The sequence below is a fragment of the Tenrec ecaudatus genome, chromosome 7 (assembly GCF_050624435.1).
Source record: "Tenrec ecaudatus isolate mTenEca1 chromosome 7, mTenEca1.hap1, whole genome shotgun sequence".
Taxonomy (NCBI): domain Eukaryota; kingdom Metazoa; phylum Chordata; class Mammalia; order Afrosoricida; family Tenrecidae; genus Tenrec; species Tenrec ecaudatus.
The window spans coordinates 18,338,241-18,406,556 of record NC_134536.1 but is presented as its reverse complement, the minus strand read 5'-3'; the positions used below and the strand labels follow the sequence as shown (position 1 = coordinate 18,406,556).

Genomic DNA, 68,316 nt, shown 5'->3' with positions numbered 1-68,316 from the left:
CGATCATAAAAGGCCCCTAGAACCAAGGTGAAGAAGGAAGGAGCTGGTCTGTGCCCCTCATGACTCCCAGGCCTCCAGACAGCGCCTGGTTCCCACCTCCCGCCCCTGCACTGCATTCCCACAGAAAGAAGAGCAAGGCAACAGTTCCCATCACGGCGCCTGCCGGCTCCAAGACACTCCTACCTTCCCGTTAAGTGTAGAGGAAATGTCACGTCTTCAACAAGACAATCAGGACCCTTCACGAGTAGACCCTGGGCTACCCTCTGTCTCATGAGGCACACATCTTGAACCTCGTTTCACCTCTACTCGTTAACTAGTGACTGACTAGTTGTTCTCTCTCAGAATGGCTGCATCCTCCGGATGGGGATCCAACTGGGGTTCAGTTTCTAGGGAGGAAAAGGATGCTCACCGCCTAGCACAGCCATGCTCATGGCCAGCTTCACACCACTGCCCGATGCCCCTGATCCCTCAAGAGCCAGGGACTCGCATGCCTTTGGTTGGTTCTGCCCTCTGCCCCCTGCTCCAGCAGACCTACCGTGCAGCCACGTTCTCCCAAAGGCTGCCTTCTCCCTCCCTCCCTGTACCACGTATTGGCATTTGGAGGGGAGGGGAGGGAAGGAGGGATAAGAAAGGGGGTGAGAGATGGCATGAACCTATCTGTGGGGTTCCACATATTTTCACATTGCCAAAGCCCACCCACACGGATACCATCGAACCTCGGCACTACAGGACAGATTGAGAGGCTGTAAATACGGGAACAGGCAGCAGACAGACAACCTTCATGTAAGGAGTCTTTTTTTTTTTTCATGTAAGGACCCTTATTTTAACTGCCATTGATCACTCGTGGATAGACAGGGTAGGTCAACGTAGCCCCTTTTCACAGGTGGGGAAACTGAGGCTCAGAGAGGCACAGAAGATGGGACACATAAATGGCAGAGACTGATAGGCAGCCGAGGCTGGATATAATTTGTTGGTTGGAGGGTGTTGTTTTGTTTTGTTTCACGCAGTCAGGAAAGAAAGAGCATCTGGTTATTGAAGACAAAAACAAAGTCGGACTGGGTCAGGGGCTTCTCTGGTCACGGGCTCTCCTGCAGCAGCTCCAAGGAGAGGCGCGCTCATTCTGCACCACCACCAGCTGATGTGGCGCACACACACCCTCTCGGCACTCCTGGGGCCGCCCTAGCAGCCATCAAGCTGTAAACTTGCAGCTCTTTCCTTGTGTGAGCAGCCTCTGTAAAGGCTGGCGTGAGCTAAAGAGAGTGATAACACAAGCTTGACTGGGGAGGAGGGGATCAAATCGCCTACCTCGGAGACCTTTTCCCCTCCAGACTTTAAAACCAACTTCATTTCCCTGCAGATCAAGGAGCAAGGGGGGTGTGGGGGGAGGTTCCTCCAGACCTTGCCACAATCCTCCTCCCCCACCCCCCCACAACGGGACAGTTGCAGTCACTTCTTCCTTTCTATAGTTAAGACCTAAAAGTCTGAGCCATTTCATTTCCATTTTCATCTGCGCTCTTGCCTGGAAGTCACAAACTGCAGAGATCATTCGAAACGCTCTGGAAACTCTTTAAACTCTGCAGGAGACTCTGCAACGGCCACCCCACCATGGCAGACGCTGTCTGGGCCTGGTGTCCACGCAGCGGGAGAGGGGTGCTCGGTTGAACCCTGCACCTTTGGTTCAGGGGGCTTCACAAGACAGAGGGAAGAAGGCAGCGAGAAAGAGAGAAGACATTTCCCACAGGTGTGTTCTAGAATCATTCAACCCGGGTTAAGGACCCCAAAGCCCAAACGCTGTCACCTCTGACTGGAAGGGCCTCTGCGTAAAAGAATAAAAGAGAAACTGAGAGGGGAGTGAAGGAGGAGACAGTGGGGGGCGGGGTGGAGCTCTGGGGAGAATGCGTATCTCAGATCCCTATACACGCTGTCCTTAGACAGTGCCTCCTGAGGTTGTCTTTGGAAACCCGACTGCCTCTAGGGGGGTCACCCACGTGACAAGTGTTTGAAACGAGGAAGGGAGAGATTGGGGTGATTTTCCCAGGCTGCATAGCTCAGGGGCTGCTCAGGGCACGGTCACAGAGCAGAGGGCAGCCAGGTGCCAGGCCCCCAAACAAACACTTTAAGCACCTCCCTGCTCACCCCCCCCCCCCCCCGCACCAGTTCCAGGGGAATCCAGGATCTCCCAGCCACGGGAAGTCACTTGCACAGTGACAGAGTGACTGAGGAGCAGCAAGCAGCCCTGCCCCCACCTTCTACACGGAGTCCAAACAAAAACTCGGAGTCGCTCTGAGCTAGGCTCAAGGCTCTTGGAGTTGTCAGGCAGATTTTGAGGAAGTCGCAGCGAGGCAAAGACTCCCCCTCACCAGACTAGCGTTTGTGGTTTCAACGTGACCCCCTGCTAAGTTATTCTGTTCTCCAAAACCAAACCTAACTGGCTGCCATGGAATCGATTCCCACTCATCACGACCCTTGAGGTCTGGGTAGACCTGCCCCTGTGGGTTTCCGGGACTGTTGACTCTTTAAGGGAGAAGAACATCTTGTCTTGCTCCCAGAGTTGCCGCTGGTTTTGAATTGCTGGCCTCGCTGTTAGCAGCCCGCTGCCTAACCAAATCAGAGATGCGCCTGTGAGTGTTGACACCGGTGTGTTTGTTTGCTTACCCCTGGAAGCCTGTCCTGAGCAATAAAACAGTCCTCCTACACCATTACACACCACAACCTCTTCTTGGACCAGAAGTTAGCACCTCAAATGGCTACGGGGGATCGGGCCAAAATGGTCTTCACTACATCTCAATTTCCTCACAGACCAGGGTCTGTGAGCCCGCAGGGAAGAGATTGTGCTTGGGGCTACCACTTGCCATTCCTGATTCGTGCTCATTCAGAAAACTAAACCCACTGCCCTAGAGTCAGTTCAGACTCATTGTCGCCCCGGAGCAGAACTCCCCCACAAGATCTTGAAGACAGCTTCAGCCTATTCCCTAGGAGAAGCTCGCTCACTGCCATCAAGTCAATTCCAACTGATAACAACCCTATAGGACAAAACAGAACTTCCCTGTGAGTTCCAAGTCTGCAAATGTTTACAAGAGCAGGCAGCCTTCTCTTGCTGCCAAGAAGAGACTGTGGGGTTAGAACTACTGACCTTGCGGTTAGCAGTCCAATGGGTAAACTCTTACACCACGAGGGCTCCTGTCAGAGGCTCAACACCTGCGAATCAAAATCCAAGCCGGAGGATGCTTTCGTGAGCATGTGAATAACTTTAAAACATGCTTCAGAGTCCTGTTCCTGAGTTCATAAAATAGACACCTCTAAAAATCCACCGTCAGAACCTTTCCTTAAACTGAACGCAAGCTCTCTGTGATTCATGTTTCCCCATAAAAACCACATGGAGATCCAGTAAGATTTTGCCGCATATTTCATCTAAAGAAAATTAGAAATGCTTACTTCATCTTCCTTATTTGAGCACTTACTGGAATAATGGAAGAAATGAGAAAGCAAGTGACTCGAGATGATCCTGTTCTCTCGCCTCCCCCTCCCCCTGTCCCAGAGTGTCTAGACCCTCTCCTCCCACGCAGAATGGAGTCTGCACAGTGGTGGCCATACGCCTGGTCTCCAGGAAACACCAGCACTCACCAGCAGGGCCCAGTCTCTTACTGGGTGTGTGGCTCTGACTGGCACAAGGGGCACTGCCTGCAGCCTTCAGGTGGACGCCGTCCTCCCAGGAAGAGACTCAGCCAACAAGAGGGTGCTCGCTGGGGCCAGGCAGCCGTTACCAGCCACTTCATGCCCACAATTCACTTCCTGGATGCCAGAGTCACGTTGGGCAGCCAAGGTAGTTTTGCTTTGGGTTTAAAAAAAAAAAGAGGAAAGGAAGAAATCAAATAAGGGAGGAGCTTGACGTTTGCACCACAGGAAGTACCATCGAATCAAAGTTTGACAGCCGTATGCAAAGCATGTTCTGTGGGAGGGCCATGCAGCCAGGCAACGTGGGTGCTGTAGGGGAACGTCGGCCCCAGAGGAGCGGCTCCCAGAGAATGATGGGCAATGCAGGTGGGGAGCCCTCCCCGCCCCAGGATTTTCTCATTTCTTTTTCTTTTTTTCAGTTTTAGAATGTTTTCTTCATTCTTGTACCCATTATTATGAGCTCCCCGCTCCTCCCCAACTTCCGCTGTCACATCCCTAAGGAGCTGTTCATCTAGTGACTGTCTCTACATCCCTATCCAGGATTTCATGTCAAGAAAATCATACCAAAAAATCGCTTCTCGGCCTTTTGGCTAAGATCAAGTGTGAAAATCATACAAAAATCGACAACATCAAAATAAAAGACAGAGGAACCGCAATCCAAAAGAAAGCAGAAGATAACAGAAATCAAGACAAATTAAAAATAGATCAAAATGGAAAAGAAATGATGATATGTTCACTTTTACCTAACTCTATCTGCAGTAATGCCCTTTGCAATGCAGTCTGTCTGAGGGCAAGACTAATTCTATCCCTAATGGATGGTCTGAGAGAGTTCAATGAAGGCTTACTCTGAATGGGGATGCTGCAAGTGGATTGGCGCTTTCATTAACATCCATAGTCTTCCTCAATCTGGAATTTTCAAGATCAGAAATTAAGCTCCCTTAATATAATTCCCTCCTCTGATCTTGTATTTTTTTTCCTCCTGGAGAAAATGTGGACCAAATCTCAAAACCTAAAAAAAAAAAAGAGGGGGGGCAGGCTTAATGATAAGAGAGAGACATAGAGGGAGGGAGAGACTGGTGGGTTCCCAAGACGATGGTTTCCATTCCTGCCTCCAGCTCAGAAGAACACCTCTTCCCAGGTGCACATCCAGAAAGCTACATCTTCAACTCAACCAAAAATTGAACAGAGAAGGGGAAACTTTGGGGCAAGGGATAGGAGTGAGATGATACGTATCATGGATGATATGTATTATGGATGAAATTATATCCCCCACATGCATATTGGAAGCCTAACTCCTAAACCTGTGGATAGGGAGCCCTGGTGGCATAATGGTTACACATTAGACTGCTAACCACAAGGCCAGCAGTTCAAATCCAGCAGCTGATCCTCAGGAAAAAGAGGAGTCTTTCTACTCCTATAAAGAATTACAGTCTAGGAAACCCACAGGGGGTTCATCTAGGGTCACAACGAGTTAGAATCAACAGGGTGGCAGTGAGTTTACCTGTGGGTGGAATCCCATCTGGAATCAGGTGTTCTTTGTTAGTGCTAATGAGGCCTGATGGGTGTGGGATGTATTCTACACCTAATCAACTTTGGAGATATAAAAAAAAGAGTAGGTTAGGCACAGAGCAATGGGCAAAAGACACATCACTAAACCATGGAACAGAAGGGCTACAGAAATGGCAACAAGGGATCCGCTTTGAGAACCAACAGAGAGAACCTTCCCCTGGAGCCAGTGCCCTGAATTCCAATTTCGAACCTCCCAAATTGTGAGGGAAAGGAAAGTCTGTCTGCTGCAGCCGTGCATGTGTGGTGTTTGGTGACAGCGGCACTAAGGAAACAAGACACTGTGGATAAGGACACATGCCCAGAGGACCTGCATTCCTTCCTTCTCCAAGAAGGGGACTTGCAAGCAAGTCACAAAGTTCTCAGAGTAAGGTTTGGAGCAATCATTTCTGCCAGAATAAGTCTCTCCTCCTTTCTCCCCTCCATACCAAGGAGTGGCTACTTCTCTCTCACTGTGGCAAGGGGAGCCTGACCCCAGACCCATTTGACCACCAAGTTCTCCAGTCCATGTTGCCACAGTCTCACCAGGTACTAGCATCAGACCTGGGGCTCTGTGTGTATTCCATGGACAGGGGAAATGGCCACTGGAGGTCGGCAGACTAAGAGGAAGACACAGTGAAACCACACGGCGGCCTGCCTCCCAAGAAGCAACCAAGGCTACAGCAATGACTTGCCCAAGCACATAGCAACAACCACTTGGTCAAGCTGGAGTTGGGATCTGATAAGGAAATTAGAATGGTATGGGATGATTAGGATTTAGTGTTCAGCTTTATTTCTTCTCCACACATCGCACCAAAGAAGATCTGAGGCAATCTAGAGTATTAAGATAAACAGATAGGACAATTAAAATAAAGATGAAAGCAGAGTCAGAAATCTTTCCAAAATAAAGAACATTGAGCTAGTAACCATGAAAAAAAGGGGGAGGAGACACTGCATTTGGACACTTATTCTAACTGAACATTTGGACACATGGATTTTTGACAGTTTCATTGTTTTATAATTCACACATCATAGAACTCATTAGTTCAATCATATTAGGAAGAGTTGTACAACCATCACCATAATTGTAGCACATTTTCTTCTTTCTTATACTCGTTGTTATAAACTCCCCAGTTCCTCCCTGGGCACAATGGATTTTGTAATAACAACCCACATGTGTTTAGAACCTACAGTAAACTAGGTACTTTACATCCAAGTATTCCCACTCACACCACTATGACAGGAATGAGGAAATGAGATGAGGAATTCGGGATTCAGAACAATGACGCAAATGGCGGAGGATCACTCAGTAAGAGGCTGAGTCAGGCTGGGAACCAAGACCAGCATGCTCCAAAACAGGCTCTTGTCACCATCACCTGTGGCCTCTCAGCTCCAATTATGAAGGTCTGATACGGCATGCAGAGCTTTCGAGAGAAAATCATATTTTTCTGGTACTAAATTTTAGGCCGGTATGATAGTTACATAATCTGGTGTCAATTTGGGACTTGACAGGATTAAGAGTGAAGGGGTGGAGTCTAGTCTGTCAGTTGGATCATAGCCAGTGAGGCTTCTGTGTGGGCATGGCCTTTTCCTGAGAATTCTGGAAACTCCTGTATTTTCCTCCTTGGAGACGGGAGACACCTCTCTCACTGCTCACTCCCTGGGAGACATCCTATGGATAACACACATGGAGAGAGGCTGATGGAGCCAGACTTCAGGCGCTGAAGAAGCCACATGGACACCTTGCCAGTGCTGAGATGCTTACAACGCCACTGGGCCCACAAGACTTCCCATCCAGTGGCTGGTGATCTTCTTGCATTCAGCACCATTGCCTGTGTTTCGTGAGTCAGAAGAAGACTTTCTAGATTGATATCGGACATCTGGGCTAATATCGGACTTATGGACTGGATCTGGACTGAGCTGGGAAATTTTCTCAATGTTCAATTGCTCTTGTATAAAAACCTCTTTTTTATTACATGTGAGTAGGTGTCTATGAATTTGTTTCTCTAGTCTACCCAGATTAACACAACTGGTGAAGAATATTGAAAGTGCAATGGACTGCCAGAAGAATGAAGAGATCTGTGTTTGGAAAAACATACAGCCAGAATGCTCCTTAGAAGCAAGGATGGTGAGATGTCTGTCTCACGTATATTGGGCATGCTTCCAGGAGAGACATGCTGGGAAAGGACACCGCTTGGTAACGTAGAGGGACAGTGAAAAGAGAAAGCCCCTCAATGAGATGGATTGGCATCCAGGTTGCAGCAATGGGCTCTGACATAACAATTTCGAGGACGATGCAGGACTCTGGGTGTTTCCCTGTACTGTACATCGGCCGCCACAAGTCAGAGCAATTCAACAGCAGCCAACACCAAAAAGTTTGAGAAATAAATGAAATTTTTTGGCTGAGTAATTTATTGGGCATAAGTTCAATGAGCTGATTCTAGGAACCCAAGTGGAAGGCGAATTTTGAGAATGATGAAGGCAATGAATGTATAAGGGTGCTTTACTCAATTGATGTATGTACGGATTGTGATAAGAGTTGTATGAGCCCCAATAAAATGATTTATTAAGAGAAAAAGATACAGAGATTATCTTCAAATGCCTATTCCTCACAAAAACCTCAGTAAAGCTGAGGCTATAGCATGGCCCCTCCGCTCAGAGAAGTTTCCATAGGGACATGAGCTAGCACCATCCAAAAGCCTTGTCTTCTGATTATCTAACCAAGAAGCCATGGAACCTGAATATATGTATTCCCAACAGGTTCCTTGGTTGATCTCTTTCAAATATTAGATGAGTGAAGGCATTCTTTTTTCTTTTTTGTGGTATCAGAGAGAAGTCCATCACAAAAGGGATTCTGTGAGGAGACTGCTAAGCGCATGCTAAATATAAGAAGAGCCCAGATAATGTCTTGATTTGTCTTTAATCCCAGTGAACAGTGAACTACCTCTGCACAGGACAGGGACCACAAAGGGCAACCCCAAATCATGACTCAAAAAGCAACAACAAAACAGTTGAATCTGTTCAACTATCAAGCAAGTAGGAGTGATTGATGAAGTCATCTGCATTCTGGATCTTTTGTCCTGGAAGACGTTTTTAAACTTAAAAGATGTTACTAAGTTTTCTCCTTCTGGGAGAATTAGCCACTTTGAGGGAATGAACTGTCCACTTTGGTGGAAGTACCTGCTGAAAACCTTATGCACAGCATCAAAACATTGACAGACACTAAAGGCCTAATGAATGGAACATTGTCAGAACTACTGCCGGAAGATGAGGTCCTCAGGCTGGAGGGCACTCAAAATAGGACTGAGGAAGTGCTGCCTTCTCAAAGTAGAGTTGACAGTAATGATTGGATGGAGTAAAGTCTTCAGGCCTGCATTTGCTGACGGAGCACCACCCAAATGACAAGAAACATCCGCAAAAATCTACTAATGGTGGGAACTTGGGATGTGTGCAGCATGAATCTAGGGAAATTGGAAGTCCTCAAAAGTGAGATGTCGCCTTTCTGATCCGTCATCTGTGGTGGGGCCGCTGCCAGGATGCAGATCTTCGTGAAGACCCTTAACGGGAAGACCATCCCTCTCGAGGTTGAACCCTCGGATGCGATAGAGAACGTGAAGGCCAAGGTCCAGGACAAGGAGGGAATTCCTCCCGATCAGCAGCGGCTGATCTTTGCTAGCAAGCAGCTGCAAGATGGACGCACCTTGTCTGACGACATCATTCAGAAGGAGTCCACTCTTCATCTTGTGCTGAGACGTCGTGGTGGTGCTAAGAAAAGGAAGAAGTCTTACACCACTCCCAAGAAGAACAAGCATATGAGAAAGAAGGTTAAGCTGGCCGTCTTAAAATACTCAGGCCAAATCAGCCGCCTTTGGCGCGAGTCCCCTTCGGACCAAATGTGGTGCGAAGGTTTTCATGGTCAGCCACAACTGCGGCCAGTGCTGTCTGACCCACTGCTTCCACGAACCAGAATACAAGTAACTGTACTGGTTAATAAAGGTCAGGAACATTAAAAAAAAAGTGAGATGTCACATATAAAGACCTATGTCCTAGGTGTTCGTGAGCTAAAATGGATTGGCCTTACTGTTCTTGTTAGGTGCCATAGCATCAGTTCCAACCCACAGCAAATGGAAGGAACAATGGAGTCAAAGAACTGCACTGAAGATTTCAAAGGGCAGCTTGAGAAGATAAATTAATATATTATCACGAACTATGCAAAGACCTATGGTTAGAAAACCATAAAAGAAAACACATTCAATATATCTTAAATGGAAAGGACTCAAGAAGAAGTTCAAGCTTTGAATTACAATATTGAAAAACTCTATGGGCAAAATATTGGATGATGCAGAAACCATCGGAAGAAGATGGAAACAATAGAGTCACGATAGCAAAAAGAACTAATCATGATAAATGGAAAAAAGATTGAAGTTGTCAAGGATTTTGTCTTGCTTGGATCCATGATCAATACTCGTGGAAGCAGCAGTCAAGAGATCAGATGACACATTACATTGGGTAAATCTTCTGCACATGAATTTTAAAGTGTTAAAAAGCAAAGATGTCACTTTGAGGACTAAGGTGCACCTGACCCAAGCCATGGCATTTTCTATTGCCTCATATGCATGTGAAAATTGGACATTGGAATAAGGAAGACCAAGAAGAATCAATGCATTTGAATTATGGTGTTTGCAATAATTATTGAAGGTACCACAATCCGACAAAACAACAAACAGATCTGTCCTGAGAGGCAAGAGTAGTGAGACTTCATCTCAAGTACTTTGGACATGTTATCGAGACACCAGTCCCTGGAGAAGGACGTCATGCTTGGTAAAGTAGAGGGGCAGGGAAAAAGAGGAAGACCTTTGACAAGATGGATGGACACTGACTGCAACAATGGGCTCAGACGTAGGAACAATTGTGAGGATAGTGCAGGACCAGGCAGTGTTTCATTCTGTGGTGCACAAAGTTGGTATGAATCAAAACCAACTCACTGGCACTTAACAACAACAACAATTGACTCCATTAGAAAAAGCTAATGTATACAAACATACCTGGGGTGAGGTCCAGGTAGTATGGCAGGGGTCAGCCCGAATCCAGGGATACATATGGTAGCCAACTAAAAAGGGGGGGGTAGGTATTGGGGGAAGAGGGCACTAACCCACCGAAGGGGAGGGTGTTGTTTATATCTCCACAGGGAAAGAGAGATCAAACTTCAACCCGGTGCTCTAAGATGCGAATGCAACATATCAGCATGAAGCAGGGAACCAGTAGAGAGGTCTGAGGGTGCTGCTCCAATCCCAACTACGTGGACACCTACCACTCCCACCAGAATAATTTACTTCAGAGGACAGCACTGAAGCTGCAGTTCAGGGAGAGGAACATGTCTGATCAGAACACACAGGAGCAAATGAAGGGGGAGGAAGAGAGAGTGGAGCACAACCTGGCCCATTAAGCCTTGACAACAATATTCCTGCTCAGAGCAGCCAATCCACAGAGAAGACCATATGCCTGGCCCCACTATGAGATACAACATCCCTCACTGACCTATAGCCCTACAGGGGACAACACTGGAGACACAGTGTGGGAACGGAACCTGTTCTGACCCCACCACACCGAGGCAAAACACTAAGGCCAACAGAACTGCAAGAGGAACAGAGCAACGAACTCTCCAGGGAATAACAAAAACAGATTTGGGGGCCAGGGCATGGCACCCCATCATACTCAACTGGAAAACAATCCTAAAGGTCAACAAACAGACCTTGAACCATTTACAAGCTTTTCTTCTTTTTGTCATTGGTTTGTTGTTGTTGTTGTTTCATTTTGTTTCATTTTGTTTTGCTGCTTTCTTTGCTCTGCCTTGTTTTTGTGCATATTATTATCTCTACAGGTCTATCTAGATAAGATAGGCAGGATAAACAATCTGGAGGATAAAACAACGGGACTGATGGTTCCGGGGGGAAGTGGGAGATGGGGAGGCGAGAGGGAAAGAAAGTGGGTGTTAACAACTCAGGATCAAGGGAACAACAAGTGATCCAAAATTGGTGGTGGAGAGGGTGTAGGAGGCCTGGTATGGCTTGATTAAGGGCAATGTAACTGAGAGGAATTACTGAAACCCAAATGAAGGTTGAGCATGATAGTAGGGCAAGAGGAAAGTAAAAAGAAATAGAGGAAAGAACTGGGAGGCAAAGGGTATTTATAGAGGTGTAAATACAGGCATGTACATATGTAAATATGTTTATATATGATGGTGGGGAAATAGATCTATGTGTATATATTTATAGGTTTATTATTAGGGTAACAGATGGACATTGGGCCTCCAGTCAAATACTTCCTCAACACAAGAACACTTTGTTCTATTAAACTGGCATTCCATGATGTTCACCATCCTGACATGATCACTGAAGACAAATGTGTGCATAAGCAAATGTGGTGAAGAAAGCTGACGGTGCCCGGCTATCAAAAGATATAGCATCTGGGGTCTTAAAGGCTTGAAGATAAACAAGCAGCCATCTAGCTCGGAAGAAACAAAGCCCACATGGAAGAAGCATATCACCCTCTGTGATCATGAGGTGTTGATGGGATCAGGTATCAGGCATCAAACAACCAGAACAAAAAATCATATCAATGTGAATGAGGGGGAGTGCAGAGTGGGGACCCAAAACCCATCCATAAGAAACTGGACATCCCCTTACAGAAGAGTCGAGGGGAGGAGACAAGCCAGTCAGGGTGCGGTATAGCAACGATGAAACATACAACTTTCCTCTAGTTCCTAAATGCTTCCTCCCGCTCTCCCCCAACTATTATGATCCCAACTGTACCTTACAAATCTGGCTATACCAGAGGATGTACACTGGTACAGATAGACACTGGAAACACAGGGAATCCAGGACAGATGATCCCTTCTGGACCAGTGCTGAGAGTGGAGATACCGGGAGGATGGAAGGAAGGTGGGATAGAAAGGGGGAACCAATTACAAGGATCTACACATAACTCCCTCCCTGGAGGATGAACAACAGAAAAGTGGGTGAAGGGAGACATTGGACAGTGTTAAGATACAACAAAATAATAATTTATAAATTATCAAGGGTTCAGGAGGGAGGGGCTAGGGAGGGAGGGAAAAATGAGGAGCTCATACTAAGGACTCAAGTAGAAAGAAAATGTTTTGAGAATGATGATGGCAACAAATGTACTTGACACATGGATGTATATATGGATTGTGATAAGAGTTGTATGAGCCCCCAATAAAAATGATTTTTAAAAACCCATCATATGACAGGCAGTTTGGTGTCTGTCACGAAGCCAGGTTACACTGCCATTAATCTGTAGCCTTGAGCGCATTATCTGAGCTCTTCGTGCCTCCGTGTCCACATATATACCATGGGGATTGTCATCTTATCTGGCTCACAGAGGCCTTTTGGAAATTATATAAATTGCTGTAAGTACACCTCCTAGCACAGTGCCTGAACGTAAGAAGCACCCAGGAGTTGGTTGTTGTTATTTTGAGCACAAAGAGGTGACTAGAACCTGTCAGGGAAGCGTCTCGCATTGAGAAACCACCAAGACGTAAACAGAAGGGTATGGAGACAAGTCAAATAGCCCTCCAAGTTCATGCCCAGGAATACGTGCATCCTATGGGCACCCCCAGTTGACACAGAGAAGCCACTCGTCATGAACCTGGTGATCTGAGGCCTTCCCTTAGGCCAGAGTTCCACTTGATACAACCGTGGGTTAAACCCCTGTGAGGTTATTCAGTACCATCTGAGTCACTGCCTCTGAGTTCCACCAAACGTGCTGTCTTTTCTCACCAGTTGGGTCCTTCTGCTTGGCAGCCTCTAGCAGAAGAGAGTGCCGTCCTCATCAATGCTATCGGCATGGGGAACTGGAGCCTGAATGTCTGTTAACTGAAGCCATGACAGGTTGAACACGCGTCAAGTAGGTGTGGTTCCTGGAAGTGGCATGAGAATCTAACAGGCCTATTGATCAAAGGTTGTTCAGAAGGCTGTAACGTACAGAAACCTTGTGGTGATTCCTTTCGTAAACGACAGGCTCATGGCTCTTGTGACGCACCGGGCTTGTGACCATGAGGGCAGCAGGTGTGTTGTAGTTTTGGGTTTTTATTTTATTTCTGCGGGGTAGAGTGAGAGGTGTGGTTAGTTGCAATGTTGCCGTACCGGGGCACTGGCTGATGTCATAGCCACATGCAGCAGCTCTGGGAAAAGTTAGCTTGTTCTCAGAGGAGATCAACCCGGTGCCAAGGGCTGCGAAATCCTCCATCAGCTTCCTCCCGCGGGGACTGCAGAAGGTGGAGCATGGGTCATGTGGGGAATAAGAAGGTCAAAGACAGGCTCAAGAGAACCACAAAAGATGCTCCAAATATCCCGTAGGAAAGAGACAAAATGGCTTACCAAAGATCTCATGGTGTCTGTTATGCCATCTCTCTGCATGGACGAATGTCATGGCCATTTTACTACTCAGCTCTGGGGAGGAGGGATGGGGGGGCTCGTGACAGGATTTTGGGGGCAACTCACAGAACTCAAAACAGGCCCTTCAGCTACTTCACAGAAGCTTCAGTTACAAGCGTTTTAGGACTTTACTGGTTAAACTGAGTTTTTTAATGTCAGTGTGAAGCAGTATGGCCGGACGACTCCTTGGAGGCCAGGATGGTGAGACTTTGTCTGACATGCGTTGGCCATGAGGTCAGGAGAGACCAGTCACTGAAGAAGGACATCGTGTTTGGTAAAGTGGAGGGGCAGCAAAAAGGGAAAGGCCCTCCAGGAGATGCACTGACACGTGGCTGCAACAAGGGGTGCAAGCACGGGAACTCATGTGAGGATGACTCAGGACCGGGCAGTGTTTCTTCTGTCGTGCATAAGGCTGCTATGGATGGGAACCAACCCTATGGCCCCTTAACAACAACAAGAGAACTTCCAGGTTTGAAGGATGTCTAAGGGCAAGAGTCTGTATCAGAACAGTGAGTCTGGTCTCTTGCATTTTGTTTTACCTTTATTTCACATTCTAACCAGGACCTTCTGTGGTCTTGATCAGAGCAGTCTGTACTGATTAGCTGGGCACCATCTAGTTCTGCTGGTCTCGGGGTAGTAGAAGCATGGCCTTCAAGGTCCAATGATCCTTTAAACTAATTGTTTCCTTGAGTCTTTGAGTTTCTTCACACTTCTTTCCTCCAAATGCAAGACCAATATGTGTCCCTTAGATGGACATTTGTTGAGATCCCAGTTGCTACCACAATGGAGTGTACATACTTGTCTTTGTAGACTATGTTATGGAATTGACCGAGCTGTCTCCGGAGACTGTGGTCCCAAGACTCCAAGCCCAGTGACTCATTCCCACAAGTGTTGCTGTTTTTAGGTGCCATTGAGTCAGTTCTGACCCATAACAACACTGTGGACAACAAAACAAAACACTTCCCAGTCCTGCGCCATCCTCACAACTGTTCCTAGGCTGGAACCCATTGTTGCAGCCACGATGTCCATCCACCTCCTTGTGGGCCTTCTTCTTTTTAGATGCCGCTCTGCTTTACCAAGCATGATGTCCTTCTCCAGGGCCTGGTCTCTCCTGACAACATGGCCAAAGCATGTAAGAAGTCGCCTTGCTATCCTAGCCTCTAAAGAACATGCCGGCCATGCTTCTTCCAAGATCGGTGTGTCGGTCTTTTTGGCAGTCCAGGGTACTTTCAACAGTCTTCGCCAGCATCACAATTCAAAGGCATCTATTATTCTAAAATAAAACTAAACAGAATTTAAGAAAAAACATCTATTGCCTAAAATACCACATACTTGAATAGAAGATTTAGACCCGTTTCCAATCCTCCTCCAAAGTCACACGTAATGGCCTTTAAGACCAGGCTGCAGGCGATCAAACCTCGTGGAACGCATATTGAGCCTCAAGGGTTTGATCTCCCGCCACGGAGCAGGCAGAGAATGTAAGCACCAGCTGAATACCATCCCAGTCCTGATGAGTGTGAATATGAGCTACAAACCAGGGGATAACTGTTAGACAAAAGCAGGATTTCTCAACTTTGGCATTATGGACGTGTTGGGCAGAAATTGGCTTTTATTGTGGGCCTATCAATGCTCACAGAAGCAGCGATCAAGAGATCAAAAGAACCGTTGCCTGGGGTAAATCTGCTCTTTCGAGTCTTGGAAGAAGTATGGCTAGAGTGCTCCTTAGATGCAAGAAGGGGACCAGACCCCAGAGACGGGCACCATGCTTTTAAAGTAGAGGGGCGGCGAAAGAAAGGCCCTAAATCATATTAATTGACACAGTGGCTGCAACATTGGGCTCAAGCATAGGATCAATTGTGAGGATGGTGCAGCACCAGGCAGTGTTTTGTTCAGTTGTACCAACTCAATGACTTGCATAGGGTCACTGTGGGTTGGAACTGACTCAATGGTACCTAACACCAAACAACAACGACAACATCCTATTTGCCTAATGTTCCTGAAAAGTGCAAGTGGTTTGTACTCGATTCAAACCTATAGGGTCTGTGTTAATCTAGGTAGACTAGAGAAACAAATCTAGAGAGACTCGTATGTATACGAAAGAGCTTTATATGCAAGAGCAATTGAATATTGAGAAAACATCCAGCATAGTCCAGATCAAGTCCATAAGTCTGATATTAACCCATTTGTCTGATGTCAATCTATAAATTCCCTTTCAGACTCACGAAACACATGCAATGACACCAAGTGCAGGAAGATCACATCCAGTGGATAAGAAGTCTTGTGGATCCAGTGGCACTGTAAGCATCTCTGTGCTGGCAGGGGTCTCCACGTGGCTCCTCCAGCTCCAAAGCTCTGGCTGCCATCAGCCTGTCTCCATGTGGCTTGTCAACAAGAATGTCTTGCAGGGACTGAACATGTGTCCCACTTCCAGCAAGGTATTTATCTCCGTTGTGCCTCCAAATGAGGTCATCAAGCTAAGACCTGATTGACAGGCTAGACTCCACCCCTTCACTCTTAATCCTCTCAAATTGACAACAGATTATACAACTACCACAGGTTCAGAATCCACTTGACAGTGACAGATGGGTTTCAGTTCAGGTCCTCGGCAATGTAGGATGTTCAGCAGCATTCCTGGCCTCTACTCACAGATGCCAGAAGCACTCAGCTCCTCCCCCAAATAGCTGAAGACATTGCCAGATGTCCCCTGGAGTGTCAAGGGCCCTAGTTGAGAATGGTCTCTAGGCACATGCATGATGCAAATGGCTCAGGCTCAGGATTGGCTGGTGGCATAACTGAGTGCAGGAGAAACTCAAAAAGACAGTTTTCTTAAAGTACTTTCGTGTTTAGAACAGAATTAAGTGAATTGTGCATTAATGGTTCTTTCCCACACCAGTTGTGTGTGAAGGTGTCTGAGATAAAAGGCCCTCATGAAGCTCCCAGGTTGGAAACAAACCACTGTCTCCCTGTGCCTGGAGTAGCTAGAACGGCCCTCCTGAAGGGAAAAGCCTAATCTTAATGATGTTCCAGGACATTGTCTTCCTTTATTCTTTATCCAACCTTAGCTACTTAAATCCACGACTGTTCTTTAGGGTCCGTTTGGGCTCCACTGCCTGCCTTGTGTTTGTCCTGGAGACACAGTCTACCTGCCACAAGTTAGACCTTGCTGTATCACCTGAGTAAGTCGGGACTTTGGAAATCACTCCCTGACACTACAGCGAGACACTGTTCCTAAGACTGAAATGGATTCTGGGAGGCCGGCCTGTTCTGCCATTCTCCACCAAAATCACTGAGGTGACATGATACCAACATTCAATCCATTCTGAGGAAGACGGAAGACAACTCCAAAGACAGGAAGATGACAGGAAACAGGTAGAAGACCTGAGGTGGGGGACAGAGAACAAGGATGAGTGGTGATGCACCTGTTAAGATTCAGCACTCAGTCTGAAGCAAACTACCCTGATAGTAGGTGTCACCTCAAATGTTTGTACCCATCAGTGTTCAAAAACACAGGCTCTAAGGCTCAATATTCTACTCAACAACTCCCTCCATGTCCTCTGGCCAAAGAGCCTGCAGAGGTTTCTCTTGAGTTCTACAAAGACTTCACCCCTAGATTCCCCAAACACCTTTCTCTCAGAGTTCTTAAAACATGCTCTAGTTCTGGGAGTCCCTTACTCTCAGATGGGTGCACTCTGACTGTGTCATGGGGAAATGGGGAGGGAGGCAGGAAGACTTGGGAGCAAACCCTTAGGCCCGAGGATTAGCTGACAGGCCAAGCAGCCACTGTCTGCACACAGTGCCAAGATGCCTGGGGACATGCAGCAAGGAAACCCTAGGGGCAGACTTGAAACGCAAGCAAATGCCATGGTGAGGTCCTCCCCCTTATTTCCCACAAGGAACAAGGTCATGAGTGTGTTTACTATGTCCCCAGAAAATGAGTCATTGATAAAACCCTGATCAGTAGCATGAAGAAACATGGCTTATGGCCAAGTTAAGGAAATGTGCATGCCATACATGCAAAGTTGACTGTGATAGTAGGTTTATTGTGCCAACCTGGCTAATGAACACATGTGAGATTAATTGAAGGGCAGTTTAATTGAAGGACGGAGAGATAAATGGCTTGGTGAGCCTCGCCTTTCTTGTCTCTTGCTCTTTGATGATCAGACCAGTGTGCGGCTGCCTTAGCTGGTTCTCTGCCTCAACTTGTAAGCTACACTACCTGTGGGACACCCAACCCATGGACTGTGTCACTGTGGTTTGAGGTTCCTTCAAGACCTGCTTCGCCGCTACTGGAGTATACATTGCTTGAGCTGAGGCCTGTCAGACCCTGTCATCTGGCTGACTGTTGGTGACCTGCCTTGCTGTTTGCTGTCTGTGGCCGGATTGCCTGAATTGTCTACAGAGGACTCAGCTGTCTGCTTCCTTGACTTGCACTTGGTGGCCCTCAAGACTTGGAGGACTACCAGTATATTTAGCTGTCTCATGGAAGTGAGTTGCACTTAGCCATTTGTACTGCTCTATAGACTAATTAGCTGTTTATTCTTATGTTTATCTATCTATATCTATCTATATCTATATCTATATATATTTCAAGGGCCATGTTGTTGTTATTGTTGCTAGGTGCTAGCCAGTAGATTCCAACCCATAGTGACCCCGTGCACAACAAAACAAAGCACTGCCCAGTCCTGCTCCACCCTCACAGTTGTTCCCACGCTTGAGCCCATTGTTGCAGCCACTGTGTCCGTCCGTCTTGTTGAGGGTCTTCTTCTTTTGGGCTGCTCCTCAGTTTACCAAACAGGATGTCTTTCTCCAGGCAGGGCCATACTCCCTCCCAAGTCCTAGGTGTGTTAGATTAGAACAATTTTCTGTAGGGTTTCTATGGCTGTTTGTGTTTGTTTTTCAGATGCTGTCCAGCACTCCAGATGAACAGTCAGTTCACCTGGGTGAACTGAAATCTCCAGCCTTCTGGTTAGCAGCCAAGCCTGTTAACTGTTTTCACCACCCAGGGATGCCCCAAAGTCTCAGGGTTGAGGGGTGTTTGTCCTTTTCTCCTCCCATTTCTGACAGCCCTGGGCTAAGGGCAACAGAGAGAAGTCCCAGTCTCTGTCTCCATCTTCACGTGGCCATCTTTCCCCTGGGTCTGAGTCTCTTCTGAAAAGGATACCAGTCATGTTGAATGTGAGCCCACCTTCATCCATTATGGCCTCATCTTACCTTGATTCCCCTGCAAAGAACTTATTTCTGACCAACAGTCACATTCATAAGTTAGCCTGAATTCAACACATCACCTCAGGGGACACCATTCAGTCCATTATCACCCTGCCACCTCCTAGCAAGAAAATCTTACAAAAAACATGTCTAGTCATTGGACATTCCAAAATAAGGCCATCAATCGTCACATGAAATAGGGTCAATTTGCATGATCATCTAAAAGGTCGAAGGAGTGACGGTGTAGCACACTGTGGCTTGTCAATCTCCTTAGGCTCTAGCTCTGCACCAGCTTGCATGTCAGAGGCAGTGTCACCGTGTATGCTCCCTCTGCTCTGGAAAGTCTACTTTGGTATCAGTCTGGATTCAGCTTTGCATATGTGGGATGACGAAGGAGTGAGCTGTGTGCAATATCATCTGAGGAATTGGTACCAAGCCCTGGTGGAGCTCCTACACCCGACCCTCAGAGAAACATTCCTCAACCACTCCAGTGCTGCTTCCTTCCTTGGGAACAGGCAGGTTTCTACCACCTCATAAGTCACAGCCATGCCCCTCGGTTTGGCATTTCAGGCCCCCTCCAGTCCTCTGCTTCAGTCAGATCACTATACTGCGCTTCCATCTACACCAGCAGTTCTCAAACTGTGGGTCGAGACCCCTTTGGGGGTCGAACGGCCCTTTGACAGGGGTCGTCCGATTCATAACAGTAGCAAAATGACAGTGATGAAGTAGCAACGAAAATAACTTTATGATTGGAGGGTCACTATCACAAGAGGAACTGTATGAAAGGGTCACAGCATTGGGAAGGTTGAGAACCACTACTCTACACACATTTCCAATCACCTCCATGTTCCTTGGCTCTTGATATCTCTAGCAATTCCTCTGTCTAGAGCTTCTCTTAGGGCTCCCAAGAATTCTCTCTTAATGTCCTAAATCGCATTCATCCAGAGCCTGCCAGCTATCTAGGTTCTAAGTACCAGTTATTTAGTCAAATGCTCATTTTTTGCTGCGAGGGTCTTTTTCGAGATTTGCTATCTATTGACAGTTGATGTTAAAGGTGTCAGAGACTGAAGTGACACAGCCACCAGTCAAGCGATGTTCAGAGAGTAGTGTGCTCTATAGTCATTGCTCAAAGAGGCAAGGCAAAGATCCCCGCTTCCCCCCACCCCAGGAGGATACAGCCCTACCAGCACCTTGATTGTAGTCCAGCAATACTGGTTTGACCCTCTAGCTTTCGGAAATAGAGGCGATAAGTGTGGTTTTAAACCACTAAGTTTGTGATCATTTGCTACAGCAGCCACAGGAAACCAGTACAGGTGACCTTGGGATCATTTGGCAATTGTTCAATTATATAGTTTTTGAACTCATTATTCATCATTTTCTCGGCCATCCAACTCACTGTCAACTCAGGGAAGTGTCCACAGGCCTGCACCAAGCTATCTCATCCCCAAATGGCTTCTCCAGACTCAGACCAAACTCCCCGCCATCAAGTTTGACTCAGAGTGGCCCTGCTTGTGGCAAATAGCATAGTACTTCTCACAAAACAGGAGGCCTATTTTTTTTAATGTCTTCATTGTGACTTAGGGGTGGGGTGGGGTGGGGGTGGGGGACATTACATTTCAGATGATCGATTTGTATTGAACAGTTTGAACTACTTATCCAAGCCACCACCTCCCCGAGTCTACCCGACCCCCCTCCAACTTCTCTTCTCCCTCTTCTTTTCCCCTTTTCGTGAGTATTTGTCTCTCTAGCCTACTGCTTCCCTGCCCTTGGCCTTCAACCTGGGGGACCTCCGAAGTCAGTTCCCTTTGGTATGAAAGTCATTGTCTTGGTTTTTCACATACTGGGTTGCTGACTGAAAGGTCAGGAGATCAAAACTACCAGCAGCTCTTCGGGAGAGAGATGAGGCTCTCTACTCCTGAAAACAATTATAGACTGTGAACTGATTGTGATAGCAATTGTACAATACTGCTTGATGCGACTGAACCATGAAATGACATATGTGTTAATTCTCAATTAATAATAAATTTTAAGAACAATTACAGTCTTGGAAACCAACAGAGGCAGTTCTATCCTGTCCTCTTACGAGGTGGAATCCACTTGATGGCTGCGAGTTTAGCTTCTTGGTTTTGCAGTGTTTTTTTTTAATAAGGACAGCTGGAGGGCAGAGATTCTGATGTAGGTCAGTTTTAGCTCTTTCTTGAGTTTACCGAGGAGCGTGAGGGAAACACCCTACCTTCCTCAGATAAAACTCATTTACTGATGGAACCACAGAAACGTGAGGAAACAAACTGTGAGCGATTATTGTGGCTTCCAATTTCGGGTTTCCAATTTCAATCGTATCCATCAATCGTATCTCTACCAACACGTTAAATATGGGTTGGGACTTTTGTTTTGTTTTACCATCGCTACTTTTCACTGTAAGAGGACTGGACAGTGTTTCATTCTGCTGTATACAAGGTCACTTTGGGCTGGAACCGCCTTGACGATATCTAAAAAGACAACTTTCTGATTGATAGTCTCAGTTGGTTTTCATAATGAACTCTGAAATTGGTGCAAAACTATTACCTCCACTCCATAAACAAAGAAACCAACACTCAGGGAGTCTGGCGATTTCCTAGAATAATCCTCACCATGAGAAGTTGAACTAGATCTTAAACTCAAGTTTCCTGGTGCCGAAGCCCATGCTCTCTCTACCCCATGAGGCTGCCTTTGGAGGAAAGAGGATTTTAGGAACCAAGGTCTCCTCTGTCTTGTTCTAAATTCATAACAAAGCAGAGAAACATCACTCGTCTAACTTCCCTTCTTATACAAGATGCTACCACACGGGGTGTGGGTGTGTGTGTGTGTGTGTCAGGCTCCCCATGCCCTAGGCAGACAAATGAACAACACTTTTCAGTTACATGTAAAGCATTTCTCAAAAGCTGGGTCCATTTAACCTAAGAAAACTAAAAGGAAGGGGAGGCCAGACATTACAGTGGTTTATTCTTTGTATTTCTAGAAAACTAAAGCCTAATTAGTTGTCCTGTGTGGGTAGCAATTTAGCCCCATCAGTAAAGAAGAAGAGTTGAGATGATTTACTTCAGAAAAGAAGTGAGAGATAGTTTTGAAAATGTAAGGGGATCTCCAAGGGCTCTCATTTAACAACCGGAAGTAGCAGCTTCTCTAAAATTTCCCATCAAAGCATGGTTTCACAACAACAGTCACCCGAAGCAAGGCTTCTCTAATTTCCATTTTCCTCTCTACTCTGCTCCTTATGACTGTTCAGATGGGCAAGAAATGTTACCGCTGAGGTTACAATTTCTATGATGAGTGGAAAGCACAGAAATGTAATATATATTTCAAAAACCAAAGAACATGATGTATGTAAAAACATTCCTTAAGGTAGAATTTCTCAGCCTATCTCAAGTTTCTCTACCATTGACTATTTCTGATCAAAATCTTTGAAAAGTCAACCGGTAAGGGAGATTAGCATGGAACTTTACAGCAAAATGATAATTAGGAAAATTCCATCTCAAAATAATGGTCTTTTTTTCCTTCTTTTGAATTAAAAATATATCTGGGTACATACAGATAGCTGAAGTTTGGGGGGAAATTACTAGGATGAGATGAGTTGTTGGCACCTGGATTTAAGCATTAACCTAAGAACCAACAAGGCACAACACAATGTTAGTAACTATAGAATCCAGACAGATGGACATGGTGTTCATCAGATGTATATTTTTCAGTATTACTATGCATGTATGAAAATTTTCACAAAAAAATTAAAAAGCTGGAAAAAATGTGTTCATCCAAGATCTATGATAGAAAAGTGGGCTGTGGGGATCCACGAAATAAGATGTTTGTATCATCTAATAGTAAAACCAGATCAGTATTCACAACCTATGTAAAACAAAAACTTAAAAAAAACTGAAAGGAAAAGATAACTGATATAAATTGTTTAAAAGGACATGAATCAAACTCTTCATCAGATTATTACATCTGTGGAAAGAGACAATGGAGATCAATATAATCAGACCATCAACTACTCACATGCAAGTTCAGGTTGAAGTCTGAAAAAAATTAAAACAAGTCCAGGAGAGTCAAACTATGTCCCACCTGAATTTGGAGATCGCTTGAAGAACAGTTCTAACACACGAAACACTAATGACAGAGGCCTGAGAAGTTGTGGGGTAGCATCACTAAAAAAGTAAGAGGAAAGAACTCATCAAAGTTGATGTCGGCAGAGACTCTGAAACTGCTCTTGAGAACCGAGTAACCAAAGCAAAGGAACAGCACGATGACAAGAAAGAGCTGAACAGTGAAGCCAAAGGACCGCTGGAGAAGACATAGTATTATAATAACATCTGCAAAACCTGGAGTCAGAAAGCCAAAAAGGGCCTGTCATATCTCAAATTCAAAGAACTAAGAAAAAAATTCAAGCCTCAAGTTGCAACATTGAAGGATTCTATGGGGGGAAATATTGATGCAGGAAGCCCCAAAAGAAGCTGGAATGGATCAACAGAATCACGACCAAAAAGAACTGGTAGACATACAACTATTCCAGGAAGTAGTATATGGTCAAGAACTCATAGTCCCAAAGGAAGAAGTCCAAACTGCACTAAAGGTTCTAGCCAATAAACAAGGTTCTCGGAATTGACAGGAAACCAAATGAAGTACTTCAGCAATCAAAGGAAGCACTACTACTCACTCCTGGATGCCAAGAACTTTAGAAGACAGCTACCTAGCCAACCAACTGGAAGAGATCTGTATGTGTGCCCATTGCAAACAAAGGTGACCCAACTGAATGCACAAACAATTCAACACTATCATTGACATCACGCACAAGTAAAATTTTGCTGAAAATAATGTTTAAATGATTGCAGCAGTACATCAACAAGGAGCTTCCAGAAACACAACCAGATTCAGAAAACGGTGTAGAATAAGGTTTATCATCTGAGGTTGGGTGGATCTTGACTGAAAGCAAGAAAAAAAAAAAAACAGAAAGATGTTTACTTGGGTTTTATTGGCTATGCAATGGCAGTCATGCAAACAGAACAAGGAAATCATGCCTGGCTTAAAATCAGGAAGTGGTGTGGACTTTTACCATCTTAATCAATGTTTGCTGAGCAGATAATAAGAGCTGCTGTAATAGATGAAGAACACAAGCTCAGGATTGGAAGGCTTTTTCGCCTGCAAGCTGCAGAGGACACAATCTGGCTTGTTGAAAGCAAGGAAGACTTGGAGCCCTTGCTGATGAAGATCACGGACTACAGCTTTCAGTATTGGTTATACATAACTCAATTTAAAAAGACCAAAATCCTCACAACTGGACCAGTAGAGATCATGATAAGCAAAGAAAAGATTTACGTAAGCTGTCAAGGATTTAATTTGCTTGAATCCACAACCAATGCAATGGAAGCTGTAGTCAAGAAATTAAAAGCTATCTTATATTACACAAATTTTCTGCCCAAGACCTCTTTAAAGTGTTGAAAAGCAGTGCACTAAGCGGGTCCTGACTCTAGACTTAGTATTTTCAATCAACTCATATGCATGTGAAAGCTGAACAATGAAGAAGATGAGAGAATATTTAATGTGTTTGAATTATGGTGTTGGCAAAGAATATTGAGTATATCGTGGACTGCCAGAAGAACAAATCTTGACTGGAAAAAAGTACAGCCAGGATGCTCCTTGGAAGCAAGGATGGCAAGACTTTGTCTCACACATTTTGGACATGTTATCTGGAGAAGGGTATCATGTTTGGTAAAGTATAAGGTCAGCTGAGGAGAGGAAGCCCCTTCATCACATGGATTGACACAGTGGCTGCAGCGATGAGCATATGACAACAGTGATGAGGATCTCACAGGACCAGGAAGTGTTTTGTTCTACTATACATATGGTTGCTATGACTCTGAACCAAATGGGTAGCACCTAACAACCAACATTCAATATCGTGCTGGAAAATTTAAAGTATGCAAATTAGCAAAGTAGAAGTTAAACTATCTCTTTTTGCAGTTGATAAGATCCTATACAGAGAAAATTCCAAAGACCCAGCAAAAAAAAAATTGCTGGAACTAATACATTCAACACAGTGACAAGTACAAGATCAAGATAAAATAGTTAGATTCATCTACACTAACAGAGAGCTCTGAAATCAGGAAGATAGTATCATTTACAGCAGCCACGCAAAATTTGAAATACTTAAAAATAAACCCAGTCAGAGAACAAAAGATCTATACAAAGAAAACTACGAAGCACTACTACAAGAAACCGAGACCTACATAATTGGAATATAGCATGCTCATACTTACCGACATCAAATCAAAAGGAAGACTTAACATTGTGAAAATGCCAATCGTGGTACACACACAGAATACAACTCTGATACAGATTCTAACATCATTCTCTAATGAGATGAAAAACCTAATCACCGTCATTGAGAAACAAAGGAGGCCTCATATTTCCTGATCGTGATGCCTACTTGCTGGTCACCATAGTCCAAACAGCCTGGTACTAGTATAATGACAAGACACATAGAAAAAAAGAACAAAATCGATAACTTAGAAGTAAAACTGCCGCCTATGTACAGCTGATCAAAGGATCAAAACACATTTGACAAAGGGTCAAAACACATTAAATGGGTAACAGATAACTTTTCTTTAACAAGTGTCTGGAAAAACCGGGCACCCACTTCCAGAAAAATGAAGCAGAACCCCTATCTCACACCATAGACAAAAACTACCTCCAGACGGATCAGAGACCTAAATGTAACGTCTAAAAATATAAGACCATCAATGAGAAAATAGGGGCAAACTTATTGTTAGATGCTGTAAAGTCAATTCTAATTCATAACGACTAAGTATACAAGGGAGCGAAATGCTTCTTGGTCTTGTACCATCCTTGCAATTGCTGTTACATTTTAGCCCATTGTTGTACCTACTATGGGCGTAAGGTCTTCCTCATTTTCATTGACCCTCTACTTTACCAAGCATGCTATCTTTCTCCAGGGATTGATCTCTCCTAATAAGAAATAGCATGTCCAAAGTACATGTGACAGTCTTGTGACTGTCACTTCCGAGAATTATCTGTTCTTCCGAGTCAGATTTGCTTCTTCTTCTGGCAGCCTTAAGGGCTTAATACATGGCATAAATACACAAACATAACTGAAAACACATCATGTAAGACTAACTAGGTAACTGAACCTCCTAAAATTAGACAATTATGTGCATCCAAAGATATCATCAAAAGAGTAGAAAGAGAACCCACAAATAGGAAAGATAAATTTTGGCACTGACTAATCAGACAAGAGATTAATCTCTAAAATGTATAGAAAACTCCACTACCTCAACAAGTAAGCCAATTAAGAAATGGGCAGAGGACCTGGAGAGGCATTTCACCATTTAGGCAGTCACAAACTTATAAAGAAATGCTAGAGGTTAGCAGTCATTATACATGCAGATCAAAACAATGAGGTCATGGCCTCGCCCTAGTATTAATAGCACAGTTCCAGCAGAAACCAATGTTGGTGAGGAGGAAAGACTAGGGCATTCAGACATTGCTGGAAGGACTGTAAAATGGTGCCACCACAGGGGAAAGTAGCATGGTGCTTCCTTTAAAACTTGGAAATAGAAATACTGTAGGACTCAGTAACCCCTCTGTTTAGCACGTCACTTGTGTATAAGCCAAGTTTTCCAGCACATTAAGATAACACTTTTATTGGGGGCTTACACGTCATCACACTCCATACATTCATCCAGTGTCATGCACATTTGCTGCCATCATTTTCAAAGCATTCTCTTCCAACTTGACCCCCTGATATCAGCTCCCCATTTCTTCTCCCTCCCTCCATGAACCCTTGATAAGCTATAGATTTCCATATCTTACATCATCCTCCATCGCCCCTCACCTACGTTTGCATGGGGGTTATAGGTTGATCCTTGTGATTGATTCCCCCTTTCTGCCCTCACCCCCGTCCTAATCCTCCTGGTATCTCTACTTATTGTTGGCCCTGAGGGGTTTATCTATCCTGAATTCCGTGTTGCAGGCTCCCATCCGTAGCGGTGTGCATCCTCTGGTCTAATCCAATTTGTAAGGTAGAATTGAGGTCATGATATTGGGGTGAAGCATCATAGAACTAGAGGAGTGTTTTATCAGTGTTATACTGCACCCTGGTTCATCTCTTCCCTGTGACCCCTCTGTGAGGGGATGTCCAATTGTCTACAAATGGGCATTGGTCTCCACTCCATTCCCCCCACCCCCCTTCACATTGGGTATGATTTTGATCTTAGATGCCTGACATCTTATCCCATTAACACCTCATAATCACACAGGCCAGTGTGCTTCTTCCATGTGGGCTTCGTTACTTCTGAGCTAGATGGCCACTTATCTTCAAGCCTTTAAGAGCCCAGACGCTGTATCTTTTGACAGCCAGTCACCATCAGCTTTCTTCACATTTGCTTATGCACCCATTTTGTCTTCAGTGATCAGATGGGGAAGGTGAGCATCACAGAATGCTGGATTGTTAGAACAAAGTGTTCTTGTGTTGAGGGAGCACTTGAGTTGAGGCCCAATGTCCATCTGCAACCTTAATTCTTAACATATAGATATGAGTGCCTAGTTCTATTCCCCTCTCGTTACAGATTTACATATGCACATGTCTGTATTTAGGCCTCTATAAATGTTCTTTGCCTCCTAGTTCTTTCCTCTATTTCCTTTTACTTTCCTCCTGTCCTACCATCATGTTCAGTCTTCATTGGGGTTTAGTAATTCCTCGCTGCTACATTGCCCTTGATGAAGCCCTACCAGGCATCCTACGATCTCAACTTCCATTGATTTTAGTTCACTTGTTTCCTTTCAGCATATTTTTTTATACAGCTTTTGTGGTAAAATTAGGTGCCTCAGCTGATAACCAGGTCGGCTTATACTCGAGTATATACATAAGAGCTGCCACAAGGATGTAAATATGTACCTCCATGTTGACCACAATATTCGTAACAGTAAAAAGATGGAAACCTAGATGCTCTTCAATGAAAGACTGGATAAACTATGGCACACACACACAATTGAATACTACATAACACTGAAGAATAACAATGAATCTGAAACAACTAATAGCATGGGTGAACTTGGAGGACATGGTGCTGAATAAAATGGTCAATCAGAGAATGATAAATATTGTACAAGAACACTATTATAGACTCAAAAGAAAGTTTTCATACCAAAAAAATATTGAGCTACAGGGGTGGGAGGAAGAGAAGGTAAGTCATGGACTAAAGGGTTAACTTTGGGGAGGTAGAAAGCAAAAAAGAGACATAAAAGGACTAAGACTGTACCCATCCAAGGTGAAAATTTTGTGAGACCTAGAAAAACCACGCAGTCCTGTCAAATTATCTAACAAGGTCTGAGAGTATCATTTGAGTATGTATATGATATGTTTTTATGTACTTTTCAAATTTATACAATACTTATGCATGTCCCCTCTCCTCAAATATTGTTATTTAATATGGAAATGTTTCATTTAAAAAATCAGTGAAGTGAACAATTTAAGTGTCCAAAGGAGTGGGAATAATGGTAATATGCTAACACCAAGGTTAGGGGTTTAAACCCACCCAGTCATTTTGCAGAACAGTGAGGCTGTCTGCTCTCATAAATATTTTTTAAAGTGCTGGAAACTCAAAAGGGACAGTTCTTCTGTCCTATAAGGCTATAAGTAGAAATCAATTCAATAGCAGTGAGTGTATAGAAAGGATTTAAGAAAGGATATGGAGAGAAGAAAAAAAAGATAACTGAAAAATAATGGCCCCAAATTTCTAAAAATCCAACAATTTGAAAATCCAACAATCTCCAAAGCAGAAGAAAAAATAAAAGTACACCACAAGGATCATAATAAATTGCTTAAATCGGTAACAAACAGAAACCTTAAGAGCAGCCACATAAAAAATGACACATTACACAGAAGAACAAAGAATACGGGTGTCTCCTTGTTGAAAACATAATAAAATACAACATCCACTACACTGGTAAAAATTTGTAATAGAAAATGAACATGTGTTAAAGATGATGTGAAACAAAGGTAATTCACATAGTGCAGGGAGGAGTATAAACTGGCACATCCAGTTTTTAGAATTTGGCATCATCTTGTAAAGATGAAGACACCAAGACATGACCAAGTAACTTAATTCATAGACATGAAATATTTAGAGCAACATGATTTGCAATAGCAAAACCAAACACCCCAAATGTTCAGCACCAGATAAATGACTAAAGAAATAGTTCACACAATGAAACAACAGTAAAAATAAATGACTCAGAAAAAGTACTAAGTTGAAAAACAGCAGGCTCCAGAAGTAATATACATCATGATGCCATTTATATATACATTCAAAAACATACAATATTTCACTTATGGATACATACTTATGTTGTAAAAGTATAAAAACCAGCAAGGAATAACAAACATAAAATTCAGAATAATTACTTGAGCGAGAAAATACACCAGAGATTTCCAAAATGCAGATTAAGACCTCAGTTCTTAAACTGGCTGATGGGTACACAGGTATTTATTCTTCCTTATACCTTATATATGCATGCTTATTCTTATAGGTGTAAAATATTTCATTTAAAAAAAACAAAATGTGGCTTTAAAAGTGAAGGCTACCATTTATATGCAACAATAAATGTAAAAAAATATACAAAGAAAATGTTAAATTCTTTATTGTCTTTCAGTGCCCTACATTATCAACATTAATATAATGGGCCTCATATGAAAACGATAATAATAGTAACAGAGCCTTGAACTGCTTTGACACACAATCAGAACCCCTGCTTTCTTGATACTCTACGTTAGATGAGTGAATACCTATGAGCCACGCAATTGTGATTCTTTAGCTTTCATCTGTACTTAGATTTTTCTTTATCTTTGGATTTCCTTGGGCTTCTGCTTCGGTCTCTCTTTTTACTCCTTTCTCTTTCGTAGGCATCTGTGGGGTATTTGGATTTGTGGTTGGTACTATAGTGGCCATCCCTCTCTCGAGACCGGCTCCGACTCCGGTTTTGATGGCGCTCTCTCTTTTCGCTCTTCTGTTTCTCCCAACAGCTTTCTTCTTCTTCATAGTGACCAAAGCCCATTTCCCTGTAGATATCCTGCCAAAGGGACAGAGAGAAGAGAGTTAAACGTGAACCTGTAAAAAAAAAAAAGAATAATTTTGTGGGCACTGCCAAGTAACAAAACTTCAATGACAAGTCTACCATTAATAAGTTGTAACAGTTCAAATTTGCATAGTCTCATTCAAAACAAGAATCTCACAAATTAAAAAGGAAAAAACAATTCAGAAAATAGCTTTAATCCTTTTTTCTTTTTTTAGTCATCTATTATTTCAACTGAAATCAAGGATCACATTCAAAATCAAGAAATAATCCAATCAAAATTAGGACAAGTAGGTTTTAGCACAAATGGCAATGCTGGTTAAAAATAAATAGTTAGATAGATAAATTAATTAATTAAATGCTGGTTGAGTCACAGGGAGGAGACGAGCCAATCAGGGTGCAGTATAGCACTGATGAAACATAACTTTCCTCTAGTTCTTTAATGCATCCTCTCTCCCACTATCATGGCCCCAATTCTACCTTACAAGCCTGGTTAGACCAGAGCATGTCCACGAGTAGATAATAGCCGGAAACACAGGGAATCCAGGAAAGATAAACCCCACAGGGTCAATTATTCAGAGTAGCAATTCCAAGAGGGAAAGGGAAAGATATGGGGAGTAAGGAGGAACCGATCACAATGATCTACATATAACCCCCTGCCAGGGGGATGGACAACAGAAAAGTGGGTGAAGGGAGACATCAGTCAGTGTAAGACATGAAAAAATAATAATAATTTATAAATTATCAAGGATTCCTGAGGGAGGGAAGGGAGGGGAAAAAACGAGAAGCTGATACCAAGGGCTCAAGTAGAAGGAAAATGTTTTGAGAATGATGATGGGAGCAAATGCACAAATGTGCCTGACACAATGGATGAATATTGGATAAGAGCTGTGCGAGCCCCAGTAAAATGACTAAATGCTGGCTGTGGCGGCCATCTCTTCTCCTTCTCTGGCTCCCTGCAACAGCAACGGTGTGACGAAAGTTCCCAACGACAGCATGAGATAAATGCCATATAGGAAAGAGGTCTTGAGAGATATGGAGTCAATTAGTCTAAAAAGAAAATAGATTGTACATACTTTAGCCTGAAAGATTAATTTTTAAAATGTTTTCTTCCATAATAGATCCTTATCCTATCTTCAACTAAATAATCTATGTTTTAAACTGGGTTTATATAAGTTTTTGTCAACTATTTATTAAAAATAAATTAAGAAGGAATAATTTATTGCCCCAAAGACAAAAGTTCAATTAATTCTATTCTCAATAATTAAATAATCATGGTAATTTTCCCACAGAGACGAGAACTAGTTACAAGTCTATTTCTGCTCCTGTCCAAAGAAAAGAAGTATCTCAGCAGCTGGCTCAAATCTAAGTAGACCTGAGCCATTGCTTTTTCATGGGATTGTTCATCAAAGTCACCTTTCATAAGAAAGAACCCACATGTTCTCTACTTCTGATGCTTGACTTCTCAAAGATGCCAACTCTACAAGCACAGATGTTATCATCATGGATGGAGATGTCAAGGCTTAATGATGGAGACATACTGCACATCTTAAACAAATGATCCATTCTTATGTTGTCTATATACTATGAAATATACTTGGCTTACTGTTTGCAGCATGTGGGAAATATCTAACATGCTTGCTATGATCATAATCACACTGTTAAATACAGCACTATAAAACGATGATCTTCTACAAGGCCCCAATGGTTTGGGGCATCTATGAAAGTCTTCAAGGTTGAAAAACAAAGAGGTATTTTGATTTAACCCTTTATCAGCTGTTCTCTGGTAAAATATGACATTCTTATTAAAAAAGACTTGCTCATCTTGTAACATATTTCAAAATGTAAATATTTACTATTTTGTCTGCATAAATCCATTCTTCAGTCAATTCCAACTCACAGCAATCCTATAGGGCAATGTATAACTACCTCAAAGCCATAATCTTTACAGAAGCAGACTGCCATATCTTTCTCCAGAAGGGCTGGTGGGTTTGAACCACTAATTTCTCCATTAACAGCCACACATTTAACTATCAGGGCTCCTATGTCTGTATACATAGTGATTAGCAGTGAGTGAAAAAAGTTTTTAAATTCAGGATACTTTGTATATAACAATTCCATAAAATCCTCAACACATTACTATGCAGACAGGCATTTAAACAATGAATGTTTACAATTAAAAAAATAATAAAGGTACGCAATTCTTTGAAAATGTTGAAGAAGCTGTAAATCTGGTATGAACTAAAATCTCAAGGCTATTGCTATTTGGCAGGGTTGGGAAGAAGAGAGAGAACAGCTTACCAGGTAAACAATACAATACAAGGTTTAATATTAGGATGATTTGGGTGGAAATGGTCTTGGCCGCTTGGGGAATGTGTCAGATATAAAATGTTCTTGGCTAGATTTATGAGGGAAGGTTCTGTGAAGGCATTAGGACTTGGGATGAACCTTAAAGGATGAGTGGGTTTGGGTTTGAACTGGCTGCAAGAAAGCTGATGTAAGTAATATAAGTGAAAACTGAAAAATAAAGGAAAATTAGTCCTGCATGTATGTAGGTGAAAAGATTAGGTCACTGGATGAAGCCCCATCAAAATGATGCTCTGCGTGTGTAGCAGATGCAATAAGGAAGTGGAAGCTCAGGGGATCTATGTAGGTTGGATCCACCAGAGTACTAACCTGACATACAAAACTGAGAAGGTGGTGGGATGGGGGAAGGGGGAGCACATGACTTCTGGGGTCAATATTTCTTATCTAAGAGAAGGAATTAAATTCAATGAACTCTACATCCTTTCTAGAATGCATTTTCAGAGTGTATATATTTAATACGTAAGATGGACAAGCTAGTTTGTGACCCAAAAGACAAATAATACAAAGTAGCCAATTAAAGGCAATCAATTTACCCTAGCAAATTACCTGATGTAAAGCAGCCAAAAAAGTCCACTCTTGACTGAAAATTATTCTTGCTCAGGTCTCTGACACAAAAACCAAGATTTCATCTAAAGATTCACAGTATCAAAGATTTCCTTATCTAAACCAAAAAATGGCATTGATTTGTTAAAATAACACCAAAACTCAAGTCTCATGTTATAAGAACACCGAACACCTACAAAGTCACAGCAGAGGAACCACAAATAGCCAGAATGCCCTCTCTCAGTCCTGTCAGCCAGGCCACTTCCAGCTGAACACTATTTCCTGTAGTCCCTGCAGCCCCTGCAAACCTCACACAAGACAAGAACCTTCTTTGGAAATAAGACACAAGGTGGAGGGTGGAAAAATTAAACAAATTTTCAAATTGAACAGTGAGGCTGTAATTTATGAAAAAAAGAGTTGAAAGACATGACTTAAACATTAATAGGAAATAAGACAGGTTAACCAATAATAGGGAATTTTGAATTACTGCCTTGTACTGAAATTTCTCTTTAATGATATTTTCTAGATTAAACTCAAAAGGGAAATAAATAATCAGAATTTTTAAAAATTGGGGCCTGCTTAAATCTCGAGTTCTGGAGCTGACTTTTATTGATAGGAAAAAGTTATGGGAAAAGGCACAGCTATATTATTAAATCAAAGTAGACATAGAAAACATGTACCTTAATACACTTAGAAGGGAGAAAAATCTATGAGATAATTATTAATCATAATTTAACAATTTCATAATTGTCAGCTGTCTTGAAATTACTTTAAAATACTAGCGAGCATTCCTCCCACAACTACTGGTCTTCACTCTGTACAAATAAGAATGTTAGCGACCACGTTAATGTGGTTTTCAATGACTTCACATGGCAGGGTCAGAGTCCCAGGTTGGTGAGATTTAAAATGCAACCCATCTTTGAATTTGTGTAGATTTCTGATTATCTCAAAAACAGTTATGTTTATTCTCAGACCTAAAATCAGTGAAGATTCCAATCCATGTACAAGTACAGGGTAAGGTGTCTCTAAAATCACTAAAAGCAGCACCCAAACCATTGCCATCAAGTTATTAGCACAAGGGGGCTGGAAGGAGACAGTAACCGAAGGTTATTAGTGGGAAACATGCTAAGCACTGGGAGACATGGAGCGCAGTCACCATATGAAAGATTGGGTGAAAGATGATTTTAGGCTAAAAATTACTAGGAGGGAATCTTTTTGGTAAAGAGGAGGTTGAGTGAGACATGAGCCCCTAAATGAGATAGGTTGACACAGTGGCTGCAGTAATGGGCTTACACACAGCAAGAATGTATGTAGAAGGTGGCTCGGAACTGAGCAGTGTTTCCTTCTGCTGTACACGGGGTCACTATGGATCCGAACTGGCTCCATGGGACCTCACAACAATAAACAGAATCCAAAAGGGAGGTGGTGTTCCAATTAATTAGACCACACTGGAATATATTATTCAAATTACATGGGAACAATGGAATCTAGGAAGGAAAACCGACAGAACCATTTTAGGACTATCAGCACTGATTAGCCATGTAGCACTACAGGGGAGCCACCCGGCCCTTAGTTGATCCTTTTCTTCAGCGGTAAGAAACTAAGAGATCTTACTTAGCTATTACTGACAGTACTGCCACGGACTCAGGTGAAACTACCTCATGTGTCTTCCACTTAAAAACTGGAGAGTGGCACAACAATGTTGAAACCAAACTCATTGCATCAAGTCAATTCTGACGACATATAGGGCAGGACAGACTGCCCCTGTGCGTGTCTGAGACTGTAACTCTTGTCTTTTTTCCTTTTTGAGACTGTAGCTCTTTATGAGAGTGGAAAGCCTCATTTTGCTCCCTGAGTGGCTGGTCTTGAACTGCTGACCTCCCAGTTAACAGCTCAATGTATAACCACCACTATACCACCAGGACTCCTGTAAGGATGATAGAAACCTTCAAAAAGTTAAAGGACTGTGGAAGCAAGAGAACCATTACCTGCTGCATGGCACAATCTACTTTCTCAAAAATACAGGAGTGTAAGTCTATAAAACATGTCCTGGTTTAATTTTCTTTAACGAAGAATAAATCATGAAACACCTAAAATGGCAGGAAGAGAGGGAATGGAGGACTTGGGGACAGAGCTAGTTTTCTGTATGTGCCATTTTCTAGAGTTTAGTTTAAACCCTAAAAACAATTGACAAAACTACCACACACGCACAAAAATAATGATAACAACACAATCCTTAAACAAGAAAAGGAAAATTACACAAATTAACCAGAATATGAACCCAGTTGGAAGCATAACACACAAGAAATTATCCCAGATGACTTTAAAGCAAACTATCTTGATTGTATATCCTAGGCGGGGCTATACCTCAAGTACAAAACAAACAGACAACAAAATGCTCTGTCATCAAGCCGATGCCGACTCACAGCAACCCTACAGAACACTGGCAGAACTGCCTCCTGTGAGTTTCCACGACTGTCACTACACAAAGTCCAGAATTTCTCCCACAGAGCCGCTAGCTGAGTCAAACTGCTGACCTTGCAGTTAACCTATAACCACTATGTCACAAGGACTCCTCAAGTACAAAAAGATCTTAAGAGTCATAAACTAACTTCAGTAATACTATTGATGGCAATGTTGATATTGATTTTGGTTAAAAAAAATTAAAATAATGTGGTCCACACGCGCATACACACCCTCCTCAGCCTCAGGACCTATTTACTCCAAATGATTTCTATGAAGTAAAGCAAAAGCGAGGGGCCTACCTTGCAGGTGGGAAATGATTTATTGTTGTTTTAAGAAAGTCTATTAATCAGGAAAGTTTTAAGAATGATAAAGTTAATTATTAGTGCTGTTTTTATCCCATAGATACAATATAAAAGAGCAGGAATGTTTCACAGGATCTAAACACACACACACACACACATATAATTAAATTATACATAAGAACTTTTGGGGGCATAACCACACTTGCTCTTGATGGGAATAAATGAGTGTCCACAAATAGAAAAGTCACTTTGGCTTCACAGTGGGGAAGTACATGATCCACTCAGTTACTATAAAGCAATTTTCTATGCTTTCTGATATATACTATTATTGAAGATTAAAGTTCATTACCCCAGTAAAACGATTCTCTATTTCAGAATTAGGAATATACTCATACCCATGTTCTGAATGATTACATTGCATTCTAAATAACATCGTCAGGGTATAACTTACAGAAGGATAAACTATTTATTTCTCTGCAGCTCAGTGTAGAGATGACAAGTACCTGGTTAGGGTTTTTGATTGGCATGTAGTCCTCATCTTCTTTTTCTTCTGAGCAGTGACGAGTTTTCTTTTTGTGTTTTTTACTTGTGTGTGAGTGACTTGCTTTTGAATCTTCCGCCTCTTCATCTAATACAAGATCATATTTTGCACTACAGCAGTTAGTTAAGGGCAAGTGTGAGAAGTGGTACTAACTAAAGTTGAAATAATTGGTAAACAAAGAGGCCATTAGGGTACAGGAAACTTGTTCAAACCCAAAAATTTTAAGTTTTATATTTTCACACTGTATGTTTCATATTTTCAAAAGTATGTTTAACATATTCTTTCTGTATATACTCAGATACTCAGGAGAAATGGAAAGAACTGATCAACTCTGTAAAACTTTACAAAAACACACAAGGGAAAAAAACCCTTAACACTCTAACCACAAATGAAAATATAAGTGTTATATGAAAGGAAAAAACATTTCTAAGTAATGAAAAAAATTTAACTTAAAAAATGTAGCACTAGATAGAAAAAATAAATTTTTATAATCCCCAATGCCAAAGATGCAAGGTAAGAAAAGAGGATGAACCATTGGTTTCTTTAAGAAATGGAGATTAGTTTAGCAATGCATATCAACAATTAAAAGATTTTATAAAATTTTCCATGAAGACTATATAAGAATGGTAGTAAGATAAATGAACAAAGGTATGCATATTAACTAACAGCCAATGAGTGGATTTTGACCCACAATGACCCTATCAGGCAGAGCAGACATGCTCCACAGGGATTCTGAGGCTGTCAATCTTCCCAGGAGCAAGCAGCTACAGCTTTCGATGATGCTGGGGGATTTGGATAGCCAACCTTGCAATTAGCAGCCCAATGAGGTATCCACTGTGGCACCAGGACCCCAATCCGTAATAGGATTACTTTTCATAACACAAACTGGGAATAACAAAAGTACTTCAACTATGATATAATAAAGGATGTTACCAACAATAATAAATGAGTGCTATGAAAAGCCAAGAAAAGCATTTGTGGAAAAATTTAAGTGCAAAGCTTGAACTCATCTCACAATGGTTAGTTACAACTCTGTAGAACTTACATAAAATATAGGTTCCAAGGGAACATAAAAATATCATCTATGTAGGTGGTAGAACTAGGAGTGAATCATTTTTCATTATTTCATGTGTATCATAAAATTTTTTTAATATATTTTAAGTTCTCTAATAATTCCTTAGAAAAAGAGGAAATATACAATTATTCTAACCCCTGCTGAAAAGACTCACTGCTACTAAGAGGGCTTTGCATAGGTTGACAAGGGCTACCACACTGGTTTTCAAAACAAAGCTTTTGAAGAAGTCTACCCAGAGCTACTTGTGGAAATGGAGCACGTACAAACCCACTTCCCACAGACTCATTTCCCCTCCCCAGCGGTCTTCACCATGCCAGGGCCCTCCGCTTTCCTCAGGGGTGTCTCATGTCACGTCTCTGTGAAATCAAATCGGAAGACACTGTCCCCTCTAGCTTTCCACAAGATGGCCATCCTACTGTGTTGCTGTTAGGTGCTGTGGAGACATCAGCACCCAGAACCACACAACAGACAACAGAGCACATTAGGCCTCCATTACTCCGACTTCTTCTCTCCTTTGTCACGTGTCATGCTATCTCAGAGCACCTTCCAGATCTCCCGTTACTCATACGCAATGTCAGCAGGCCTACTTGCACCTTCCTGTGTGCCTTGCACATGCTGCTCCCTTGGCCCAGGAATGCTGCAGAGCAGTGCTTCCAAACTGTGGGCTGTAATCCATCCAAGGGGCACCAAATCCACATTAGGGATCACAACTAGCATTTCAGGTCTGAGATTTAGTGCCACTTCTTCTAGTGCACCTTGAGTCTTCCTGTGACTCCCATCCCTAGTATAACCAACTACATCACCACACACTTCTTTGTAACACGTGGCAGATTTAATGACGTGATCCTTTAGTATCTTCTTCTCCTCATCCCCTAAGTCCTGAAATATAATGCAAGCTCCACAAGACACGAGGCCGCTTGTCCTCACGCTAACTAGGTTAGCAGATGCTGTGTCTGCCTGTTGATCATGTCTTGTATCACCCAAACACTGGACATTCTGTGTTTACCTATCCACTATCTTCTCACCATGACAACCCACTTTAAAAAGACAAGTGCCAAATTCCTTCAAAATCTTGGACTAAAACAAACTTCTGATCTAATTGACCTCTTTCCTCTAGTATCTTCTCTGAGCTCTAGTTCGGCTATAGTTGTCTTTTGTTCTATTTCTGCATCCTTTTACTAACAATCTACATTTACAGCAATTTCTCCTTCTCTCAAGACCCACACAGTAGATCTGTAATGTACTTTTAAATGTCTTTTTTAAGATAATGTATCCACCTATTAGATTGTCCTCTGAATCCTCTTCCCTAGCCATAATTAATATTAAAAATTCTATTGATATTATATGTGATGTTCCACATTAGCAATACTTGTTGGTCCTCTATTACTCTACTTGAGATTACAAATTTCTCACAAAAAGCAACTTGTCAATTATCAAGAACATAACTATGACCCTACTGGTTCAGACTCATAGATTCTCTTCTTGAGTATTTTATTGGAGAGCAATTAAAAGTGGTCTGTAGCAGGAAACATTTGTTTTCTACATCAATTTCACGAGGCTATGTAGCTCAATTCAGTTGCTACTAGTCACATGTGACTAAGTAACTGCAAATTAGGTCAGATTTAATATTCAGTTCCTCGTTCCAGTTCACATGCTCAAGAACCATATGTGGTTAGTGACACAATGCACAGAAGTAGCTCAAACCAAATCTTAGCTTGTCTGTACCTGAAGACCTCTCCGCCCTGCTAATTACATCACTATACATCAGATTTTATCCAGTTCTAGTGCCTCATCATGTTTTATGAACTGTAAGACAGTCAACACATTTTTCTAAAATGAGCACACAACAGGTCAACCTGATATTCATCTTTCCTTGAATCCTTAGAAATGTCTACACAGTATGAAAAAGAGAATCCCTGAAACACCAACACAAACTAGGAAACAAAGAAATCCTTGACCAGGAAGAATCACAAAAGAAATGACCATGGCAATGTGTGGAGTGATAAATTTATAATGAGAGTATCAATGAATAAACTTAAAATTACGTAATATGAACGTTTTATTGCTTCTTACTTGTCTCAAACTAAAACTTAGAAGGGCCTGAATTACACGGTCAGATCAATGGACTTCATTCTAGTCCCCTGAAAGTCTATTCTTGCATGTAGTAGCAGCCCAGGAAATGCTTGCTGATAGACCACCGGACAGTACATTTACGATGCAGCAGCAAGTTGCCTAGTCTTTTAAGAACTACAGGATTTTGTGGTCTAGATAGCCACTATTTTCCAGGTAGTTAAAACTATCTGAAGAGATTTAGCACAAAGGAATTAGTTCAGCAAAAGAGAAATTTCTTGACTTTGAGAATTTTAAAACATTATAATTATATATAGAAAATACAAATCTTATCTGAAGATTTTCCTTTTTTTAGAATAACTTAAGTATCCACTTATTTTAACCTATGAATACGAAGATAAGAGAACTGCTAATTTTTTCCTTTCAACTCTTTCTCCATACAATAGAAAATAAAATGAAAAACCAAAGTACAATAAAATAGTGAAAAGAGTAACAGAACAGGCAGTCCCAGGTTAGACTTACTGACAACGCCTACATGGCCTTTAATCTTATGCAAATCTATCCGCACTGTGAGATGACTGAACTAACCCATACAACTCTTCATTACAGTCACTGCCACTTGCTTGCTGCACATGCAGCTTTTAAATAAGTGAAAAGGCTTGTTCAAGCCTCTCCTTGCACTAGCTCACTGCCATCGAGTGGATTAGAAAGCCTCACCTGTCTCCTAAGGAGCAGCTTGTAGCTTCAAACTGCACTCCATGCAGTTAGCAGTCCCACAAGTAGCCAACTACTCCACCAGGGCTCCTTTTTCTGAAAATCTTTATGGAAGCAGATAGCTTCGTCTTATCCTGTAGAGTAGCTTGTGGGGTAAGCCACCGACCTTGTGGTTAGCAGCCCAACACTTAATCTTTCTTGCACTAAAGTCAGGCTAAATAAGAACCGTATGCAACTGCTCTGAGTTCCAATCCTTAAATACAGTTAGAAACCATCTGGAATTAGGAACCTTGCCTTCTGTTAACTTGCGTTCCTGACTTTGAAATGTACCACACATTACATATAGGGATGGCTGACATCGTGCTAACTGACTTTGGGAAAGGATACTCTTGTTTGGGCTTTACTTTATCTTTCAGAACTAAATTTGGTTGTTTATTCTGCTCCTTTTCGTACTCCTTAAAATCACTCTTGGTGTATTTTCCACCTATTAGGAAAAGAAAAAAGAACTTAGAAAAATAATTTCATTAATCAAGATCAATTATTTTAGAAAAAGTACAATTTAAGTTATTTTTAAAATTTCACATAAATAAGAGGGCTTCAAAAAGTTCATGGATAAACTGAATTAAAAGATAATGAATAAGTCACATATATATCAGGCGACAGGAAAGGCTGAGAAAACAAAATAACCATAGCAATTCACTCTCCATTATTAAATAAAATCAGATAGCCATTTTACTAGATGGCCATATGCTGCCACCTAATGACATAACATGAATATTACAATACCATACTTTCAAATTCCAAGTTACACAATGAACACATTCCCTCAAACACAATGCAGTGTTCACTTGAGAACATTACATTTTAGAAAGTGTCGATCTCTGAATTAGAAGGCTTGAAAGACCTATAATTGTGGAAGAACTGGGGCTTTAAAGACTCAGCTCTCAAATCTCAAAAGAGCTCAAGCAGACAGGAAGTAGCAGAACATGGTTGAAAGTTCACTAAACAGATGTGAAAGTGTGAAAGGGAAGGCTGGTGACAGCACCTTAGAAAAATTGTCTCTGCTTTACAATTTTGGCTTGGGAGCACTTTTATTTCTCCCCAAAGCCAACAAAGAATGGACAAAGCCTTGAAAAACAACAGGGCCCAATGTCACAGCCTGGCTAGTCTACCAAGGCATGGCCAGGAAGGGGACAGCTTTTGCTGCAGTTTCTCCATCTCCAGTCTAACCTCCAGAGTGCTCACTGACCTGCCGTGCCTCAGCCCTCACCAACTTTGGTGGGGAAAGCTTCCAATAGATAGAAGAACCCAAGATGAAACACAAAAATAAAATAGACTGAGGTATACAAAGAAATACTTTGTGAATCCTATAGACACCTTTATTGTAAGGGAGAGGAAGATAGAAACAAACAAACAAGCAAGGGCATGAAGGACATGCATCAAAGATGAGGAGAACGGCATGGCAATTCCAGAGGCCTGGGAAACAGCGCAATCCATCGCCAATGTGTCCTATGGACGTGCAATGGGCCTCTGAGACAGTTAAAACAGCACAGATAAGCATCATTTACACCATGTTTGCCATGTGCTCGTCACGAGGTTTCTCGCTATGAAGGAAGCAGCTATAGTATCATAGAAAGGGAAAGGTTCTGGTCTCAAATCCACTTATCTCAGAAAGTCAATTTCTTCATTTATAAACTAGAACCAACATTTCAGAACTGTTAGAATCATTAAATAAGGGGAAGTACTTAGACTTTATACTGTGACTGACACAAAGCAGACATTCAAATTTTGAAAAATATGAATCCATAATATTTTTTAATAACCTCAAAATAAACTGAGAGTAACAATCAACCATGTGTTTGTAATGGCATATATGAAACAAAAGCAACCTCTCCTACTTGGCTTTTTACTCTAGACAAAATCATGAAGAAACTGGCTTAGTCTTCTTCTAAATCCATGACATTGAAACTACTTAGAGAGGCATTACCATTTCTTTAGTGGGTGGATAGGCTGCAAATACAGGACTGAGACTAAGAAAACACACACACACACACACACACACGTGCATACGCACACACGCATACAAAGCAGAACAGAAATAAAGGAAAATAAACTGATGTACCTTTTCCTTTCCATTTAACCTTTGCAACAGACTGGCTAAAATCCACATGTATTCTTCTGTCATCTATAAGCACATTGTCCATTTTGAAAAAGGCTTTCTCACAATCTTCTTCCTGATTAAAAAAAAAAAATCTGTTGGAGTCGATTCCAACTCACACAGACCCTACAGCAGAGTGCAACAGCCCCGTAGGGTTTTCAGGGATTTTCCACAGCAGCTGAACACTTGACCACAGCTCCACCAGGACTCCCTCAGGAGCATGACTTTTCATGGAAGATCCCTCTAGCAAGAAAAAATACTGACAACAGAGACAGGCTATTGTTATAAAAAAAAACCCAACATAGTATCTGAATATATATGCTGCATATTATTACAAACTTTATCTCAATTAATTCAGATAACAACTCTTTGAGGTACTACTTTTTATTATCTCTATTTTCCTGAGGAGAAAATCCATTTACAAGATGTAAGCTGCCAAAGATCATGCATGGTGAGGGTCAATGACGTGACTGGAAAGGAAGCAGTCTGTTCGCAGACCATATATATGAGGGCTTCTTATTTAGTGTACAGTAACTCTCGTTTCTGGCCCCCTTTTAAAGATAAAAATTGGAATCACCTGCTATTCAGTTCCTAATAAAGGTGATGCGATACTTGGGGGAAATTCCAAGTTCATGCAATTTGCACTGCTCAAATATATCTCTGGATCAAAAGATACCATGAAATGTATAACCTGACCTAAATATTTGGTACAACACATACTATTTTTAAACAAAGTCAGTATGCACTTCCCTCTATCATAGGCTAGTTACACTACATTAAAATATCCTGATTTTTTTATGGGTGATATATGGCATGTTCTATATCTCAAAAACTAGAACTGATGGGGGAAAACCAGTACCATTTTTTTTTTAGAATCAGCAGTCCAAATATACCCAGAAACAAGTCTAACATTTAAGACAACAAAATGTGTGTTGCCCAGTGTTATGGAATGCTGGCCTAGGCCCTGCTGAGGGTGCCACAGAATATACTGTGTGTTTGGTTGTGTGTACATAGGCACAGTATGACCTTACTAAATTCTTAGTTCAGAAACAGCTATTCTCAAGGGTTTTAAATAATGGATTGTGGAGTTGTGGTACCAACGTCTGTGCTATACAAATATCTCCAGTTCTGATCTCTAATGATGAAAAGGAATACATTTCAACCTGGCACTGTCAAGACTAACTAGCCTCTGACAATCGTGGGGTGTCCGTAGGCGCAACTGTACAGTGATGCCATATAAAGATGATATAGTAAAGTCATAGAGAATACGGAAGGTAGGAGAAAATATCAAATAAGGGAGTCAAACACATTTCATGGTAGCATGCTCACCTCAGCCCCTCTTGGTAGTCCACGTGGAGATGGGAGACAAGAAGAGACAGTATGTATTTCTAACCAAGGCTTATATAAACTTAGGGGTGTGCAAGCCCCTGATTACAGGTAACCACACATGTCACAGGAAAGGGTTGCACCATAAGCAATACAGCAATGTGAGGGGAACGATCTAGGGGTATACACACAATAGGAAGAGGAGGGATTAGGGGTACACATGTGACAAGATGGGCAGATCCTAGATTCAAGATGGCAACCTAACCCTGGGTCACTGAGCTGACTTGACTGAATCTGAGCTCTCCTCCAGGAAAGCAATCCACTATCCTTAACAGCAGGGAGTGAGCCCTGCCTATGGTGGGACAGAAAACAGTCTGATTGCTCTGGATGGCTGATAACTTCTCAAGGAGATAACTTCTAAACAGCCTGCTTCCCAGGGTGCTACAATCATTTACCATGTGTTGCAAGCAGTGTCCTAGGCAGGGCACACAATAAATGTGGGGAAGAACCTGGGGAGAAACCTTTTTGTATCCCACAGGGTACCTTTCAATTTTCTTCTATATTCCTTCATTCCTAGAAAGTTACCATATAAAGTCTGTTCACAACTCACTAGAGCCAACCCAGGGAGCGGATAAATTAGTCACAATCACATTTACCATGGGTGTCCACAACTAAATGGATTATAAACTCCATGATGATACAGACAACGTACTACTCATCTTGGTATCAACTCCACTTATAGTGAAACTTGATTGCCAGGACTCAATAGGGCTGCCTTGTTGGTCCGGCTCTCGCCAGTTTTCCATTTGACTGAGTGAAGTCTTACCACTTTTCACTACTCTCCATTATTTTCCATGTGAGAGGTTTCTGCCTCACATGGTTTCTAGTTTTCACAGATTTCAGTACAGAGTATCACTTGGCAGATGGGAGGCAATTGATGTGCCTCCGAACTGGACTTTGGCAGGTATCACTGAGTCACTTCCTCAGGGAGAAAGTTCTCAGATAAGTTTCAAGGGGATAACATTAGCAAGCACACCATTTACTTATACCTAAACTCATGCAGAAATCTCTCCAAAATTGGTAAGCTGATGAAATATTTACACAGAAATACAAAGAACAATTAACAGTTAAGATGATCTTTAAGAGTAACAACAAAGTTGGAGGCCTCGCCCCACTGGACAGCAAGACATTATAAAGCTTTACAAGCAGGCCCATAGAGCACTACAGGCTCCAGAAAGGTTTCTACTGACAGAAGCCTCATTTCTAGGGGCGGGGGCAGGTGTTGCAGAGCAGAGCAGTGGGGATAGAACAATCTCTCAGGTAAATAGTAGTGGGCCACTTGACTATCCAATAAAAATGAAACTTCCTACTATGCCTAATCCTCAAAAGTCAAACTGTAGGTTGAAATATGAAAGGTAAAATCAATAAAGTTTCTAAAAAACAGCATAGGAGAATATCTTCATGGCCTTGGGATAGGGCAAAGATTTTGTTAGCGGCCCTAAGAAGGGAGAAAAAATAGTCAAAATCTGGACTAAATTTGAAAATCTCAATCAAGACACCATTAAGAAAGCAGAAGGCACAGAGCAGAAGACAGCTGCAACACATAGCCATTAAAGAGCGTGCACCCAGAAAGATAAAAAATTCCTACTAGTAGTACAGAAAAAACAACCACCACTACCAAAAGAAATTTTTTTAAGTGGGCAAGTCTTCAAAAGGTACTTCAGAGAAAAGAACATTCAAGTGGTAGTAAACACAGCAGAAGGGTCGAAAAGTTCATGGAAAAATGAAATGAAAAGATAAGGGAATTTCTCTGTGAAACAAAACTCAAAAACCATAAGGGAGACCAAGCTTACTGGTCAGGTAGACTAATGAGACCCCCAACACCAGGGCCCTTAGGTCACCCTTCAGATCTGGAAATGAACTCACTCTTAGGATAATCTGCCATTTAAGATAAAAAAGGAAAGCTTTATTCAAAAACAAAGTTAGGAGGACAGGAGAATGGAAACAGGAAACACAAGAGAAAGTTGGATAATCGATGGATAATCACCCAGAGTATTGCAATGGATGAGTTGAAACAAAATGTGTACATAAGTCTGATGATCTGCACTAAGTAACAATAAAATAAATTAATAACAAATAAGATAATGGAATTTTTCCACAAAATTTTTGATGCTCCCTCATATGAAAGGAGCTCGGCCTGGGCAATACAAAACAAAACCACAAGAGACTACTCGGAGAATGGGGCCAATTAAAGTGACAGGCCATCCCCAGAGTTGGTAGAGATGGAATGGGAGAGTCCCACATGCTGCTGTTCGAGTGTACTGTTCAGTCTATTCCAACTCGAAGCAACACTATAGGACTGAGAGCTAGGGAATTTGAACTACCCACCTTTCTTTCAGTTAACAGCAAAATATTGAACCACCACACCACCAGGGCTCTACCACATGCTACTAATCAAGTAAAATTAGTATAATTACTTGGGGAAACTGACAGGAATTCACTACTGGAACCACATCTATCCCATGACCCAGTAATTCATTCCCAGTTAAGAAATGACTACTGGTTTACATCCTCACAGAAATGCTTATTAGGGACTTCAAAAAGTTTGTGGGGAAATTCCATTATTTATTTATTTTAATCGTTTTATTGGGAGCTCTTACAGATATCATAATATTCCATAATTCAACTAGATCAAAAATAGTTGTACAATTGCTACTATAATCAGTTTCAAAACATTTTCTTACTTCTTGAACTCTTGCATACCAGCTCCCTCTTATCTCCTCCCTGCCCCCCCTTCCCTGGAACCCTTTAATTAATGCTTTAATTATGTCAAATTGGTAACAATGAAAATACACCAGCTATTTACATTATGATTCATAACAGTAGCAAAATTATAGTTATGAAGTAGCAATGAACATAATGTGATGGTTGGGGATCACTACAACATGAGGCACTGTGTGAAAGGTTGCGGCCTTAGGAAGGTGGAGAGCCACTGCTGTAGAAGACGGAGAAACGTGGGCAGTTGTTAATCCAGATGTTACATATGAAATGAAACCACACCCTTAAGCAGGTGGAATGACCATGTGAAGATGGAATGACCATGTGAAGTCCACACAAAGTGCTCACAGAAAACCAAACATAGGGATTCTCTTCTGTTGGCACCAACATAGCATGTAATATTATCACTGTGCATCTGACACTGAATCGAGGTATAATTTGCTATGTCTGCCTTCTTCAAACCTGCCTTATTAATTTTGTATTCCTAGGACTTATCTCACTGCCTTAAATACAGAAGTTATTCAATAATGCTTTAAAGCAACAGCTTACAATAAGCTACTATTGGACACACACCAGTCCGTAGCACAACAGAGTGACTGAAATAAATATCATCGTCATACCCGTTATGCCATTCACTGGCTGAATGATTTGGAACAAGTCACATTATCAATTTGTCAGTTTACTTTTTCAGAAAAGGATGATAGTATCGTCTCATAGAATTGTTAAGATTAACTATAGGGAAGTACAATAATGCTTGGCTTTATGAGCAGCATTATTGCTGTTATCATTATTACAGGTGAGAAGAACTGATTAATCCAATACTCATGCTTTATGTATAAGGTAAGCCTAGGAAGAAGATACATGCCAACCATCACACAGCAGCCAGTCAGTGACAGAGTTCAGTTTACTATCTCGATCTTAACATCCAGCCTGGCTCTCCATTACTTCCCTACAACTCCACCCAAATAATCTGAAAATCTTTACTAGAATGTGAAGGACTTTATCTAAAACTTGAGTTATAAAGATACATTCCTACAGACTGCTTCTGAACCTGGAGGAAAGGCCCCTACGTTACCATCGAGCGGTACTGAATGGTGCCCCATGGACTGGACTCCTGCCCACCCATGTGTTCCAGAGGGTTTCATCCGCTGTAATCTTTATGAAAGTTGTGGACCATTTTCCCACCCAAAAATGGCAAGCTAATTTCCCCATCTTAGAGGCTGGAGGATTTTAATTTCCCACATTTTAATGTGCTATATGAACAAAATTAATACCAAACTTCATCTACCTATGCTACAACATACCTTTTCAAATTCAATAAACGCGTAACAGAGAGATTCTCCTGTCTTCCAGTCCCGGATAACTTCACAACTGCAAGAGTTTTTTCAAAAAAGCGATTTTTTAAAAAGTGAAAGCATTCCTTCTCACTCGTCAAAGTGGATAACAACATAAGGTAGTTATTAAAAAGCAAAAATAAACTCATAAAACTATTTTTTCAGACAATTTGTTTCTTGAAAAAAGGACTCATTATTATCTAGTTTCTATTCTAAATGTCCTATCTCAGGTTACAGTCCTTCATTCTTAAGCACTGATGAGAATACAATTAAGATCGGAAAGGCTTCAAAAGTTCATGGAAAAATGGAATTAGATAAGAGAGACCGGAATTTTTTCCATGAGCATTTTGAAACCCCCTTACACTTCATTTTCCTTTGGCAAAAGTAAGTTTGCTTCAAAAACCAAAATCTCACCTTTGTCAAGTTGATTCCAACTCATAGTGAAACTTACTTTAAAATTTTAAAAAATCATATTCTATTTCTAATGCAAATAAATTACAGAATATCTAACATTACTGAACAATTTGTGCACATTCATACATATATAACTCGTAGTAAGTTTATGCTTTAAAAATTTTTAATTTTAGTGTAAACCAAACTAAAATTAAACCCTGTATGTAAAGTTATTAAGCCTATTACTGCCAAGTCAATTCAGGGTACTAGCGACCTAATAAGATAGAACAGCACTGTCTCATAGTGTTCCCTGGTCTATCCTCTTTATTGAAGCAGATTGCCCCAGGGAGCAGCTGGTAAATTCCAACCACCAACCTTCCAGGTAGCAGCCAAACACTTAACCATGGTGCCATAACGGCTTTTGAAGTATCTTTAGCACAGAACCAAACTACCATATATACTCGAGTATAAGCTAAGTTTTTCAGCACATTTTTAATGCAGTTTTTGTGGTAAAAGTAGGTGCCTTGGCTGATTTTCAGGTCAGCTATACTCGAGTATATATAATAACCAAGTGAAAGGGCCAATAGGTTGGAGTTGAAAGCACTTGGCTTATCCCTTCCCCAATGTATCATAAGTCTCATTTTAAAAACATGAAAGAAAATTCTAAAAACAAAATAATACTGTTCCACAAATTACACAATATTTCCTTTTCTCACAGAACCATTACCTTTGTGAACTTTTGCATTATTAATACAAGAAAAATAAGCCAAAAGAAAAATTTTTGAAAACTGAGCTTCAAATTAATTTTCATACAGATTGATCATTCTAAGATGCTAAATGTGATAAACATTTTAAATACTACAAATGTTTACTAAGACTATGATAAAACTATGTTGAAATTATTCCTTTTATTCCTTGTTTTCTAGGGAAATTTTTTCATTGGATGTGGTAGGATCACTTATAAGCAGTCACACATACACTTGCTAAACTTATTGCCATCAAGTCGATTCTGACTCACAGCGACACTATAGAACAGGACAGAACTGCCCCTATGGGTTTCTAAGACTGGAACTCTTTACAGGAATAGAAATCTTCATCTTTCTCCCAAGGAGTGGCTGGTGGTTTCAAACTGTTGACCTTGAACTTAGCAGCCCAATGCATAATCTCTACGCCATCAGGGTCTGATAATCACACAAAGACATACACACACACACACACACACACACACACACACCAATTTTTCTTCCAGTGGTCCAAAGGCTCACATATAGAAAATTCACCAACACAAAACCTACCTAGCATTCACAAGCTGATCAAAAATGTTACAAAAGGACCAATTTGTACTTAGTTTTTCTAAACTTTCACTAATTCTAGGGAGTAATTACCTTCTGATGGGTCCAAATCTTGAGAATATTATCTCCAGGTCCTCATCTGTGGTCACTGGATTCAATTTACACACAAATAACACATTTTCTGGAGGTTTAATGTCAGCATCAGGTAGGTCTCCCACCTAGATTACAAATAAGAACGTAAAACACTGTTTCCATTCTATATACCCTATCGAAGCCCACAATGCCAGTGTCCCTAAAATAACTAAATTTACACTATGTAAACCGCAGGCTCAGGAAAAGAAATCTGAGTAAGATTTCAAAACTTAAAACTATACACTGTTCCTGGTGATAGCACTAAAATAGCTTATCTTCATCTAACATTTGCTCTGTGTGAACACTGTACTTGGCACTGGAAATACATTACAGCTAACATTTAGAACCTTGCTATTTGTAATTTAAAAATAAAGAAAGTGAAATTCAAAAAGGTAAATAAAGAAACGATGTGGAAGGTCACCACACAGTAGGTAAAGCAGAACTAGGATTTGAACCCTGGCCTATCTGGCTTCGAAGCCCCTATGTTATTGGCACCCCCTTTTTTATGTTTATTCATTGGGCTGCAATCCACAGGTCAGCAATTCAAAATCCCCAGCAGCTCCATGGGGAAAAAACTGGGCTTTCTACTCCCATAAAGTTATGGTATCAAAAACCCACAAGAGGTTGCTATGAATCAGCACTGACTCAATAGCAGAAAGTTGTTTTTTTGATTTGACATATTAAAATAAAGGAGAAGAATTTATGTAAATTGAATCTAAGTGATGAAGTATGAATATAAGAACTTTTGTAATGCTACCACCTAGCTTAAAAATGGAAATATCAAAACAAAACAAAAATGGAAATATCCCCTCACCCCATCATCCCTCGGATTCTCTCAGCAAAGATGATGAATACCTTGTTTTCTTGCTTTCCTCTTGGTTGGTCCCCTACACAACTAACTCTACTAATACCTAACTGAATGTAATCTTTTGGAACTAAGAAAGCCCAATTCTTTCCACATTTTTATTCAAATGAAACGGCAACAATTACTATGCATTGTTTCTAACTTTGTTTACCCTCCCTTGGCATCATTGTCTACATTAACCAAACTTGCATCAACTTCATTTAATAACAACATTGAGGAAAGCACACTAGTGAGGTTAACACTGAAACAGAACAATGAGGATGGTACTGGTATTTTTTTTTAATGGTACTGATTTTATGAGAAGAGTATTTATTTTCACATGAATCTTTAGATGGATCAACAATATTCTTTTCTACAGACTGTACTGTACACATATATTCAAAAACTCTAAGAGATAGTTTCTGATAAGATTATCAGTGTCTCCTTTTGTATAAACATGTTAAAAAAAAGTAACCTGAAAATCAGAAACAGTTCAAAGCAAACAGTAACAAAATCAGCATGATTTCAGCCTTTCTGAAGTCTATCAAAAGGTAACAATAATCGATGTCCAACAGTAAGTATAAGAACACATAAGGTTAAGTAAAAGTAAATCAGTAAAAATCCCCGAAAGACATCTACAGGGAGAGAAATATCAAATTTAAGAGACTTGAGGAAAAGTCAATGAATTAAAAATTAACTTACTATAGTCAAATCTAACTCCAAAGTAGGTGCAACAGCTATGAAAAGTTAACACTGCAAAATACCAGTTGAATTATCATATTACACACAGAGTAAGAGAATCATGTTTTTAGAAAACAAAAGATAAAATCCATTAACAACGAGAATTAAAAGAACATAGGATCCAGCTTGAAAGCATTTCTACTAGCCAAATCTTGGGCAGGTTGATGAACGTGGTAGAGTTGGAAAAGCACCACTTTGATTTGGTCAGGCAAGGGGAAATGAGTGAATGAGAAATCTAGAGGGAACGTTTAATAAAAATAAGCTATTTGCAAAGGTCTTAAAATGCTTTTAGACGGCTTCTAAGCTGCCAGGGAAAACAGAAACTGCAATGGAGACAGCAGTCAGTGGATCACCTTGACCAGGTAAGTGATCAAAATGATCATCTTGCCATGAGGGCAGATGGATATTGCACACCTCCAGCTGTAACATCTGAGAAGGACATAACATCCTGAAGTGGTATTCTGAAGAGGGATGTAAAACTTGAATTTAATCAAGAGGCAATAGTAGAGAAACTCAAATTGAGGAATATTTTATAAAAATAAATGACTTGAATTCTTCAAAATGCCATGAAAAATAAATATAAGGAACTTTTCCGGATTAAAAAATACTAAAGAGACATGACAACTAAATGTAATATATATGACAGAAAACAGAGTGGGTTCAAAACTGAAGGAAGCAAAAGCTACATTATTATTCAGGTTTAACATACAGAAAAATAATAATAATATATAATATAGTAATAAGTCTTCAAGGTGGAAAGGGGAGAGTAGTGGAGGGAGGGGATAAAAGGGAACTGATATCAGAGTTCAAGAAAAAAATGTTTTGAAAATGATGGTGGCAGCAATTGCATAATTATGCTTGATCTATTGAATTATGGATTGTTATAGTATCTGTAAGAGCTCCCAATAAAAAGATTAAAAAAAGATTATCAAACTGACAAAATAGAAATATGTACTGTAATTTCTATCAATGTTAAAGTTCCTGATTTTGATGACTGTTGTATGAAAATGTAAGATAATATTGCTGCTCTTAGGAAACACAGTGATGTAGAAGGTAAATACACACTGACATACACACATACAGAATAATATATGTAACTTAGTTTCAAATGACCCAGAAAAAACAAAGGCAGGTGTATGTGTATCTATATTGTGCAAATATAGTGTGCATTTTGAACAAAATGTTCAAAATTAGTGACTCTGGGTAAAAGATACATAGAAGTCTCTATTTTTTTTAATTAAGTTGGAAATTATCTGAATCAAAAAGTTTAAAAAATGTTAGTTCACTTTCTCCTGGCATAATGTGTTCTTGTCAAACTCTAATGTTCTTACAAGTTACTTATTCTTTTTACCCAAAGCATTTTTTTACATCAATTACTCTTAATAGAATTTGTCTTAATATTAAGTCATTCTGGGTCAATGACCTCAGGTCCAGAATGTGCTCCTTGAAATTAGCATTTTCAAGGATTTTTTTCCCCATCAAAGTATTCAAGAACTTAAGTACTATTGAGTCTCAGCTTTGACCATTGGTGACCCTATGCACAACAGAACAAAACATCGCTCAGTCCTGTGCCATCCTCACAACTGTTAGGCTTGAGTCCATTGTTTCAGCCATCTATCCTTCCATGGTGTCAATCTCTCTCCAGAAGGGTCTTCCTCTTTCTAGCTGTCCTACTACTTCACCAAGCACGCCGTCCTTTTCCAAAGACTGATCACTCAATAACATACCCAAAGAACATGGGACAGAGTTCCACCACCCTCCCTTCAAAAGAACATTCTGGTTTGTTTGTTCTTCTGAAAGTCATGATATAGTCAATATTCTTCACCAGGACCATAATTTAAATGCATTAATATTTCTCCAGTCTTCTTATTCACTGTCCAGATTTCATATACAAGAGTTGATTAAAAATACCATAACGTGTGTCTGCCACAGCTTAGTCCTCCTCAAAGTAACATCTTTTTGCTCTTTAATACTTTAAAGAGGTACAACAGATTTGCCCAATGCAATATGTTGTTGGACTTGACTGCTGCTTTCACGAGCACTGATTATGACTCAAAGTAAAATGAGATCCTTGACAGCCTCACTCTTTCATCCTTTTATCGTGATGCTATTGGTCTACTTGTGAGGATATAATTCTCTTTACATTGAGTTGTAATCCACATTAAAGGAATCTAAGCAACACCAGGAACTCACTGCCATCACAGTCGATGCCAACTCACAGCAACCCTATAGGACAAGGTAGTACTACACTTGTGAGTTTCTGAGACTGTAACTCCTTATGAAGTAGAAAGCCTAGTCTTTCTCCCATCAAGTAGCTGATGGTTTTGAACTGCTGACTTTGCAGTTAGCAGCCCACTGTGTAATCACTACACCCACCAGCACTCCCATTTGCAGCAGTCCTCAACCTGTGGGTCGTGACCCCTTTGAGGGTCAAATGACCCTTTCACAGAGGTCGCCCAATTCAAAACAGTAGCAAAATGACAGCTATGAAGTAGCAACGAAAATAACGTTATTGTTTGGGGGTCACCACCACACGAGGAGCTGTATTAAAGGGTCTCAGCATTAGGAAAGTTGAGAACCACTGCATTAAAGGATTAGGTTTCAGTATCTATTCATTCAGAGTGGTAAAATTAAAATGTTTTTAAAAGAGATCACAGTTCTGAAAGTTCTACCATATAAAATAAAGATAATGAACTTTTAATTGTTATCCATTTATTCAAATATTTTTTGAAATCTAATATATGATTTTTGTTGTTAGTTGTCATCAAGTAGATTCCAGCTCGGGGTGACTGTGTGTACAGAGTAAAACTGCTCCTTCGGTTTCTAAAGGTGTGATCTTTCAGAAGATCACCAGGTCTGGCTTCCAAGGTGCCCTGGGTGGGTTCAAACTGAACTTTTTGACTAGTAGTTGAGTACTTGACAATTTGCACCACCCAAAGACTACTATGCAATGTTGTTGCGTGATCAAGTCAGTATAATTCAGAGTGACCCAAGGTACAACAGAAAAAAATACTGGCCAGTTCTGCACCACCATCACAATCAGTTCTGTGTTGGAGGCCATTAGTATATCACTGAATCATTGTGATTGGTATGCACATCCTACAAAAAGAAGAAATAGGAAAGCTGCATGGAATAATTTACTGAATCCCCAAATGACTTCATACTGTTAGGAATATAGAATAAGGACATAATTTTTGGGTTTCTACCATGTTTATTTTATCCTATGACTACTATCCTACTAATTAATCTCAATACCTTAGTAGAGTGAACAATTATTTCTTAGTATATGCAAAACTCAATCTAATCAACACTCTCTAAAAGCAAAATAAGATAAATTATTGAAATTTCACTAACATAATTATTTTTTAAGATGGAAAAACAGTTTTACTAAAATGTGACATCAACAAGGCATCCACAGGAATGCAGAATGTCAATAGAGTTCCGCGGGAAAGCAGAACAGATTCTATTTTCTTCAAGATTCATTAACATTCTTAAGTTAAATAGTCACTTCTAATTTTTTAAAAAGATACTTGACACAATACTGACAGTAAAACCAAATGTACTTATTTTATATGCATTTAATTTAATCCAGGAAATAATTCCAAAAATCCATAAGGGTACGTATTAGCTATAATGCACAACAACTATTTGAGCAAAGGTAATGATCTTACCATTTCTAACAGAATAGCTTGAGTTTTGGCCTCTTTTTCTGCTTTTATTTCTTCTACTTCTTCAGCTGACCTTCCTTTGAAATCATCAATTTCTTCATCTGCTCCTATTCGACCACTCTGTAAGGTAAAAGGTATATACATATATATGTGTTCCTTTTACACACACACACACACAGAAATCTGAAAACCATAGAAAGCATTATGCTTCATTCTTAGTTCCATCAAAAATGTTAAAACATCAACTGAAAAATTTACAAATGTGTGAAAACTGATTAAAATTAATTCTATAGTATTAACCAGGTAGAATTTCTAATTTGCTCCAAAATAAAAATAAACATGTATACAAATTTGGTTAGTGTATAACTAAGTGCTGAATGCAGAAGATAAATAATCTTAAAAAATTTAAACCTGACATAAAAACTGATTCAGCTTTGGGAATGCCTCATAGCAACAATTCATACCTTCAAACATTTGGGGCATAGCAATTGTACAATACTGCTTGATGTGATTGAATGATATAATAATATATTTGTATTAACTCCCAATAAAATGGTTTTGAAAATTTTTTTTAAATTATATTTATGTATCTGGGAAGAGAGTCTGTTTCACAAAAAGTCCTTTGTTTTAGACTAGTTCCAGATTATCCCCAGGTAAAACACTCCCCTACAAGAGGACAGTTTAGTACAACCTTGAAAGTACAAAAAAGACATTAAGTGTTCACATAAGCTTATAGAGCTAAGGCTGTTCTGGTAAAATGTAAACTGAAGAATATAAATCAATGAGTTGAAAAGATAGCTATGAAAATTAATCTCTGAAAAAAATTAATATCTCTGTGGATAAGTTTTTTTCTAGAGCAACTAATAGAGCAAGGAAACAGTTCTTAAAAAGTAAATTTTAATAAACTAAAGAGATAAATCCTTGCAAAACATTAATAAGCGTGTATATTTAATCCCAAGAGGGTTCTACTTACATCCAGTTGTTCCCTTGTGGGTTCTGGTGATCGATCAGGAATTAATAAATCAGGGGGATCATCAAATGGATCATCTAAAATCACTGTATGGTTTATCCTTACAAAATAAATCCAAATATTACATTTATGTTACTTCAGAGTTTATATTATACTTTTATGGATATTGTAGTTATTAGCTTAAGTATCTCTAATGCCAAAAAAGAGCTGTAAGCACTTAAATTTTATTTTACAAGGATATTATCACAGTGCACTTGCAGTTAGTATTAGTTTTTCATTTTATTGCTTTATATTTCTTATTCTGCATTACTGTAAGATATATAGTATTATGAGTGTCTAAATAATTGTACATTTGTCCTATTTTTAATAATTTGTTTTGAACCTAAATTAATGTATCAATAATTCCTCCAACAGATGCACTTATAAATTATTATAGTACAAGTATAAAATTATAAAATGTCATCTTTTTAAAAAAAATGTCCTTTTTATGAAATCGATTCTAGTGCTTTATGGTTTACATTTTAAAGTGATCCAAAAGCTAGTCCTACCTTTGTCATCCTCATTACATGTAAAACATCACTGTACTAAAATATTCTAATACTTTTAGATAGTAAATTATAAACTCACCTGATATCTTGATAAGGTACAAAGTCCTTGTCAACAAAGGTCTCATTAATTTTCTTAATTATGTCCATGCCTTCTGTTACCTCACCAAACACTGTATGAACACCATCCAGGTAATCCAGATTTTCTCCTGTAGTAATAAGAAACTACAAAGACAGACACAAAATATGTAAGCATTCATTCCAACTGAAATCAGTTACAGAATAGCAAAAACAAACTAAGGTACTATGCTTAAACACTTGTTACTAGTATTAAGTTAAAAATACAAAGCTTATTTTTTTAAATCATTTTATTGGGGCTTATAAAACTTTTATCACAATCATACATACATCAAGTGTGTAAAGCACACTTATTCATTCGTTGCCCTCATCATTCTCAAAATTCACTTTCCACTTGGGTTCCTAGAATCTGCGCATTTTCCTTTTTCCCTCCCCCTCCCTCGCTGCTCCCCCCTTTCTCATGAACCCTTAATAATTTATAAATTATTATTTTATCTTATCTTACACTGCCCGGCGTCTCCCTTCACCCACTTTTCTGTTGCCCATCCCCCAGAGAGGTGGTTATATATAGATCCTTATGATCGGTTCCCCCTTTCTTTACCCCCTTCCCTCCCAGTATCGCCACTCTCACCGTTGGTCCTGAGGGGTTCATCTGTCCTAGATTCCCTGTGTTTCCAGTTCCCATCTGTACTGCTGTGCATCCTCTGGTCTAACCAGGTTTGCAAGGTAGAATTGAGATGATAGTTGGGGGAAGGAAGCATTTAAGAACTAGAGGAAGGTTGTGAGTTTCATTATTGCTACACTGAACCCTGAGTGACTCATCTCCTCCCCACTACTCCTCTGCAAGGGATGTCCAGTTGTCTACAGATGGGTATTGGGTCCCCATCACACGTTCCCCTCATTCATGATGATATGATCCCCCCCCCACCTTTGGTGCTTGAAACCTAGTCCCCTGGACCCTTCATGATCACCCATGTTGGTGTGCTGCTTCCATGTGGGCTTTGTTGCCTCTGAGCTAGATGGCCGCTTGTTTACTTTCAAGCCTTTTAAGACCCCAGACGCTATCTCTCGATAGCCAGGCACCATCAGCCTTCTTCACCACACTTACTTATGCACACATTCGTCTTCAGCATTTATGTCAGAAGGTGATCACACAATGATGGTTTTTGTTCTTTGGTGTCTGTTACCTGATCCCTTCAATACCTCGTGTTCACACAGGCTTGTGTGCTTCTTCTCTGTGGGTGTTGTTGTTTCTGAGCCACATGGCCACTTGTTTGCCTTCAAGCCTTTAAGACCCCAGACGCTGTATCTTTTGATAGCTGGGCATCATCAGCTTTCTTCACCATGTTTGCTTATGCACACGTCTGTCTTCAGCGAGCATGTCAGGAAGGTGGGTATCATGAAATGACCATTTAGCTGAGCAAGGTGCTCTTGTATTAAGGGAATGCGCCCGAGGAGGCCCAAAGTCCACCTGCTACCCTACTACTAAACCTATAACTTATATATGCACATAAACTATATATAAACTTATATATGCACATAAGTCTATTTCCCCCATAATCATAAATATATTAACATATGTACATGTCTGTATTTAGGCTTCTACGTATGCCCTTTGCCTCCTACTCCTTTCCTCTATTTCCTTACACTTACTTCCTCTCCCACTACCATGTTCAGCCTTCATTCTGGTTTCAGAAATTCCTCTCCATTACCTTGCCCTTGGTCACTCCCTACCAGTCCTCCCATCCCCTCCCTGGCACTGGTTTTGAACCACAAAATTACAAAGCTTATTAAGAAAAAGTGAAGGAATTTCACAGAAGTAAAGATCAAACACCTGAGAAAGTTTGCCCAAAAGATGCTTCAAAAGGCAAGGAGGAAGCCTATCTATAAGAAAGCTAAGGTGTATCACAAGGAATACAGGCAGATGTACAGAACTGAAATCCAAATAGCTCAGATCGCAGAAAAGCTGGTAACATCTATGTGCCCGAAGAGCCCAAACTGGCATTTGTTATCAGAATCAGAGGTAGCAATGGTGTGAGTTAAAAGGTTCAAAAAGTATTGTAGCTTTTCCACCTTTGCCAGATTTTCAGTGGCAACTTTATTAAGCTAAACAAGGCTTTAATTAACATGCTGAAGATTGTGGAACTGTACATTGCATGGGGGTACCCAAACCTCAAGTCAGTGAATGAATTCATCTACAAGCGTGGTGGTGTCAAAATCAATAAGAAGCGTACTGCCCTGACAAATAACACTCTGATTGCAGTCTCTTGGCAAATATGGCATCATCTGCATGGAGAATTGGATTCATGATATCTATACTGTTGGGAAATGCTTCAAAGAAGTAAATAACCTCCTATGGCCCTTCAAATGATCTTCTCTACGAGGCAGGATGAAGAAAAAGACCACCCATTTTGTAGAAGGTGGAGATGCAGGCAACAGGGAAGACCAGATCAACAGACTTAGAAGGATGAACGAAGGTGTCTGCCATGATTATTTTTGTAATCTGGTCCCTTAATAAAACAATGACTGCTTTCAAATAGGAAAAAAAAAGTACAAAGCTTATATATAAACTATCAGCAAGTACAGGGATAATTCTACTCACTGCTCAAAATACTTGGGACAAACCAAGGCTCAGTCTCTTCGTGTGTAAATTGGAAAATAAACAAACCTACCCTAGTGGAGTTCGGTGCGGATTAGACAAGACAATGGATGAAATGTGACTGACTCAACATGACTGATTACAAAATCTGTAATAAATGCTGAAAGGAAGCAGGCCTCGGTATGCATATGATGAGCTCTGGGCTGTGGGGCAGTAAGGAATGTTATTCGCTTCTTCTGATTTTTCTGTATTTTCTAAACGCCTCAAATTGGCATGCATTACATATGAAAAAGCAAATAATATAGTTAGTAGGTTTTTGCTTTTTTCAATTTAGAAAAAACAGTGCAATTCTTTCTTTTAGCAAATATCTTGGATTAAATGCTCTCCTTGTTGGAGAGTTTAAAATGAGAGTTGTGTGAAGTCCTTTCAGCCCTTCATTTTTAATGTACAAGTTATCGTCTCAAGTCTTTCCTAACCTGAGATCCATGCTGATCACTGCCATTGTTCACCATGGACACAGTGCCTCTCTTCTTGTGCTTAATTCTTGGCACCTTTTCGACCTCAAAAAAACTTGCTTGATCACCATACAGTTGACTGAAAAATAGATAGAATAACATTATAAAATATAAGTAAACTCTCATAATGAAGTACAAAAGTATTAGCAGTCTATAGGATTAGCAAACAGCTCTTTATAAAGAAACATCACTATAATTCAAAATAGTCCTCTTTTTTGTTACAGACCAATGTTTCCCAAAATGGATGATCCCATCCTCTGGGATGCACTGGGCTAATCCAAGGAAGTTGAAAAGCAGATACCTACATTTTATCCTGGATTATGTGCTGGCTATAGTACAAAAATTTTAAATTGCCAGCAGGGTGTTGAATAACTTTTTCTGTAAAGGAGGCAGTAGACCAAATAAGTTGGGAACCCATGTTAGACATTTAGAGAAGCTGAAAAAACAATCTACACTTGAATTGTATTTAAAAACGCAGAGTGAGGTAGGCTAGTTATCACCGTAAGAGGCAATTTTCTTTCTACTTGCTTAGAAATAAAAGAACTTACCCAAAAACAGACTCTCCTCCACGGCCAGTCCCAGTAGGATCACCCGTTTGTATAATAAAATCCCTCTAGAATACACAGAGTATTCTGTTAATGTACAAATTATGATAGATGGTTTTAATAATAAAGAACATAACTAATATCCAACTAACCTGTACATTGTGAATAAGGCAATAATTGTAATATTTTATTTTGCACAACTTCAGGAAATTCAAGCACGCTGAAAAAAAAAATTAAAGTTACCGCAGTAGTTCACAAATGAAATTTTAAGCAAGTAAAACCACAGTTCTAAAAATTCCATTTTCATCTGGTTGATTTCAACTCATAACACCCTTAAAGAACAGAGCAGAATTGCCCCTGTAGGTTTCTGAGGCTATCAATCTTTACAGGAGTAGAAAGCCTCATCTTTCTCCCAAAGGATGATCTTTCAGCTAGCAGCCCAACTAGTAACCCACTACGTCACCAGGCAGTTAGTATAATTTAATTTCTAAATTACTACAAAACAAACAAAAATGAACAAATGTTCAAAGCCAAGAAAAAGGATATTAAGCCTAGAAAGAGAGCTAATATGAGAAACTACTTACTAGAAACAATCATTTACAGATAAAATTTTTAAAGGAAGCTATTCTGATGGGGAAAAGGGCAAACGATATATTAAAACGAGTGTATATTATTTAAATTAGGGGAAATAAAATATTCTAGAAAGCATTTCTTTTTAACAATTAAAGCGCCCTTCACAAAAATCCACATTTACCATATAACAGCTTTCTCATAAAATTCAACTGTTTATCTAAGGCAAGTTTTGGCGTACTTTTCAGATGCTGGGTATTGCTGTGCTGTTATTAATAGTTGTTGTCATGTTAGTTCCCACTCACAGCAACCCTATGTACAACAGAGAGAAAGACTGCCAGGTCCTGGGCCAGCCTCACAACTGTTATGTTTGAGTTCATTGTTACAGTCACTGTCTCAATCATCCTGCTGAGTCTTCCTCTTTTTCACTGTCCCCCCACCACCCCAGCATGTTGGTCTTTTTCAGGGACTGAACGCTCTTGATATGATGTTCAAACGACATGAGACAAAGTCTTACCATCTTCACTTCTAAATAGCACACTGGCTGTATTTCTTCCAAAACCAATTTGCTTGGGGGGTTTTTTGGTAGTCCATGGGACTTTGTTTGGTTTGGTTTTTTTTCAGGTGTTTAAAAATTTTTATTAGGGGTTGAAGTAAGTACTACCTGCCCGTCACAATTGTTATGTTTGAACCCAATATTCTTGTCCAGCACCTAATTCAAGTATTCATATGCACAGATTTTCCTCTGGCCTTTTTGATTCAAAGTCCAACTTTCACATGCATATGAGGTAACTGAAAATACTATGGCCTGAGTCAGGTGTACCTCAGTCCTCTCAAAGCAACGTCCTTGCTCTTTTATGATATGCAGATTTATAAGATCATATGCAGATGCAATGCATTATTTGCTCTCTTGACTACTGCCTACATGAGCACTGATTGTAGATACAAACAAGCCAAATTCCTTGACAACTTCAATATTTTCTCCACTTGTGAAGGGCTCCAATTATCATGATGTTACCTATTGGTCCAGTTGTGAAGACTTCAGTTTTCTTTATATTGAATTGTAATCAATACTGAAGGTTGCAGTCCCTGATCTTCATCAGCAAGTGTTTCAAATGCTCACTTTCAGCAAGCACGTCTGTATCATTTGTATATTCCAGGTTTTAAAAAAAGCCTTCCTTCCATCCTAATGCCATGTTCTTAATCATATAGCTTCTCTGATGATTTGCTCGGTATACAGATTGAATAAAAATGGTAAAAGGTTACAACCCTAATGCACACCTTACTTCACACCTTACTTTACTTTAATTCATGCAATTCTCTTGTTCCATTCAAACAATTGCCTCTTTGTCCGAGATTCCCCATGAGCATATGTTCTGGAATTCTCATTGTTCTCAATGCTGACCATATCTTGTTAAGATCCACATAGGCAATGATGCCGTTGCATTGTCAATAAAACCCAAGTAAACATCTTTCTAGTATTCTCGACTTTCAGTAATATTCTTTTTTTCCATGTCCTCTGAATCCTGCTTGACTTTCTGGCAGCATCCTCAGATGCACTGCTCCATTGCTGAACTGTTGTAATTGTTGAACTGTGGTTGACTCTTCAGCAAAAAAATTATTTGCCTGAGCTATGAATTATATTGTTCTATTATTTCCGCATTTTGTTGGGTAACCTTTCTTTGAAATGGGTACAAAAAAGGCTTTCAGTTGGTTGGCTCTCTTCCAAATTTCTTGATATAAAACAAATGAGTGCTCTTTCAGTGTTTCATCAGATTGTTGAAATGTTTCAATTCCAGGAGCCTTGTTTTTGCCTAGTGCTTTCAGTGCTTCTTCCTTCAGTACCTTGATAATATGTTACCTCTTGAAATTGTTGAATGTCAACTAGTTTTTAGATACTCTGTACTCCTTCCATTTTCTTTTCATGCAGCTTGCATCATTCCGTATTTTGCCCATTTAAACTTTTAATACTGAAACTATAAACTTGAATTATTTTTCTTCAGTTCTTTCACCTTAAGATATACCGAGCATATCCACACATTTACTATGCAAGGTTTTTTGCTTTCTTCAAGAACTGTGGTGGCATTGGACTGTTAACCACAAGGTCAACAGTTCAAACCCAACAGCTGCTCCTCAAACGACAGGTCTTTCTACCCTTGTAATAAAGTACATATTCCTCATTTTTGGTTTTCTAACTTCGGGTCTTTGCAAATTTCATTACAATACGTAGTCTTCTTGAGTTACCCTTTGTTCAGCTTTATTTCATCATTACTTCCATTTGCTTTAGCTACTCTATGATCAGACCAAATTTCAGGGTCTCTTTTGACATCCACTCGATCTCTTTCTTTCACATATTTTTATTGGTCTTTTGTTTTAAGGATCCCTGGTGATATAGTGATTACAAATTGGATTGACTGTAAGGTGAGCTGTTCAAAACCACCAACTTTCTACTCCAATACAGTGTTAGTCTTGGAAACTTACAGGGACAGTTCTACCTGTCCTATATGGTCACTATGAGTTGGCATCAACTCAACAGCATGTGTTTGGTTTTTTTGGGTTTTTTTTTTTTTTTGCTGTTTTCAGGAGCCCTGGTGGTGTTGGGCTGCTAATCATAAGGTTAACAGTTCAAAACCACCAGTGAAGTTTGTATTTTGTTTTTTTCATGTATAATGTCCATGATGTCATCCCATAGCTCACTAGGTATTTTGTCCTTAGTGTTCAATGGGTCAAATATGTTCTTGAGCTATTCTAGAAAATTGGTCTTGATCTACCAAAGTAAACCTGAGTTGTGCATACCCCATGGACATGCAGATGGATTCTGGGCACCCACTTAATTCTAGCCCCAATCCAAGAACAGTTAGTTCTGATAACATGGCCCTGCTTGATAATCACCTTCATGAAATGATCACTGAAAATAAGGGTGCTACAGCAAAGTGTGGTAAATAAAGCAGATGGTACCCAGCTATCAATCAGAATAGTTATCTGGGGTCTTAAAGGCTTGTAGTCAAACAAGCAGCCATCTAAATGAGTCGACTAAGTCCACATGGAAGAAGTACTCAAGCTTGTGTAATCCAACAATGACAACAAAATTCAAGTATGATAAAGGGAAAAGTATCAGAGCTAAAATTACAAACACCCAATTGGTAGAAGGCTATGGAGAGCAGTGGAAGCCCAAAACCCATCTGAAGAGTAACTAGTCAGATTAAGCCATTGGCAGAGAGAGCCACAGACAAGGGTCTTAAACGGTCTTACTATCAGACAGAGATCATTATAATCTTCATTGTGCTGGATCAAACTTGATGCTGGGTCAGCTGACCTCCCTACTGACCCAACCTGAATACTTGTTCTAGGTCCAAGTAACTCTTGTGTGTTCTATGACAAAAATGTCTTCCCTGATTTTTTAAATATTGAGGATTTTTTCTTTCTCATTATATGTATTTTCATCTTTATACTATTATTATTTTAGCCCTACCACTTTATTTCAATTTTTTAATTGTTTCCTAGTTTGTGAAGCAAAGGAGTGGATGCATACAGATAATAACTGATTCAAGGGTTTATAGGGAATATTGGGGTGGGATGGGAGGTAGAGGGTGAGATTTCAGGAGTAAACAATGAAGGTGGGAAGGGGAAGGAGTACTAGAACTGACTGTGATTACACAATGCATTTTAAAGGTGATTTAACCATTCGTGTGTGGGTGGGGGGCATGTTCTAAAATTGATTGTGATAATGACTGTATAATTCTTCTTGATATGATTGAACTATTGAATTGCAAGATATGTAGATTAGATGTCAATAAAGTTTTTTTAAAGGTCATGCAACCACTAAAAAAAAAAAAAAGATTGGCCTTGATAGACTTGTTTTCATTTTCTTTGACTTCAACTTGAACTTACATAGAGAGAAATTGATGGTCTGTTCCCGTCAGCCCCTGGCCTCATTCTAGGTGCTGATATTGAGCTTCTCCATCATCTCTTCCCACACTGTACTCAATTTGATCCTTGTGAATTTCATCTGGAGAAGTCTACATGTATCATTGTCATTTATGTTGTCGAAAAAAGGTGTTTGAGATGAAAAAAATAATCTGTCTTGCAAAATTCTAATATGTAATCTCCAGTTTCGTTTCTATCACTAAAACCACATTTTCCAACTACTATTCCTTCGTTTCTGACCTTCACTTTCCAATCATCAATAATTATCTATGACTCCTGATTGCATGTTTGATCAATTTCATATCAAACACATTTATGGAATTCTTCAATTCCTGCATCACTAGCTCTAGTGATTGATCCATAAATTGGAATAACTGTTCTGACGGGATTTCCTTGTATGCAGATAGATATGATCCTATCACTGGTAGCATTATACTTCAAGATAGATCTTGAAATGTCCTTTTGACAATGAATGTGAATCTGTTCCTCGTGAATTTGTCATTACTAACACAGTAAGCTATATGATTATCTAATCAATATGTTCAACACCAGTCTATTTAATGCATCTTTATGTTAGTCATTTTTGATGACTTCCAATTTTCCTAGATTCATACTTCATACATTCAAAGTTCCAATTATTAATAAATGTTTACAACTTTCCTTCTCAATTTGAATTGTGTCCTACCAGCAAATGAATGTCCCCAAAGCTTTACTCCATCTACATCATTATGGGCAACTCTACTTTGAGGAGGCAGCTCTTCCTCAGTGATATTTTGAGTACCTTTCACTCTAGAGAGCTCATCTTCTGGCACTATATCTAACAATGTTCCACTGCTATTCTTGAGGTTTCTAATATATGACATGTTTCACTACTATTCATAAAGTGTTCAGTAGCTAATTCCTCAGAAGTGAACAGCCTATTCCTTCTTCATAATAGTTTCTTACTCTGGAAGATCTGCTGAAACCTGTTCACCCTGGAGTGATCCTACTGGCATTTAAAATCCCAGTGCCATAGCTTTCAGCACCATGCACGCCATCACAGTACACCTAACAAACAAGTGGTGGCATAGACGGCTGTGCGCAGGACCATTAAACCACAGACCTTGCTCTCAAAAATTAATAGTCCAGTTGAAGAGAAAATGTTAAGCTCTCAAGGCACTAAGTTAGAGACCAGACAGTAAGAGATATGAGGCCTTTACACCAAACCAGGATACTTTAACATGAACACACATATTTATTGCTCTATAATGTTCCTAATCTGTTGTGAACCATGTCACATTTTCCATTTTATCAAAGATCCTGCTTGCATGGCTGACATCTCTCTCTCCCAACCCCACAGCACCTTCCTACAGAATCAAAGCCTCTTTTCCAATTTACAATTCCTGACAGGCACAGAGTACCCATTAAGCAAGATAAGCTCCCTTGAAGTCACATTCTTGAAAGGAGACAAGACTTGCAAGACAACAGGCAAATGTTATTATAAACATTCATTATGTAATATAAAAATACATGAGGCAGACCCAGGGGGTGGGGTGGAGGGTGGGAACTGCTTAAGACCAGGAAAAATGCCACAAGAGATCTTTCGTGATCTGAAATCTGATCAAGTACAAGTTCATCAGGACAAAAGTGAAGGGAAAAGTGAGACAGAGGCAATAGTAATGACAAAGGCATTATGATGTGAGAGAATAAAGCTGCCCACCCAAGTCCATCAAGTCAATGCTGACTCATAGAGACCTCCTGTGGGTTTCAAAGACTTAACTGCTTACAGGAGTAGAAAGCCCAGTCTTTCTTCCTGAGGCGCTACTGGTGGTTTCGAACTGCTGAACCACATTATTGCAGCTCAACGGATAACCACTACAATACCAGGCCTCCTAAGTAATGCTTAAGAGGGATAATTTAGAATGGAAGAAAGTACAAGCTGTCAGAGGCGTTTATTGTACAGCATTGTAACTACTATATTTTTACACCTGTGTAATACTTCCATAAGGAATTAGTTTCCTACGTATGCTATGCATGTTATATGAATATGCATGTTAAAAATATGGTGCTCTCGCCTGGTCTCCAGTTTCTTCTCCAAATAGCTGTCTGTTATCTTGCTAAAACAAGTTTTCCCTACCTCATCTGCTTCTAAAACCTTCACTCTGCTTGTTAAGTGTGACCAAAAATTTTTTTTAATCTGAAAACAGGGAGGTGAGATGGGTGCACAGCATGTAAATCATTAATATCACTAAGTTGTACTTGTAAAAACTGTGATGACAAGCGTTTCGTAAAGGATCAAGACTTGTATATGTATATACACAGTATTTAATTTTAAAAGCCTTTAAAGACACAGATATAAATCTTGACTCTTCTCGAAGCCGTCATCAGTGTAACTTATTCGTCTCCTGGCCTAGCCTAAATGATGAGAGTCCGCTAAGCCACTTCACATACCATTCCGTCTGGCAATGCCAAACCACTTGGCTGTTTCCAGAAAACGCTCAGCAAAAGGTTTAGAAAGGCCTCGCTCCCACACGCCTTTGAAAGCGTTCACTCAAGTGCTCTCGGCATTCCTCCTGCCGGCTGGGCTGCCCACCCCAACGTGCAAATTACTCGCCTCTGGTTTCCATGGCAACTCACAAGCCCTTCCACAACAACACAAAAGTTGAATGGGTTCCCGCGTCTATTATCCCCAAAGGAACATCAGAAGCCCCGGGAACACAAGACGCTCATCCTCCGCTTGGAGCTCAATGGACGTCGTGCCCACGGCCACCTGCTTCTCAGCAAGGCCGACACACCAAGGGAGACGTGTCACGGCACACAAGCGAGGAGAAGTCTACTGCCTAGCTGTGCTCTGTATTCGCCTACGCAGCTCAGGCGCGCGCGCGCGCACTCGCACGCACACACACACGTCCCCCAAAGCACTTCAAGACCACAAGCTTCCGTCACCAGACTGGCCAGCACAAAAACAGGGGAAGCGCTCCGAAAACCCAAACGAATTCCCCTCAAACTTTTGCAGGCTAGGCCCGCTTCTCCGCAGCCGTCGTCGCAGGCACCGAAGGCCGAGCTGGGGAGAGTCGGGAAAGTGAAGAGACAAGATGGGGGAGCCGGCGGGAGGAGCGCGGGCCGGGCCTCACCGCGCGGCCGCTCCTCGGTGTACAAGTCGATGACGACGTCGCCCAGGGTGGTCTCCAGAAGAACCGCCATGGCGCCGGCTCCACCTCAGCCACAAGCCCGGAGGGTGACAGCGGCGGCCCAGAGACGCCGACGGCAACGTCACTCTAGGCGCGACGTCTTTACGTCATCGCCCTAGAGACACCGCCCCTTCCGGCGGCTCCTTCGGACGGGCTGGGACACCGCCGTTTCCCCACCCCGCCGTTGACGTCAGGCTGCTGGACCCGCCCCCGGCACCGCCCTTTAAAGCGGCAGGGCGTCCTCTCACAGCTTATGCAGGAATTAGTCACATTTTGGTATTCCCTTGGGACTTCCTTACTCCGCTCCCCTTGCTGTTCTGTTGCACCCCTTAATGTTTTGCCTCAGTGTGGTGCGGTCAGATGAGGCGAAATTTCCACACTGTGTCTCCAGTGTTGTCCCCCGTAGTGCTATGGGTCAGTGAGGGATGTCATGACTCATAGTGGGGCCAGCCATATGGTCTTCTCTGGGCATTGGCTGCTCTGAGCAGGAATATCATCCTCAAGGGTTTGTGGGCCACAATATGCTCCACAAGGATCTACACAGAACCCCCTCCCTGGGAGACGGCAACAGAAAAGTGGGTGAAGGGAGACGTCGTACTGCATAAGACGTGACAAAACAGTAATTATAAATTATCAAGGGTTTGTAAGGGA

General features: G+C 40.8%; 1 protein-coding gene and 2 pseudogenes across 2 annotated transcripts; 2 read left to right on the top strand and 1 right to left on the bottom strand.

Annotated features, from left to right (window-relative positions):
* Positions 1-8,756: 8,756 nt before the first annotated feature.
* On the top strand, positions 8,757-9,198 carry LOC142452650 (ubiquitin-ribosomal protein eS31 fusion protein-like; annotated as a pseudogene).
* Positions 9,199-28,817: 19,619 nt separating this feature from the next.
* PPIL4 (peptidylprolyl isomerase like 4) lies at positions 28,818-67,765 on the bottom strand. Of its 2 annotated transcripts, none has more exons than XM_075554400.1 (13): positions 67,609-67,765; positions 60,151-60,218; positions 60,002-60,066; positions 59,415-59,532; positions 56,344-56,486; positions 55,720-55,816; positions 54,750-54,866; positions 49,455-49,579; positions 47,647-47,713; positions 42,203-42,314; positions 40,468-40,564; positions 36,184-36,331; positions 28,818-29,999 (listed from the first exon to the last, which is right to left on the bottom strand). In XM_075554400.1, exons 1-13 carry the CDS (start codon positions 67,676-67,678, stop codon positions 29,748-29,750), a joined length of 1,479 nt encoding a protein of 492 aa, XP_075410515.1. In that variant the 5' UTR covers positions 67,679-67,765; the 3' UTR covers positions 28,818-29,747. The 2 variants fall into 2 exon arrangements, with proteins under 2 accessions (XP_075410515.1, XP_075410516.1); XM_075554401.1 differs by having other exon boundaries at positions 29,901-30,037.
* On the top strand, positions 58,162-58,854 carry LOC142453070 (large ribosomal subunit protein uL30-like; annotated as a pseudogene).
* Positions 67,766-68,316: the final 551 nt, after the last annotated feature.

What these genes read in the sequence shown, in the direction of transcription:
- PPIL4 (XM_075554400.1), bottom strand. Translation starts at nt 67,678, where the DNA reads ATGGCGGTTCTTCTGGAGACCACCCTGGGCGACGTCGTCATCGACTTG. An exon ending in GTGATCAGCATGGATCTCAG is followed by an intron (nt 56,487 to 59,414) that starts GTTAGGAAAGAC and finishes CTGTCTTTGTAG; the next exon opens with TTTCTTATTACTACAGGAGA. An exon ending in AGATTTGGACCCATCAGAAG is followed by an intron (nt 47,714 to 49,454) that starts GTAATTACTCCC and finishes AAACTCTTGCAG; the next exon opens with TTGTGAAGTTATCCGGGACT.